Raw genomic sequence first — 71,195 nt, 5'->3', positions numbered from 1 at the left:
GAGCTCCAGGGGGAGCCATGCACTGGAGGGTAACAGCTTCTCCAGGGAGGTACATGGGGCGCCGAGAGCTCACAGACAGGGCCGGGGCTGCGGGATGGTCTGGAAAACACAGGGTTCAATGGGAAACATTGAAAGACAGAATCTCATACACATCCCCATGCCCTCTCCCCAAGCTCCGGAGAGCCCTCCCTGAGTCCCAGTCATGAGCTCCTAGGACAGGACGTTCTCCAGACTACGGGAGATCAGACTAGCCTGACCTTCTGGCCTGGAAATCGATGAGTCTGTGAATCACCCATCATAAGTTTCTGGACTCACCCTGCAAAAACACTCACATCTCTGGTTATGGTCCAGCCTGCCACCCCTGAAATGGGCTTCCCATGGAGCCAATCCCCGTACACCAGGGAGAAATGTTTCAGGGGGAGAGAGGGACCTGGGAGTACCAGAATAATAGACAGAGAGAGACTGCAATGGAACCGCACATGGCTGCAGTTGAATCTGTGTGTGTGGCTATGAGAGATACGGATGCTCAGGTAGCAGCAGCCACGGCATGTTTTAGGCATTTAGCATCATAGAAATGTCGGGCTGGAAGGGACCCAGGAGGGCATCTAGTCCAGCTCCCTGTGCTGAGACCGGGCCAAGTAAACCTAGACCATCCCTGACAGGGGTTTGTCCTGCCTGGTCTTAAAAACCGCCAATAATGGAGATTCCACATCCGCCCTTGGAAGCAATTCCAGAACTCAACTCCCCTTAGAGCTAGAAAGTTTGTCCTCATATCTAACCTCAGTCTCCCTTGCTGCAGGTGAAGCCCATCACTTCTTGTCCTGCCTTCAGTGCACATGGAGAACAATCGATCCCCGTCCTCCATAACAACCTCCCCATGTTTGAAGGTTGTTATCGGGTCTCCCCTCAGTAAAACATGCCCAGTTTTTTTCACCTTTCCTCACAGGTCAGGTTTGCTAAACCTTTGATTGTTTTTGTTGCTCTTCTCTGGACTGTCCCCATTTGTCCACATCTTTCCTAAAGTGCGGGGCCCAGATATGGACACAGTTCTCCAGCTGTGGCCTCACCAGTGCCGAGTAGAATGGGACAATGACCTCCCGTGTCTCACCCACAACACGCCTGTTCATACACTTCAAAATCATATTAGCTTTTTGTGTAGCTGCATCCCACTGATGACTCATATTCAATAGGTTATCCACTATCACCCCCTGATCCTTCTCAGCGGTGCTACCACCTAGCCAGTTATTCTCCAGTTTGTAGTTGTGCATTTGATATTTTCTTCCTAAGTGAAGTACTTTGCACTTGTCTTCATTGACTTTCATCTTGTTGAATTCAGACCAAGTCTCCAATTTGTCAAGGTCATTTTGAATTTTAAACCTGCCCTCCACAGTGCTTGCAACCCCTCTCAGCTTGGCGTCATCTACAAATTTTATAAGTGTACTGTCTACTCTGTTATTGAAGTCATTAATGAAAATATTGAATGGTACCGGACCCAGGACCCACCGTGTGGGACCCCACTAGATACGCCTGTGACAGGCTGGATCACAGAAATCCCCTTGGGTCTGCCAACTGATGTGCCAAGATTTCTTCTGCCCCTGCCTTCCCTGCCAACTTGGGACTCCAGAACCCTTCCTGGTTGTGGCAGACACGCTTGCCTGCCACAAACACAGACCCCGTCTGAACCACGTCCCACAAACTGCAAGCTTAACTGAAAGTAGCTTAAGAAGTGTTCCTGTCGCTAACGCTCAGACGCCCAGCTCCCAATGGGGTCCAACCCCAAATAAATCCGTTTTACTCTGTATAAAGCTTATACAGGGTAAATTCATAAATTGTTCACCTTCTATAACATTGACAGAGAGAGATGCACAGCTGTTTGCCCCCCAGGTACTAATACATACTCTGGGTTCATTAATAAGTAAAAAGTGATTTTATTAAATACAAAAAGTAGGCTCTAAGTGGTTCCAAGTAGTAACAGACAGAACAAAGTGAATTATCAAGCAAAATAAAATAAAACACGCAAGTCTAATACAGTAAGAAAACTGAATACAGATAAAACGTCACCCTGAGATGTTTCAACAAGCTTCTATGACAGACTGGACATCTTCCTAGTCTGGGCACAATCCTTTCCTCTGATACAGCCCTTGTACAGCCCCAGCTCAGGTGGTAGCTAGGGGATTTCTCATGATTGCAGCCCCCTTTGTTCTGTTCCACCTCCTTATATGGCTTTGGCAAAAGGCGGAAATCGTTTTATCTCTCTATGTCCCCAACCCCCTTATAAATGGAAAAGCACCAGATTTAAGATGCATTTCAGTACAAGGTGACATGGTCACATGTCCTGTGAGACCCCCAAGCCTTCATTCCTCCCAGCCTGACTCACAGGAAGGCCTGCAAACAAACAGAGCCATTCACAGTCAATTATCCTGGTTAATGGGAGCCATCAAGATTCCAAACCACCATTAATGGCCCACACTTTGCATAATTACAATAGGCCCTCAGAGTTATATTTCATATTTCTAGTTTCAGATACAAGAATGATACATTTATACAAATAGGATGACCACACTCAGTAGATTATAAGCTTTGTAATGATACCTTACAAGAGACCTTTTGCATGAAGCATATTCCAGTTACATTATATTCACACTCATTAGCATATTTTCCTAAAATCATATAGAGTGCAACGTCACAACGCCCTCCCAGTCTGACAGAAAACAATTGATAACCACTCTCTGAGTACGCTCTTTCAACCAGCTGTGCAACCACCTTATAGTAATTTCATCTAGACCACATTTCCCGAGTTAGCTTCTGAGAATGTCATGTGGCACTGTGTCAAAAGCCTGACTCAGATCAATGCTTATCACGTCTCCAGTTTCCCCTCTATGCCGTAGGTCACTAGCCCTATCAAAGGAGGAAATGAAGTTGGTTTGGCATGATTTGTTCTTGCTGGCTCTTTCTCATCACCCTATTATGCTCCAGTGCTGACATGAATAAATTGGAATATGACCAGGAGGCTGCTAGACAGCTCTCTAACACCACATTCTACAGGCCATTATCCTCTGATCCCACTGAGGATTACCTAAAGAAACTACACCATCTGCTAAAAAAACTCCCTGACAAAGCACAGGAACAAATCCGTACAGACACATGCCTAGAACCCCGACCAGGGGTATTCTATTTGCTACCCAAGATCCATAAACCTGGATATCCTGGACGCCCCATCATCTCAGGCATTGGCACCCTAACATCAGGCTTGTCTGGTTATGTAGACTCTGTCCTAAGACCCTACGCTACCAGCACTCCCAGCTATCTTCGAGACACCACTGACTTCCTGAGGAAACTACAATCCATCGGTGATCTTCCAGAAAACACCATCCTGGCCACTATGGACGTAGAAGCCCTCTACACCAATATTCCACACAAAGATGGACTACAAGCTATCAGGAACAGTATCCCTGATAATGTCACAGCTAACCTGGTGGCTGAACTTTGTGATTTTGTCCTCACCCACAACTATTTCACATTTGGGGACAATATATACCTTCAAGTCAGCGGCACTGCTATGGGTACCCGCATGGCCCCACAATATGCCAACATTTTTATGGCTGACTTAGAACAACGCTTCCTTAGCTCTCGTCCCCTAACGCCCCTACTCTACTTGCGCTACATTGATGACATCTTCATCATCTGGACCCATGGAAAAGAAGCCCTTGAGGAATTTCACCATGATTTTAATAATTTCCATCCCACCATCAACCTCAGCCTAGATCAATCCACACAAGCGGTCCATTTCCTGGACACTACTGTGCTAATAAGCGATGGTCACATCAATACCACCCTATACCGGAAACCTACTGACCGCTACACTTACCTACATGCCTCCAGCTTCCATCCAGGACACACCACACGATCCATTGTCTACAGCCAAGCTCTAAGATATAACCGCATTTGCTCCAATCCCTCGGATAGAGACAAGCACCTACAAGATCTCTATCAAGCATTCTTAAAACTACAATACCCACCTGCTGAAGTGAAAAAACAGATTGACAGAGCCAGGCGAGTACCCAGAAGTCACCTCCTACAAGACAGGCCCAACAAAGAAAATAACAGAACACCACTAGCTGTCACCTTCAGCCCCCAACTAAAACCTCTCCAGCGCATCATCAGAGATCTACAACCTATCCTGAAAGATGATCCTTTACTCTCACAGATCTTGGGAGACAGACCTGTCCTCGCTTACAGACAACCCCCCAACCTAAAGCAAATACTCACCAGCAACCACACATCACTGAACAAAACCACTAACCCAGGAACCTATCCTTGTAACAAACCCCGATGCCAACTCTGTCCACATATCTATTCAAGTGACATCATCATAGGACCTAATCACATCAGCCATACCATCAGGGGCTCGTTCACCTGCACATCTACCAATGTGATATATGCCATCATGTGCCAGCAATGCCCCTCTGCCATGTACATTGGCCAAACCGGACAGTCTCTACGCAAAAGAATTAATGGACACAAATCTGACATCAGGAATCAAAATACTCAAAAACCAGTGGGAGAACACTTTAACCTGTCTGGTCATTCAGTGACAGACCTGCGGGTGGCTATATTACAACAGAAAAACTTCAAAAACAGACTCCAAAGAGAGACTGCAGAGCTAGAATTGATATGCAAACTAGACACAATCAACTCCGGTTTGAATAAGGACTGGGAATGGCTGAGCCATTACAAACGTTGACTATCTCCCCTTGTAAGTACTCTCACACTTCTTATCACACTGTCTGTACTCGGCTAGCTTGATTATCACTTCAAAAGTTTTTTTTTTTTTTTCTCTTAATTAATTGGCCTCTCAGAGTTGGTAAGACAACTCCCACCTGTTTATGCTCTCTGTATGTGTGTATATATATCTCCTCATTATATGTTCCATTCTATATGCATCCGAAGAAGTGGGCTGTAGTCCACGAAAGCTTATGCTCTAATAAATTTGTTAGTCTCTAAGGTGCCACAAGTACTCCTGTTCTTCTTTTTGCGGATACAGACTAACACGGCTGTTACTCTGAAATCAGTGCTGACAAAGTGATTGTTTAATAATTTGCTCCAGTATCTGTCTAGGTATTGAAGCTGGGCCGGCTGGTCTATAATTCCCCGGATCTCCTTGTTCCCCCCTTTTATCAACAGGGACTATTGAGCTCTCTGCAATGCTGCAGATCTGCAGAACCGTGCGTGAACCAGCTCTGTTTGTGTGGCAGTGAAATGCGGGCGCTGAGGAAGGCGAAGAGCAGCGGATGCTGGGTTTGAGTCTCACCATCTTCCTCCGCTGGATGGAAAACCAACAGATTCCGATGCCATGTTTACCAAGGAATTGCCGCTGCATGGCCGGTGATCACGCAGTTGCCTAAAGCTTTGGCAGCCCAATGAAATCACCAATGATGGACACAGGAACTCCCCTGTCACTGACATCTGCACGGCGCTGTCTGGGCAGGACGTCTTGCCCAAGTTCCCTTAACCATTACCTGCAGCTGTACACCCTACCGGTCCCCATGTCCCCCACCAGTTCCAACCAGGCAGCCCTCATGCAGCATGGGGTCCCCTTCCCAGATCCGCTCCCTGCTTTGGGTGGGGAATCTGTCGGGAGCTGAACGGGTGAGGATGATGTGTAGACAGGGTAGGAGGATTCAGGGAGAGGTGGGGGGCTGGCAAGGTGGCTGGACAGTACTGGGTGTAGGAGATGGCTCTTCCTTGGGTGGGGGGTCTGGAATAGAGACAGGGGGTCAGTGCAGCAGAGGAGTCCCCCATGGAGTGGGGCAGCAGGGAATAGGTGGAAGCAAGACCCCAGCATAGGAACCTAGAGCAGACTCTCCTCCCATCTGCCGGCCCAGGACTGAGCTCCCCATCTATGAAATATCCTAAAGGAGAGACTGATGCTAGAACGGGACTTCTTGGGACACCCCAGCCCTTACCCATGCAATCCCAAGCCCTCTTTTGAATCCATCAGTGCAGGAAGATGTCAGCATCCCTGGTGAGCCCCTGTCTTGCTGGGAACTGAGACCCCACAAACTCATCTCACGAAACAGGCCTCAGGCAGGGATGCTCTCCAGTGCCCGTCCAACGGAGACTGGGTCCGAGCTGCCATCTGTGAGATTGCAGGGAAATGCAACAGGCCCACCTCTGTGTCACACTTCCAACCCCCAATGCATGATCAGAGGGGCAGCTCCCCCTACTCCGAGACCCTCCCCTCATCCTGGAGGTGGCATCTCAGGGTGGCAGGAGAGATGGTTACCTGCAGGTGAGACCAGCCGTGGGACAGTTGGGAGACAGGCTGTGCAGGAGAAGAGAACAGGTCAGAGCCCCCAGAGAGGGGACATGGGAATGGAAGAGATGGTTAACGGGGGGGATGTTACAGGGGTCTAGCGTGGGGGTGGGAAGAACTAAGGAGGCAGGGCCGGCTCCAGACACCAGCGAAAGAAGCAGGTGCTTGGGGCGGCCAATACAAAGGGTGGCACGTCCGGGTCTTTGGCGACTGCTGCCAAAGTGCCACCGAAGAGGAAGAGAGGGAGTGAAAGACCCGCCGAAGTGCCGCCGATCAGCTTTTTTCCCCCCCTGCTGCTTGGGGTGGCAGAAAACCTGGAGCCAGCCCTGTCTGGAGGTGGGGTACAGCTGATCTTGGGAGGAAGGAGAAATGACCCTCATGAGCCGGGGTAACCCTGGCCTGGAATCTCAAGTGATGCTGCTACTGGATTCCAGAGGAGACATCTCGCCTGTGGGGAGGGGAGAGGGCTAGAGGGAGGGATCCCCAATGATCCCCACCAACTGGCACTTTCAAACCTACAGTGGGACGAGAGGGGAGTGCGCCCCGCATCCAACACACCTCTCCGGCAAGGGCCTCTTAGCAAGGACAGTAGATCTCACTCCCGGCTGTTGACAGCTAGGGTTACAAGGCGTCCTGATGGGACCATTCCAATAGTAGGAGGCTTTGTCTTATGTACACAACTATACTGCACACCGTGGAAAAGTTCACAATTTTTCACACTCGCTAGCCGGTCACCCTATGGACACGGGCCGGGGGAGAAGCTGGAAAGGGTGTGTGTTATGGGGTGTACAGACCCCGTGCAGGGCAACAAGGGGTTAAGAGATTATTTTGGGCTCAGCCGTCCCCACTCCACACCTGCAGCAAATGCTCTATCTGCTGGAGGCATTAGAAGACAGGGAATTAGCTCATTTGGGGGGCAGAGCTGCAGGTGAGCAGACGTGCAGCCCCTGGCTCCAGTAGTGCAGAGAAGAGGGAAGCCTAAGTCTCTGACAGAGCTGCCCAAAGGGGCCCTCCCTGAGGGATGGGAGAACCCCCCCTCGCCACCCCAGAGACAACCAAAGAGGAAAATATCCCTGTCCCCCCTGCCTGTGAACCTTAGACATTGGTAAATCCCTCTTACCTATTTGATTTGGAATTCCCCAACGTGGGAAAGCCTTGGACTAAACTTACCCATTTGTGGATGAGAGGAATTGGTCCAGACAGACAACCTTAAATAGTCTTGTTTGCCAGACCACTGGTAGGCCAAAAGCCCCTGGGTTGGAGCCTGGTGGAGCGGGGGGTTCTCCCCTCCCTGCACCCCCTTTGGCAGTCAGCGGTTGTGGCCGTGACCAATAGGCCACACTCCCTAACCGAGTGAGGACCATTATGGGGGAGAGCTCCTGGGAGGGGATGGGGGTGTAGAGGAATGGAAGGATGGGGGTGGGGGGATCTCTGGATAGATAGACAGGGGGATGGTGGCCAAATGAGGCCACTTACCCAGTACTGGCAGAAGGCGAGTTAGCCGGTCGGTCTGGGGTGGGAGCTGGGTTCTTAGCTCAGCCAGTGGCCCCATGTCTGCTTCTCTCAGAGATGTGACAAACACAGGAAGTGCAGTTACAGTCCACAGGCATGCTCCCCCCCACAGGCAGACGGCCCCCTTTGCGGCTGTGCGTTCAGCAGCACCTCTGTCTTCACGGGAAATGAAGCGGCAAGGGGAGCAGGCTGCAGCTGGGCTGTGGGGGCTGCTCCCGGACATCCCTTGCAACTGGAACCCAAAGGGAGGGGGGATGGAAGGCCACAGGGCTTTTGTTTCAAAGTCCTGGAGCACAGCCATGTTGAACCCGGAGGAGAAGGCAGCTGGTGCCTAAGACAGGACCGATTCCAATCCTTTCCCATAGACCTGCCCTAAGGCTGGATCGGAGCCAGCGCCCCCTAGCGGGTGTGAAAGTAGAATGTATTATATTGTAAAAATAGAATGGATTAAAGAAATGCTGTATGTACCTTTAAGCAGAAATAAGGAATGTTGAAATACAGGTGTCAGGAAAAGAAACATTAAGGCATAAACAATGAGTCCACTTAAGCTAATGGTGGAACATTAACCAGAGATCTGTAAAAGTTAGTAAGAAAATTGAATATGTATGTCTAGCCTCAGGTAAACTTGTCAGTTCTGCTTTCTTTGTCCTCTTGTTAAGTTCATGCCCTTTTTATCTATGTAAATAAGGTAGTGTGGGTCTTGCATGGTGCTCACATTATCTGAGTGTATTAGCAGAGCACTGGGCTAATAAACAGAGTGGTCTAACAAATTGTGAGTCCTGAATCTAACTCTGACAATTTGGAGGTTACACCGAGATGGTAACTGTCTTCACTGGGGCCGTGCGGAATCTAACTTTGACATGGGAAAGGCCCCGTGTCCATTCCCCACCATCCTGAGCCAGCCAGTCCCTGCCCTGGGGCCAGTTGGGTTGCATATTCTGCTCCTGTCTCACCTGAACCAATTAGTCAGTGCCCCCGATATGGGCCCAGACTCAAATCTACCGCAGTGTTTGTTAAAAACAATGCAGACTCATTTATCCCCATTGATCTTTGCAATTTATGGGGCTAAATGCTAAAAACCTTTCTCAGGTCTGGAACACAACCATGGAATCCTGGTTGTGAGTCCCTCTCTGTTCTACCTCACTAGACACTACTTCCCTCCCAGAGCTAGGGATAGAACCCAGGAGTCCTGAGTCCCAGCCCCCTGCTCGCTAAGCACTGGACCCCACTCTCCTCTCAGAATCAGGGACAGAACCCAGGAGTCCTGACTCCCAGCCCCTCGACCCGAATTCCCCTCCTGCGCCTTGGAGAACCCCTGAGGAGCTGATGAGGCACCGATCCGACACGCACACACAGGCGCAGATCTCAGAAGCACTTCTGGCTCCTCATGTGTCTGTGCTGGAGAAGGCAGGTCGGAGCAGTGTGTCTTGCACTTGTGGTGGGGAGGTTCGGATGGCTCCTGGGGGAGGTCGACCCTCTCTGCTCTCTCACCTCAACCCAATCTGCATCTCTCTTCACCTTAGCCTCTCTTGGCAACACCATCCCTCTCACATCCCTAACCCTAATGCGCCTGGATACCTCCCCTTTAAGGGTGGCGTTTCTGACTGCCAGGCTTTTATTTGTGTAGCTGTGTCATGCTGCCCCCGGTGGCCAGCAGAGGAATTGCAGCCCTGGGGAAGGAGCCCTGGTAGCCCAGGCTAACTGAGAAGGAGACCAGGATAGGTGTCAGTGGGTCTGTTGGCAGAAGCCCTGCACCAGTTTAAGAGCGAACTAAGTCCCAAAGGGGCTGTGTGTTTTCCCTGCTATCTTGTCTCTGTTGGCAGGTTTTCTGGGCAGTTCAGAGGCTTGCACTTGGAACCAGACAATGTCCCTCAACGTGCGCCCAGTTCTGTGTTTACAAAGCACCCCCGTCTCCGGGCCATTCTGTGTTGTACTTCCTAAGACTGCAGGCTCTTTCTGGCTCCTCTTGTATATCTCATTCAATCAGTACCCGGCACCCACGTCTTCTGAGCCTGGCTTGCATAGTTCATGTCTCGAGCACTGGGTCTGATTTGGTTGAATTCTGGTGCGTGGGCTTGTTCCGGGGTGGCTGGGTGCTGCTTAGTGGCCCATGACGGACCCTTCGGGCCTTAAACCCTGTGTCTCTGTCTGTGCCCAACTGCAGCCCTAGCTGCCTACATTTGAGGTCTGTTCTACATGGCAGTGTTATGTTGGCGCAAGTCAGCTCATGTTGACCTAACCATGGAAGCGTCTGCACTGAAATTTCTCTTCCGCCGACATAACCGCCCTGCTACGCCACCGTAATGACTCCATCTCCCTGAGCGGTGTAGAGTCAAGGGCGATGTAGTTAGGTCAATGCAGTGTCAGTGTAGACACAGCATCGCTTATGTCTACTGTTGCTGGCTTTCAGGAGCTGTTCCGCCAATGCTCCGCACTGACAGAACAATCGGTGCAAGCTCTCCTGGGGAGGACATGCACTGCCGACACTGGGAGCAAAGCGTAGACACGCACCAATGCTGTAATTACTGCGGTGGCCGTATGGCGATGTAAAAGAGGCATTGTGTAGTGTAGATGTGGCCTGATTAAACCATACACTGATGGCTCCCTTATTTGTTACCCAATGTGTCACATACAGCCCGGGCCAAGCAGGCAGAGATCCCTCTCTCTTCATTGCACCACATGGAAATAATGTTAGTTCCACCCCACTTTGGTTCCAGGCTCGGTCGTTGCTTGGCTTCCTCCCCTCGCACTTCCTGGAGCGAAGCCACCTGGTCTGAGTAGGAAACATCCACTCTTTAAAATGAAACCAGCGGTATTGTCTTATGCAGAGCAATGGCCGTTAACTGAACAGAGAATGAAGGGAAGGCAGCTGAGAAAGGAGCTGAGGAGGGGAATAAAGCATTAAAAACAATGATTAATTAGCATGGGTGTGAGTGCTGTCCCCTGCTGGAGGAAAGTTGACCTAGTCTGTGGGTGTGTCCCTGCTGTCCCCGATGGAGGGGATGAGCCCTGTCGGGTTGGAGTGGGTGGTGGGGGTGAGCATCTGACTCCCTTCTCTGAAATTCCATGGGTCACCTTAGATGTGGGACAATGTGGTATTTCAGAGGGTCTCAAGCCCCAGCGCGGACAGGAATGAAGGGCCGGATGATCACATCGCTCTGTTGGCACCGAAGGCTCCAAACAGTGACAATTCCTGGGCAGCATAATCCACTCCACGGACATCTGCCCCTGCGCAGGGGCTGAGAGCTCTATTGTGGCTGCAAGGATCTTGGCAACGGGGTGGAAGGTTGACACAGAAGCAGATGGATGAGTTGGAGGGAGGGTATGAAGTGGGGTTCAGTGGAGGGGGAGGAGATTGGGGTGTAATGGGTGTTAGGATATAGATATTCAGGCCTGTCTGCAAAGGCCTATACTTTAAGAATGTAGGTGTATTCCTATCACTTAGCTAGTTATACGGGTACAAAACAAGAATCAAATCAATCTGCCTGTTTATAGGCCTTCTCTCACTAGGATAGTCTGAGGCCTTGTTCTTAGGCTAAGGCCTTTGGCTAAACAGCAGGGGCAGCCATAAGCCGGAAAGCGAACGGTCACGTCCTCACCAGTCTCACTGAAATAAGGCAGTTTTGGGCTGTTAAAAAGGTGATCCAACCTATCAGCTCCAGAGAAAGGGAAGAGCCTAGAAGATTGAAAGGAAACTTAGTTTGGTAGCATCCTGTCTGGCAAGAACTCACCTATCAATAGCTGGGATGTGAAATCCTCATTTCTTTGTTTTTCTATCACTGTAGTCTCCACTTCCCTATTGTTTGTCTGTATAATCTCTGTCTGGTTCTGTGATTGTTTCTGTCTGCTGTATAATTAACTTTGTTGGGTGTAAAACAATTAAGGTGATGGGATATAGTTGGTTAGATAATCACATTCAATATGTTAGGATCGGTTAGCTAAATTTTAGTAAAATGATTGGTTCAGGTATAGCTAAGCAGAACTCAAAGTTACTATATAGTCTGCAGTCAATCAGGAAGTAAAGAGGGGGAATTGGAATCATGTTTTGCTAAGGGGGGAATGGGAACAGGGCTACAGCCAAGGCTCTGTGGTGTCAGAGCTGGGAAGGGAGACATTGAGGAAGGAAATTGGAATAATTGCTCGCTGGAAGTTCACCCCAATAAACATCTAATTGTTTGCACCTTTGGACTTCGGGTATTGTTGCTCTCTGTTCATCTGAGAAGGACCAGGGAATGGGCGGGTGAAGGGATAAGCCCTCTAACAATGGGTGAGACATAGAATCGCTGTCGAGATGCTGGGTTAGGCGGAGGGAGTCCAAAGTCTGGTTACGAAGAGATGATCTGGGGGTGAAGAAAGTTTGTAAGGGTAGCTGAGGGATCTTGGGGGGAGTCCAGATGTTCAAGGGGCTGGGGGAGCAGCAGTGAAAGGGTTAATAATTTTGGATGGGTGAGGAGCTGGTTAGTAGAGCCGGCCGGGAATTTTTTGACACAAGCACATTTCCATGAGAAAGCGTCGATTTGACAAAATGTAAACGGGTTGTGGAAACTATCAGCTATGAGGCAAGTTTCACTGGGAGGGGACCTCAAGTCACAGAGACATTCAACATGAGGTTCAAGGACCTTGCTCCCAATCAGGCAGAACTGGGATTTGAACCTGCATCTCCCAGGCTCTCAGCCTCTCTTCCCGCAGCTCCCATTGGCTGGAAACAGTAAACCATGAACACTGAGAGCTGAGGAGCTCCATGCCTGCAGACGCTCCAAGTAAACAAAACGTCCGACCCGCCAGCGGCTTACCCTGACGGGCCAGGAGACAAAGTTTGCCTACCCCTGCTATATTTTAAAAGCTGGCATCACAAGAAACACTCAAAAGTTTTGCTAGAATTATTTTAATGTAATCTAACGAAAAACCTGTTATTGTTATAATAATAACTGAACAAATATGTATTCACCTTCAAAATTACAGTCAATATTTAAAGTCAGTAAATGGATATTTAAAACAAGTAATTTAGGACAATATAAGACTTTTAAAAGTCTTAAAATCCTTCGAAGTCGGAATCAGTCTCTGATTCACCAAACAGTTCATTAACCTTCAGTCACAGCAGCATCTGCATTGTCATCGCAGATGTCGGCAGTGTCGTCTTCAGAGTCAGATTCCTTTTCATCAGCAGCCTCTGTTGTGTCATCATAAAATATGGCATCATCTTCTGACCCGTCGCGTGATACAGCATTTCCTAAATGATTTTTCTACCATTTCCGAGGGAATAGACACCCATGCGTCCTTGATCCACTGGGCAACCAGACTGATTTTGGGCTTCATAAGAGTCCCGCCTTTTGTCAACTTTGCCATGCCTGAGCACATCCATTCAGACCACATTTTGCATAGCCTGTCTTTAAAGAGTTTGTTCAGGCAGACATCAAGCAGTTGTTAGAACTGAAGTTAAATCTCCAGGTATTACAGCCAAAGTAGTTTTCATATTTTTGGCCACATTTTTCACTTCATCCATCTTGTGTGCTCTGAACATGTCCCAAACGAGCATAGCAGGTTTCTTGTAAAGTGCTCCTGGTCTCTTATTCCACACTTTTTCCAGCCATTCAATAGTCCCACTTTCATCCATCCATTCCTTTTCATGTGCATGTACGATGACACCAGCAGGAAATTGCATGTTTTTAGGCAACGTTTTTCTTTTAAAAATAACAACAGGAGGGAGCTTTGATCCATTTGCCAAACATGATAAAACCACCGTAAAATGGGATTTGTTCATGGCCAGTGGTTTTAATTAAAACTGTTTTTTCACCAACACTGGTTACCGTTCCGTTGCTCGGGAGATCGAATGTCATTGGTGTTTCGTCCATATTTCCTATTTGTGACAGTTCAAATGCATATTCCTTTCGATGTTTTATAATAAACCTTTAGAAAGATTTAATTTTTTCTTCCAGAACTCTAGGCAGCTTTTGCACCATCTTTGTTCGCTGATGAAGACAGAGACCATGATGGTTCATGAAGCGAGTACACCAACCTGCTGATGCGACAAACATTGATGGCTTTACTGACTTGTATTTGTCATCTTTCAATATTTGCAGAGCACGCAGACAAATTCCAGTTCTAGTGACAATGTACCCATTTTGTCGACATTCAACAACCCAATTATTGAGATGTTTCTCTAGCTCGGGAAATGAAGTGCACCTCTTTGGACATTTTTTCTTGCTTCTTGGCATGTCTTTTAGTGTTGTTTTATTTTTTCACCATTCTCTGACTTGTTTCTCATTGATACAGAATTCATGAGCAGCGGCGCAATTATTGTTTGCTTCTGCATATTCAACAACTTTAAGTTTGAACGCTGCATGATAAGAATACCTTTTTCTTTTGATTTCACCGTTGTTCATTTTAAATACTAGTATGAAAATAGATTATTATTATAGTTATAGATTTTGTAGGACTTTATATAGCAGGGATCGGCAACATTTGGCACGCAGCTCTCCAGGGTAAGCACCCTGGCTGGCCAGGCCAGTTTGTTTACGGGCGGGTTTGGCCGATCAGGGCTCCCACTGTCTGCGGTTTGCTGCTCCAGGCCAATGGGGGCTGCTGGAAGCGGTGCAGACCGAGGGATGTGCTGGTCACCACTTCCCGCTGCCCCCATTGGCCTGGAGCGGCAAACCGCGGCCAGTGGGACCCGCTATTGGCCGAATCTGCAGACGCGGCAGGTAAACAAACCAGCCCGGCCCACCAGGGTGCTTACCCTGGAGAGCCGCGTGCCAAAGGTTGCCGATCCCTGTTATATAGGAATGTCACCTCCTTTATCAGTGTCAAATTATTATTGTTCTTTGTTTATTTCAAAGCAGCCCTGTAGATTGGCATGTCTGTAGGGATAACAGGCTATTTCAATTTTATTAGAGATTCCATTGATTCTGCACGTTATATTTTCATATTGGCTCGAGACTTATGAGGTCCATTTCAAGCCAATCTAGTCCACTAAACAAAGCCTTTGCAACTTTAAAAGGTTGCAGTATTGACATCAATAAATGGGTCGGCAAACTTTGGCTCCTGGCCTGTCAGGGTAAGCCGCTGGTGGGACGTTTTGTTTACCTGGAGCGTCTGCAGGCATGGAGCCCCTCAGCTCCCCGTAGCATGGTTCACTGTTCCCAGCCAATGGGAGCTGTGGGAAAGGGCTCCATGCCTGCAGATGCTCCAGGTAAACAAAATGACAATGTATTAGATATTCAATTCAATGATTCCACAGAGTTTAAAATCATCACATTTTGGTGTAGACCCATTTATAAGCTGCCCCCGCTCTTTGATGTGTCATTTTTTTACCAAAAATATTCGGCTTATGAACGAGTACATACGGTATCTTCTTTCCTCATTGATCCTTCTGGTCAGGTGACAACTAGGTTATTTGAACTGCTGAACCCTTTACAGGCAATCCAGTACAGTTGCCAAGGAGGGATTTTATGCGACTGCATACATAAAGATTGCTACCCTTTCCCCTGTACTCATGACACCATCGATGTCCCACCCTTGAGGATCTGGCATCCCATCAGTGGTACTCACCAGGCTCTGAGGCCGTGAATGATCCATCTTGGCTGTGGTGGGTGGGACCTTGTGGGTTCACAGCCCTCGATGGAGTGTGGGGGTGACATAGGTAACCACAGAGGCGGTGACTAGGGAGCAAAGAGGGGGTAGCAGAGATTAGACCTAGCAGGGTGTCCCCAGAGATCTGCAGATTGTCCATCCAAATCCCCAACCTGGGAAGGAGAGTCCTGGAGACATGATTCCCAGCAGACACCCTTCCGCTCTCAGCTTGGACGAGCAAACTCCAGCACCATCCCCCTCACCACCCTGTACTGTTGTCTCCTCGTGCCAACCTCCGGTCCCCGGATCACTTCCCGGAGACCTTCCATCCCTGCTGCTCTCCCCTTGTCTGGCAAGTGGGGCTCAGATTTCCAGGCCTGACTGGTCTGTTGTGGTCATCTCGGCTGACCTCCGAAGCCAGGGGGCGCAGAGCAAGGGAAGAGTGGCTGGATCAGGGATGCTGTGAAGGGCATAAGGCCAACCAGAATTCCCGCCACAGAGGAGAGAAGGAGGATGGGTCCAGGGGGCAGGCAGTGGTGGAAGTAGGGTGGTACAGTCCGGTACGCCATACCAGTAAGCTATTTATAGCCATGACAGCGTACCAGAAACTTTTAGAAAGACACAGGAGGAGCAGAATGTGGGGCCACCCGGTGCAGCTGTACCACCCCCAACCCTTTCATGCAGCTGTGTCAGCATCTCCTGTCTGGGGTCTGTAGGTAGCCCCACCGGGGGACCGTGCTGGGGGTGGGGCTGGGGGAGGTTCAGTCACACGGAAGGAGCTACTAGCGTGAGGTCACCTGACGTTCTGTTTCTTGTGCCACTGCGGTTCCCAGGAGAGCCTGGCAGTTCAGAAGTCTTCAGAGCAGCGGGAGGACAGAGACCCCCCAGGTAACGTGGGGTAGATCATGGGGAGGGGGAGAGTGTGGGGTCCTGGACTGGGGGTGGGGTGGAGTCGCATGAAGGGCAACGTGGGGAGGTCATGTGCCCCCCTCCCTTTAGCTGATGTAGCATACCAGTAAGAAATGAATTCTACTTGTACCACTAGGGACAGGGTCAGGTTCTCTTCCCCTCCCGACCCCTAATAGCGTTGCCAATTTTGGTTGGACGTATCCCTGGAAGTTTCATCACCTGACCATCTTTAATTAAAGATTATTTTTAATTCCTTGGAAGGTTGGTCTCCCTGCTCCACCCAGGCCTGGACAGTTGTCTTCTAGTCACGCACGAAACTTCAGCCTCCATTGAGCTTTCAGGGCTCAGTTTTTCTGCTGAGCCTGCCACCAACGGGGACACTTGGAGATGGTTCAAGACCTGACACCAGCTCCTTGCACTCGTAGGGAGGAGTGATTGGTGATGGTATTGGACTGGCGTTTGTTGGAGGGCTGCGATGGGCAGTGATATGCGTGTGTGAATTCATAGCTTCACCAATCTTCAGCCCACACAGGATCATCTCCCTGGCCTCCTGTATAACACAGGCTGTTTATTTCACCCAGTTCCCCCTGTATGGAGCAAATAACTTGTGTTAGATGAAGGCCTCTTCCGGAAAGCCGACTCTTCCTTCTTTCTCCCTCCCGACTCTTCCAAACCCAACAATGGGTGGAAATGGGGCAGCTCCACATTGTGAGGCAAAATTTCCAGAAATTTTGAAGGCCCGGAAAAATTGTGTTTTTTGGGGACACCCCCCACCAGAAATGTTGGGAAAACCTAAAATATCTACAGTCGTTACTTGCTTATTGAAACTGAATTTGTTTTACTCCTTTACGAATGGGACATGCATTATGCAGAGCAGTGGTTTTCAACCTGTGGTCTGCAGAGCCCTTGGGGTCCATAAACTGACATTTCCAAAGGGGTCCGCACCTCCATTTGAAATTCTTTGGGGGCCTGTGTTCATGTCACCCTCCCCATCAGTACCTGGGCTGGGGATCTAATGGTCCAACCAGCAGACCAAATTTGGTGATGAATCCTGGTCACCTACTACATGAGGCACGTTGTGCATATGCTAAGAATGGTCTGCAAATGGGGCGAGTGGGAAGGCTGAAAACCACTGCTGTAGAATTGAGTTAGCACCTTAAAAAGTGTGGTTTGGTATAGTTCTGAAATAAGTTTAAATTCTTTTAGTTTTGCTTCAAATAATGACAAATACACCTCGTCTTATGGATGGAGCAGCAGATTCACAGGAAGGTTCTGAGGAGTATTTTTATTTTTGCCCCTTGGCAAACAGGGGAAAAATATAAAATGTTGAGAATAGCGAACGTCAACAGTGTAAACAACACAGGTTCTAGCCTCTGGGCTGAAGTAGGATGTAAAGAGACCGGATCTGACGCTATCGTGCAGTTGCAGAAGAAATGAACGTTTCTAAAGGCAAAGCTCAGAAAAGGAAATGACCGTGCCTCTAACGTAGTTAATAGAACACAATATTAAGAGGGAAGCTACCCAGAGCTCTGTGCAGCTCAAAAGCTTGCCTCGTTCACCCACACAAGTTGGTCCAGTAAAAGATATCGCCTTGTCTGTCTCCTATCCTGTGCCCAGGGGCGGTGCAACTTATTAGGTGACCTAGGCGGTCGCCTAGAGCGCTACGATTTGGGGGGCGGTGACTGCGGCAGTATTTCAGCAGCGGGACCTTCCGCTGCCTCTGTGGGGGGGGGTGGTATTTCGGGGCGGGACCTTCCACCGCCTAGGGTGGCAGAAAAGCTGGCGGCGCTCCTGCCTGTGCCCCATGTGGATACGACATGATGGCAAACCACAGTGTTAAAGGCCAACAGTGCATTTGGGTATATAACTAGACTCTATAGTAACACCACCAGACTCTTTAATAGCACATTATCCTCATGCTCCTACCTGGGGCCTGGCTCTGTAGCTCAGGGGGTTAGCGCTGAGGTCATGGAATACAGGGGTGGCAAATTCAAAATTCTCTAGGGTCTGTGCTGTCCTAGGAACAGTCACTAGTATCTCCTTGGAAATGCTGTGGAACTCAATTTGTTTTCTTCTTCTCTCCTCTTCCACTGTTGGTTCTGAGAGAGGAAATATTCCATGTAATGGTTTCTTTTTAATTCAACCCCCTGGCCAAATTTCTAATTTCTCCACCCTGGGCTTTGGGGGAAATCTGGGGGGGGGGGGGGTTAGGTAGGGGGGTTCCCCACCACAAGTTTCTATTTCCCCCCCGACCCTCATAATCTCTAGCCCCACCTCCCAAATTGCACTGTCCCCACTTCCCTCAGATTAGCATCTCCGGAAGGTAGGGTGACCAGATATCCTGATATTATTGACACCATCCTGATGTTAGGGGTTTTCTTATGTAAGCAACTGTACCCTCCCAATCTCCAGTTTTTCACACTTTCCATCTGATCACCAGTGTGGCCTGCATGGGATCCCGGGTGGGGGAGAATCTGGAGTGGGTGGGATGGGGTTACGGGGGATGAATTGCTCAGGACAAGGGGAGTCACCTACCCAGCACCATGCTGAGCCGGTCCTGCTGGGGCGAGGAGCTGGATTCTTGGCTCAGCCCCTGGCCCCGTCCTCTGCCAATGCCACCGAAGAGACACAGGCAGGGAACAGCGGCCCAAGTCCATGACACCTCTCAGCCCCTCCAGTGTGGCAGGAAATGCTGCAGGGCACCAACCACATCTGAGTGGCTGTGCCATCCCCTGTGAGCCTCTGCGGGGCAGGGCCCCTTCTGCAAAGGCTTGTGGAAATAATCCCCAGTGGTGAGGCGGGGCTAGAATGCTTTCCCCCAGCACCATGGATCTGCTGGGCACCCTAGGCCAAGCTGAAAGGATGCCAAGGGGCTCCCTGGGCTTGTGCCACAGACCCCCAGGCTCAGGGCTACCCCCAGCTTCTCAACAGTCCTATGGATGAACCCCTTCATGTGCCAGACCCCTGAGGGGGCCCACACGTCCTTCAGGGTTGGCCACACAATGTCCCTGCCTCCTAGATTGAGCATCTGCTCCCCATCCCTCCCTCTTCACCCCCTGAGCTCTGCCCAGTGAGGGCAGATGAGAGAAACGCCTGTTAGAGGCTTGTCCACCCTTGGGGGATCAATGCACATGATTTGGGATTTCCAGGGACACTTGGCAGTCAACTGCCTTATAGCAGCATTCCCCCTCCTGCTGGGTAGCACTCTCAAGTAGAGAGGGAAAACTGAGGCAGATGCCAGCATCATGAAAATATTGTCAAAAATTCCCCCCTTTGTCACAGTTGGAGAGGGCTTAAATCCAGACAGAACAGGGGGCAGACCAAAAGGATGGAGACTGTTCAGCTTAGAAGAGAGATGATAAGGGGGGAGGGGATATGATTGAGGTCTATAAAGTCATGAAGGGTGTGGAGAAGGTGAATTGGGAAGGGTTGTTTACAAGGGCGAGGGGTTGCCCAATGAAATGAATAGGCAGGAGGTTTAAAACAAACAGAAGGAAATACTTCTTCACCCAACACATCGACAACCAGTGGAACTCACTGCTCGGGGATGCTGTGAAGGCCAGAAGTAAAACTGGGCTCAAGATGGTCCGGGACTCAACCCTGTGCTCTGGGTGTCCTAAACCTTTGGCTGCAGGAGCCGGGACTGGATGACAGGAGATGGATCACTGGATAAATTGCCCTGTTCTGTTCCTCCCTTCTGAAGAATCTGCAACTGTCAGAGACAGCATACCGGGTTAGATGGACCATTAGCCTGACCCTGTCTGGCCATCATTACGGTCTATCAGCTGCTCTGTCTAACAGGGTAGAGTGGCTGCAGGGGAAGCAGCCAATCAATGCCCAGGAGGGCTGTATAAAAAGGAGCTACAGAGCCAGAGACAGTGCAGTTCCTTGCTAGAGCTGGAGGAGCAGGGTTGATGTTTCTGGCTGAGGGAACTGCAGTACGACGGACAGCCTGGTGCTAGTAGGGACTGGAGGAGCAAGGAAGAGCTCCTGGCTGCTAATGGGCCTCAGCTTAGATGAGCCCTGAGCTAAGGGTAAAGCAGCGGTGAAGGCTGGGGCCTGGAGTAGTGGGTGTGCCCACCTGCCCCCATAGGTCACTGGGAAGGGCCTACAACCGGACATCAGTAAACCTGCAGAAGGGGACTGAACTGTCAGAAGGCCCAGCTGAGGACTGGGGCCAAAACAGAGTAAGATGGCAAAACCATTGCCTGGAGGGAGGAAGCTGTGGGGGTACGGCCCGAAGGCAGGGCTGGGACTGGTTTAAAGACCATGGACCCACCCAACCAGGGGGGATGCTCGCGAGAGGTGGGTGCCGACCCCATTACACTAACCCAGATGGAGGTTTCTTCAGTGACCTGACGAGTTCAGTGTGGCTTGAAAGCGTGTGTCTCACCAACAGAAGTTGGTCCAATAACCGATATCACCTGCCCCACTATACCTGTTTCAGCTGGGTCTAAGGACTGGCCATGGATTGAAATAGAGCAGGTGGCCACAGGGCGGGGGAAGGGGTAGGACACCCCGAGTGGAGAGATCAATGGGATGGCAGCTGACGACATGGCTGTTTTTGAGGGTGATGGTGGGTTTAGCAAGGAGGGGATCAGCTAAAGGGAGTGAGAGGGCTGGGGAGAAGGGGCAGGTGTGGAGCGGTGGGGAAGAGACGATAGGGAGATGTGGCTTGGAGCAAATGGCCCATCAGCCCATTTGAAATCTGCAGGAAGATCTCGGTATGTCCAGAGGACCCTGATTTGCCAGTTTTCGGCTCTGGCTGGCCTGGTCTCTTGGCTGGGGATGGTCAGCGTACAGCATCACACAGACCTGCCACTGTGCTGCAGCTGTGTGTGTGTGTGTGTGTGTGTGTGTGAGGGGGAATGGGACGCCAATGCAGTAGCCATTGCCATGTCTGTGTCTATGAGCAGGAAAGGGACCCAGCGTGGGGTGTGCGTCGACCCCTTAATCACACGGAGGGCAGGATGCACAGGCCCGGTGCATTGGGGCGGGTCCCAGTAGCAACCCAGCCACTGCCCTGGCCTAGGAAACCACAGGACGCAGCAGCCCAGGGGAGCCAACCGACACAGGAAGCCTCACAGCCGCAGAGAAACAGCTGGTGCCATTGCAGTCGCAGAGATGATTAATAGACCCACCCCCCCCGCACCCGCACTGCGCCATCACCGCCTTTGCAGCCCTGCCTCGAGGAGCTGAAGTGAAATACTGCCTCCACACTGTGAACTGGGCGATGGATGGGGAGATTTAATCCTTTGGTGCCCCCGCCACATCTTTGATCTGAGCATCTCACCGCAGTTTGCAGCTGTGACAATTCCCGTGCAACAGAAGCATGATCCCCAGTTTAGACATTGGGAAACTGAGGCACACGACTCAGTGGAGGGGGGAGGGAATCCAACCCAGGAGTTCCATGTCCCAGCTTCCTCCTCTTTTGGCCACTGGCTAAGCTGTCTCGAGGCAACACACTAGGCGAGATTCAGTCATAGAAAAGGGAATGAGTTCTCTGCTGTGAGCTATCAAGCAAACTCATGGAGAGCGTTCGAGCTGGCAATCTGGGGAATGCATCTGTGAGTCCAGACTCCCCTATTTCAGCCTATTTCAGACTATTCAGACTATTTCAGCCTGAAGACCCAATGCAGGCCAGGAGCAATGCAGACTGGCGTAGCCTCCCGTGCCGTGGTCCAATACCACCGTGTATGGGAGAGACACATGGGTGATGTCAGTGCTCAGAGGGGAGATCTCTAAAGTGCTGCCGGGAGCAGGGCAGGGGAGCCTGTAGGGGGCGCTGTCCCTTTGGCTTCGGTGCTGACCTCAATCCCTGAGTCTGGCTATAGGAGGCGCTGTGCTGCAGGGAGTAGGGCAGGGGCTCAGAAGGGGGTGTTCTCACCCTGCAGTCAATGGTGACCCCAATTCCCCAGCATGGCACTAGGGGGCGCTGTGCTGTCTGGTTTAAAATGAAATACTCCTTCATTCACCGCTCGTGGTCATCACAGACCCCTTGGCGTTTTCACCACTCGTTTTGTCTCCCTCAAATTGCAGCCTCAGTTGGACCCAGGTTTCTCCAAGCCCCCATCTCCCGAACAGCTCTGCCGGGAGCTCTTCAAGAGCTGCCACGTTCCACCCTAGAAGTGGCTGCATTTTGGTGCTGGGAGCAAGAACTCTTTTTGTAGCATTTGCCCTCACACTGATAAACTGCTGTCAAACCATCCCCTGGAAGTGGCTGTGTTTCAGCCCCGGGTGAAGATCCCTTTGGAGGATTAGCGCTAACTGTATTAAAGGATGGTCAGTCCTCACCCCAGAGCTGACTGCATTTCAGTGGTTTGATTAATGTATCCCAGTGTAACCCTTCTGCCCATCTGAGTTGGCAGCAACAAGGGCCGGGTTCTGTATCTATGGGTTCCATTTCAATAATGCAATGCAAAACTGGCTCGAGCCCCCACCCAGTGACCTGGGACAATTACATACCACCCCCTGGGCGCCTCTAAGAGGCAATACTTCCCCTCTCGCAAGCACGGAGTCTGAGTGTAGCAGAAAATGTTTAATAACATGAGGTAAACGACATCAGCATTAAATTGGAAAAAACACCACAAACAGGATTCATAACACAAACCATGAGCAAAAGAACCCACCCCAGCAAATTGGGCTGTGTCCTTTCCCTTGGGTTCTTGAAACCAGCAACCCAAGGTTCACCAAAGTCCCAAAAGTCCAACAACCCCCCAAAGTCTCTGTCCCTGGTCAGTGCAGCCCCAGAGTTTGGGGGGAGGCACGCAGGGTGTTAAGGGGCACCTTACGTGATCCGAGGCCGACGGGGTTCCGCCGCAGCCTTCACCACGAGCCGCTCCACTCCACCAGCTGTCCCGGGAGCTGCTCCCGCCGTCCCACGAACTGCTCTGGCAGCTGCTCCACTCTGCTCACCGACCTGTGAGCCGCTCAGCTCTGCTCTGCTCCACTTCAGCCGTCCCTTGGGCCGCTCCCACAAGGCTCCGCTCCGCTCACAAGGCTCCACTCTGCTCGCCACTCCACCAGCCGCTTAGCAATATAGCCTGAGGCTCCCCCACTAGCTAACACAGCCTCAGTGATCTCAGCTCTTAGCAATTTCAGCTCATAGTAGTAGGGAGCCCCCGTATGGCCCAAAGTGAATTCAGCTCAGCAGTCGGTAACCAGACTTCTAACAGAATCAAATTCAGCTCTGATATTCAACAGTGGAGAGAGGGGATAGTGCAATTGCTGTTTCAACCCCTCAGAGAGGCCCCATCCCATCAGGTACAAATGCCTGTCCCCATCCCCTCTCTAGTCACTGGGTTTTGTAACCCATGCCCCTTGTCAAGCAAGTGCTACTTAGGTAATGGTGAAGGACTCCCTCAGTCCTTCTGTCATACAACAGTTCCACTGGCCTTGATTCACAGAATCAGGGTAACAAAACTTTATTCTTCCTGCCCCAATAACAGAGAAACTGGGGATCCCACACCAGCCAAAGTAACCACTTTGAGTTGCTGTTGTTTCATGCCAGGCGGGTGGGTGTGCCTATGCAAACAAGATCAGCCCCTGGAGTTCTTTTCCACACTCGCCATAATTCACCACCAGATGTCAGGGCAGAGCTCATCCTGACTCTGCTTACACCAGTATGGGAAGCTCTTCTGATGCTGGGGATGTTGCATAGATCTCTTGCTCCCAGGCTGTCCTCCAGCCGTGTGTGTGTGTGTGTGTGTGTCCCTCCCTTCTGCCCCCTGCTGGAGGGAATGAGATCTGTGTGTGTGTGTTGAGGCCACTCCTCTATCTAACCCCTTAATGAAAACCAATTTGATTTCATTTTGTTTAAAGGATTTCTGAAAACACAGACCCAGAACTCCACGGCGAAGGAACAAGAGTAATAATATCCAGGGGGTCCCATTGTAAGAGAAGGTTTCCCACAACAAAAGGGCGCAATGTGCATTGGAACAGATGCAGGGGTAGGGGCCCCTCTGGACTATTTCACATAGTTCTGCAAACACTTGTCTTTGACAGATTAAAACCCAAACTCCCCCCTCTAACCCGTATGCTGAAAATAACCCAACTGCTCTCCCTGCTCTAACCTACTCCCTTCTCAGAGCCTGGCTCCCAGCCCCACCCCCTGCTCTAACCCACTAACCCCAATCCCCCCCCCAGGTGGCTCTGTGTTGCCCCAGCCCTGAACTCTCCTCCGCCCACACCCCCTGCTGCCCCAGCTCTGGCCCCCACCTGCACCCCCCAGCTGCCCCAGACCTGGGCTCTCCCCCACCCACATCCCCTGCCGCCCCAGCCCTGAGCTCTCCCACCCCCGGACCCTCTGCCGCCCCAGCTCTGGCCCCCACCTGCACCTCCTGCTGCCCCAGCCCTGGGCTTTCCCCCAAAGAAAGAATTGGGTGGACTAAATGGACAGTGCCCCTCTCTATCTGAAGCCTAGCAAGGGAGGTACGTGGATCCCACTAGAATTGAAAATGAAAAGTAAGGGAGGGGAGGCTCTGGACCTGGGCAGCTTTAGGTACAGTACCAGGCAGGTAGGAGGATTTCCACTTCTGAGCCATGGAAGCAGGAATTGACTTTTCTTTTCCAGATTTGAACACCCTCAAAATTCAGGAGCGCTCACACTCAATTTGGGCAGCTGTTACTTCATTTCTCCCAAATCAAATCTACTGATCCACTGTAACTTGCTGTAGAAAAAGTAGGATAAATTGAGCAAGAAATGCTCCCCAGTGGTTATTAGGACTGGAATTGCTATTTTCAACAGCCATTGCTTTTGTTTTTTTAGTTTTGTTTGTTTAAAAGGAAGACAGTGATATTGCATTGGCACATTCCCCATAGAAAGAAGGAATGGAACAAAAGAATAATAAAGGCACCTCAACTTTTCCTCATTTATAGAGGACAGTCTTATAATATGCATCCAGATATCCTCCAATCACACAAGCTGAAAATGGTTCCACTTCACTGCAGTTCTGTAACCATATGGGAACCAAACCTGTCTGTTCTGTGCACATCCAAAATTCCTGCTTGTGAAAGTTACTAGTGACCCCCCCTTAACAGAGCAGCCTTTATGTCAACCAGTGGCCATTAGGAGGAAGCAGACACTTCAAGTACACAGTAGCCTGAACTTTTCAACTGTCTTCCCTTCAAGGCCTTAAGGTAGTTGGAGCTGGTCCCAAGCTGTTTTTCACTGACCAGATAGCAAAAGCACGGGTCTGACAACCACCAATCAAGTGTTAACACTGCAAGGACCTTTGTCTGAATGTGTATAAAGAATCTGTAAAATGTGTGTAAGACAGAGTTTTTGTACTAAGGTGCAAAGCTCTCCTTTCTTCTGCAGAATAAAGCAACTCCTCCTTATCCCTGTCTGGCTGTTATTGGCTCTCAGCTAGGTGGACCCGATATTTCAGTAACAGTTTCTGGTGACTCCACCGGGACTCTCCTAGCTCGGACATTGGACTCCGGATGGCTGCGGCGAATTGGGAACGGCGCCAACGGGGTGTTTCGCCACTTTTCTCTGCTTCACCGCAGCCCCTGGGGTTCGTGTTCCGATAAGGTGAGTCCTAATAGGATAAGGAGACACTATCTGGTTCTGGTCTGGTTAACCGGTTAATGAATTTCTGTCTTATACATTTGGGGCGTTAGGTGTGTGGACGGAACTGAGCCTCTCATTCGTAATTCCTCAGAGTGGAAGCCATCGCGTGCAATGAAGCTCTGAGGTTGAATTGGGATCCTTCTGTCTCGTCCCCTGTAGCGGTCAGTATTAGTAGAAATTCCTGTAATAGGATCCTATTAGGCCATAATTCCCTCTGTTCTGTGTGTAATTCTCTGTTAGAGTGTCAGCAGGCAGATGGGTGGGTCTCTGGTAAAACCCTCTGAGGATAGCCCTTTAGATTATATGTTAAGTAAATGGTCTTTACCCGGTGTTCAAAAAGAAACAGTTACACCTTGTGTAGAAATTGATGTGGCTAGTGTTGTGGAAATTGAATTGTGGAGAGGATGTGCATTTTCCCCAGAACATGTGCCGTGTATATTGTAGCAGAGGTCAAAGAAATGCAAACCTACCAATATAGGTTGTGTTGTATCCTTCAGATCACTGGGTGTTTGAAAGCAGGAGTTAGAAGTAAAAGGCAATCAAAAGTCTGGGAAAGTTAATTGTGTCCTTTTTTTTAAGTAAGAATCTTTAAGCTGGGGATAGCTTTGGATCTGGAAGCAAGCCAGAAAGCATCTGTATTAATGCAATTTTCTAACTAATAAGGTAGAAGCCACTGAAACCTGGGCTGCCTATGAAATAAATACAAAAAATATGGAGTAATTCTGTTTTGTCTAAAATCAACAAGAGTATGTGTATATAAAGGAAATATTTTAAGCAATGACTGAGTGCCCAGAAGGGGTAGACCTCTGTTCTTTTGTCTTTCAGATCATCAGAGAAAACGGATGCCAGCTGAACAGCATTCAACGTACCGTGCATTTACTGGTACAATAGGAATTATTTTTGTGTTCTATGGCCAAAATTGTTGTTTAACTTTGAATACCAACAGTCTTTGGAAACAAGGACATGGAAGGTTAACCCACTCCCCATATTGCCCATGGGATCCTTCTGGCTACCTCAGATTTCTAGCCAGAGGGCTGGGGAGGGAGGAAAGCTATTGGACACCTGAGGTTGTACCGAGTGGACTCCTCAAAAGTGGGTGTGCTTGTCCTGGTTTGTTGCTCCAAAGCTCTGTAATAAAGTTCTTTTACTGGAAGGGTGCACATGGCATAGATTGAGTAATAAGACTAATGTACTGTATAATGGCAATGTGTATGTGTTCATTGTTAAAAGAAAGTGTATAAGTAAAAAGTAAAAGTTTCCTTTGTAAGTTAAAAAAAGCCAAAAAAAAAAAAGCCCCCCCCCCCCCCCCCAAAAAAAAAAAAAAAAACCAGAACAAGTTAACTAGAAAAAAAAATAGCTAGCAAGCTCAGTCCAAAGATAAGACGCTGGCACCATCCAAGGACATTGTTCACAGCTAAGACTTGGCCGACAGCCAAGAAAAGGGGGGTCTGAATGTGCCCAAGCAACTATGAGATCTGCAAAACACTGCCAGGCATTAATGAAATGTGTTAGGTTTCTTTTCTCACAGATAAAAGAAGTGCTACCCAAAGACCCTAGCAGCCCTGCCATTCATTGAAACAAGGAGACTGAGTCTATGTAAAGTCCATCAACAAAAGACTGCTTTGGCTCCACACTGGAAAGGCCCTTTCCAAGTCCTGTTAACCACCAACACCGCTGTGAAGTGCCAAGGACTACCTGCCTGGACCCATGCTTCTCACTGTAAAAAGACCCCTCCACCTCGGGAGGACTCTCCGACTGATAAGCCTATTTCTCCTTCTAGCTCTGCTGTGCCTTCTGGACAGCAGGAAAAAGGAAAAAAGACAAGGTGAAGTGCTAGTAACCTCTCCCTTGTCCACTGACAGACCTACTGTGCCTTTAGATTTTTCTAAAAAAAAGCAAAACCATTACAGGGTGATGTGCTAGTAACCTCTCCCCTGTATGATGCTAAACCACACTGTTTCAGGAAAAGAGAAGAAGGAACACTTGCTTCTTTGGAACCACCAAAGTCCAAGGATTCCTGACTACAAGAAACATTAAGAACTGACCCTAGTAAAGAAACAAAGAATTATACACTGGCAGAAAAAAACTTGTGGGACCCATGCTTGAAAATGTAGTATAGTATTACACCAAAAAGAAATGTATTAGGATATCAATAAACTGTGATTAACACTACACTAAAGACTGTTAAATTTTTATTACCCTTATTCAGTTTCCAGATCACCTCTACATACCCAAATTGCTCCCAGGGGGCTGCCATTAGATTAGCACAACAAAGGGCATGGGTTATTTCCTCTAGAAAGAAAAGTGACTTGACCGGATCCCTTTGGGATGGGGCCAATAGTGCAGCAGCAGTTTAAAATATTTTTAAAAACCAAAACATAATAAAAAATTAGAGCACAGCTAACCCAGGTACAGGCTAAAATTAGTAAGTTACATGTTATCTCCGCCCTTAGTTCTATGACCCAGAAGTTGCTGACAGAGATGGTATTGAATATCACTGAGGCTGGGAAGGCATTGCAGTGGGATCTAGCATGTTCAGAAATTCAGGATTTCCTGAATGACCAGCTAATGGCCATTCGGAATGATCTAGAGCATCAGGCTTGGCCCACTGCCCTTACAGACACATCAGGAGTACCATCTGATCTGTGGTCATGAAGACATACTTAAAAACTTTCTGGGTGGAAGTACAGACATTCTCAATGCTCCTTCCAAGCATATGAACCAATTAGAAAGAAACTTGTGCTTGCATCAAAAAAAAATGTTGTTTCTATGTTAATCATTCTGGCTTAACTGAGCAGAATTTACAAGCCATTAAGAATGCTGCTGTTGTTTTCCGTGCTGTATCTCTTGATCACACCTTTAGTTTTGAGGACCTCCTTCCAGACTTTGGGTCATAGTTTACGGGGCTCTTTCAAACAATTGTTAAATGGATTCTTTTCTTTCTATGTGTTATTTAAACAATAATACAATGTGCCAAATGCCTGTGTAATGCTATAATCAAAAGCTCTGCTGTCCATAAGAAAACCCAGTATCTGTCCCTCCAGCTTGATCGCAAATTGCATAACAGGCCTGACAATGTTTGAATTTGTCAGGCCTGAAGGGGGGACTGTGAAAGTTACTAGTGACCCCCCCTTAACAGAGCAGCCTTTATGTCAACCAGTGGCCATTAGGAGGAAGCAGACACTTCAAGTACACAGTAGCCTGAACTTTTCAACTGTCTTCCCTTCAAGGCCTTAAGGTAGTTGGAGCTGGTCCCAAGCTGTTTTTCACTGACCAGATAGCAAAAGCACGGGTCTGACAACCACCAATCAAGTGTTAACACTGCAAGGACCTTTGTCTGAATGTGTATAAAGAATCTGTAAAATGTGTGTAAGACAGAGTTTTTGTACTAAGGTGCAAAGCTCTCCTTTCTTCTGCAGAATAAAGCAACTCCTCCTTATCCCTGTCTGGCTGTTATTGGCTCTCAGCTAGGTAGACCCGATATTTCGGTAACATGCTGAATGACCTGCCCTGGGAGTTACCAGTGACCCAGGGCTGCGGCAGAAGGAGGGTGCAGTTGGGGGTGTGTGTGGGGGAGAGAGCCCAGGGCAGGGGTGGGGGGCAGCCAAAAATGTTTTTGCTTGGGGCAGCAAAAAACTTAGAGTCGGCCCTGCCCCTCCCATAGCTGGGATAGGACCCAGGAGTCCTGGCTGCCAGCCCCCCAACCCCTTACATTCAAAGTACAAGAGGAAGAAGTTTGTGGCCATTAGCGGGGTTTGCAGGGAAGGGAAGGTTGGGGGGATGGGGCATTGTGCGAGGTGTTCTCAGCGTGGGGTGTGATGGCGATGGGGCGGTGGCAGAGGATTTCGCTGTACACCACATCCTCCGAGATGACCTTTCCTCCTCTCTGCTGGGCCCTGGCGCTAAGGGGAATCAGCGTGGAATAGACGGTATTGCTCTCCTAGGACAGAAAAGACAGGGCCTCATGTCAGCTAGGTGGTGCTGTGCTGCAGGGAGCAGGGTGGGAGGCTCAGTGCAGGGCGCTCTCTGCTCAGTGCAGATCATAATCCCCCAGTGGGACACTAGGGGGTGCTCTGCTGCAGGCCATTGGATGGGAGATTGTAGTAGGGGATATCTCCCTCTGCTCCCCTGCTGTGGGGAGCAGGATGGGAGGCTCAGAAGCGGGGGGGGGCTCTCCCCTTGGCGTCTCTGCTGACCCCTATACAGTGACAGGGGAGCTGTGTTGCAAGGAGCAGGGTGAAGGTGCAATAGGGGGTGATCTCCCCATGCAGTCATTGCTGACCCCAATGCCCCAGGATGGCACTGGGGGTCGCTGTACTGCAGGGAACAGGATGTGGGGCTGAGGGGGGGGTGCGCTCTCCGGATCTTACCGAGGAGTTGCACCCTACCCTGGCATCTGCATCCTCTTCTCTCTTGCCCCTTTCCTGGGGATTTCGACCCACTACAGGCTTCCCTCCAGGTTTGTTCGGCCACGCCGGCTGGTTGTGGGTCACTGGCTGGACCTGCCCATCACGGCTCCGTTGCTGCAGAGCTAATCACACAACAGATCATCCCCCTGCCCTGCGGCCTGGTCTCCCAGAGGAGCCCAGAGGGCGAATATCTCCTCTGTGCTGTGGTTCCCATCGTTAACTGCTAGGTGGCAACCTCAGATTAGAGTTACCCACAAGGAAGGCAGAGTGTGGCTGTCAGAAATTCCCCTCTTAAAGGGTAAGTGCCCCAGAGACCCCGCCATAGGCGCAACTTTCCCCGGCGCCAGTGTTTGTTCATGCCCCCCCCATCCCCACCCCTACCCCGCCTCCATTCCAACCCCTTCTGCAAAGTACCCGCCTCAACTCAACCCCTTCCCTGCCCCTATTGGACACCTTCCCCAAATCCCCGCCCTGGTTTTGCCTCTTCCCCAAGCGCGCCACATTCCCCCTCCTCCCAACCGCGTGAAACAGCTGTTTCGTGGCACAAGCGCTGGCAGCTAGGGGGAAAAAAACGGGACGTGGCCGACTCAGGGGACGAGGTGGAGGCAGAGTGAAGGTGGAGGTGAGCTGAGGCAGGGGGCTGCCGGTGGGTGCTAAGCATGCATAAATTTTTCCCCTGTGGGTGCTCCAGCCCCGGAGCCCCCACAGAGTTGGCACCTATGGACCCTGCCCCAGGGTTCCAGACCCCATGTCTCCAACCAGCGGGGTATGTGTCTCTGTCAACTGTGGGGGCACCTTGGAGTGTTACTCACCTGTGCCAGCCCTGAAGGGTATGTTGACATACACGGGTCTGAAAGAGAGAGAACCAAACATCAGTGGTGGAGCAGGGGCTGCTGAGCAGGGCTGGGTTCTGATCCCAGGGCAGGAAGATGTAGGGTCACTGGGGGAATGGAACTGGGGATAGAGTAGGTGGGTGCGGTGGTTGGTTCAAGGTTACTATAGATTTTGTTTTTTTGCCGTCATTCATTCCCATTCATTCATAAATCTTATTTTCTTATTCACCTCTTTGCAAACTGGGTCATTTTCTCCTTCCTTCCTTCCTTTATTCAGTCTCTCTCTCTCTCTCTTTCTCAGTCATCTCCTCTTATTTTCTTTCATTCATTCTTTCTCATAATCACTTTTCTGTTCTCTTTGGTTCCCTCTTTCACACACCCCTTCCTTCTCTGTCTCCCAATCATCTCTTCTACTTCCTTCCTTCATTGATTCATGTGCTCCTTTAGTCTCATTCTTTCCTTCTGTCTCATTCATCCTCTCTCTCATTCATCTCCTCTCAAACTCATTCATTCCATGTTCTCTCTTTCATTTGTAGGCTGCATTGTAGGAGCATTAGATTTTCCTTGGTCAACATCGGCAAAGATCAACTTTGCCGTACACACACAAACGGATTTAAAAAATATTTCCATTGATGATGATCAAAATTTACAAATAGGCAAAGTAAGAAAAATGCTTCCTGAGAATTGATTAGTTTGCTTTAAGGATATCGACTTTGCCTTTTTTAACATGGGACATTGGCAATTTATTTTAGTGGTTAGCGAGCTCTGATCTTTTTGAATCTCAATAGGAGTACTTGTGGCACCTTAGAGACTAACAAATTTGTTAGTCTCTAAGGTGCCACAAGTACTCCTGTTCTTCTTTTTGCGGATACAGACTAACACGTCTGCTACTCTGAAACTTGAATCTCAATGTCTCCTGTCCTTAAACAATTAGAGTCTAAGCCCTGCTCAGAATTTCCTAGAACTGTGACAATTTGAAGAGGAAAAATTGGGGCGGGGGGAACACTTAAAAATAACCATTGATATTATCCATTTAAATTACAGAAAAATGAAAACTGAATTCTGCCAAGCCTACTTGTTTTCAATGCAGTTCCTACCAGTTTGGCCTAGGGGAGAAGATGCCCCATCCCATTAGGAGGCAGTGTTGCATCACAGATTACGTGACCATAGATTAGAAGTTGGAGACCTAGAAAATTTACCTGGATCAGATGCCGGGCTGGGATGGCTGTTCCCCTTGCCCCTCGCAAACAATGAGGTTCTTATGGAATGGGCCAGTCTGTCGGGGTGGGCGGGCATGGACAGCCCCGCCAGGGACAGACAGAGCCAGTCCCTGAGGGGTGGGGGTGTATCGGCCTCTGGAATTGGGGCAACTTACTGTGTCTCTGCCGCGACACCACCTGTGAAGAGAAGGGGAAACAGCCATTAAACAGGAGCCTGCAGGGTGCAGTGGACCTTGGGGCCTCGGCCGAAAGCGAAGGTCTCAGGATTGCTGTGCTCAGTGTGAGGAGTTTGAATGGGGAGCCATTTTAGAGCGATGTATGATATTGTCACTGAGCCTGTGGGGGAGAAACCCACCACTTGAAATGCAACATCGTATCCCACTGAAACCAAGGGGCGGCAGTCAGAAATTCCCCTAGTGCCCAGAGGTGCTGGGACTGGCACCCGAGTCCCTCGAGGAGGAGGGGGGGGGGGGCTGCTCCCAGTGGGGGCGGGGCAGTCATTACTTACCTATATTTACCCCGGAGATCTCGGCTGACCTGCGAAGGCAGAAGCGGAGGTTCAGTGGTGGGGCAGGAGGCTGTTGGGGGCCTCTGTACTCTATGGGGGTGGGGACAGCTCAGCCCATATGACCCCCAATTCCCCACACTGCTGCAAAGGATTCTGAGTTGTCACTTTCTCTTCTCTCCTCCTTTCCTAGCCGATAATCCTCTTTGTCCTCCTTCATTCTCCCTCCTTCCTCCTTCCCCCTTTTTCTCCTCTCTTCCTTTTTCTCTCTGTTTATTCCCTCTCCTCCATCGATTTCTCCTGTCTTTGCCTTTTTCCCTTTGCTCGTTCCCTTTGGTCACACTCCAGTTCCCTCCTTCATTCTCTTTTCCTTTCCCTCCCCCCTCATTCCCCCAACCTCCCTCATGTCCTGTGCACTATTTCACCCTTCTTCTTTCTCACCCTGGTCTCTCTGCCCCCCATCTTCCCCTGAGATCCACCCCGGTCTCCCCCACCCTCCAAATGACCCCTGCTCCCTCTGGTGTTCCCCACTGAGATGAGCCCCTGGGTGCATGTAGCCATCCAATGCCCCACATGAGACCCAGCCCCCCCATATCATTCATGGCATCACAACTGCAGAAATCCCCCCTTTATTTTCTATGGGCCACGTACCCCCCCATAGATTGACCCCTCCGGCCACCTGGATCCATGGACCGGAGCCCCTATCACTTGAGCTCAATGCCCAGCCCCCATCCAGGCTGTGTGACCCGCTATGTGCTGGTGTCATCCCTAGAGGGTTGGAGCGAGCCAGGCTGGGGGGGTGACCCTAGAGCCAGTCCCCTGGGGGGGTGGGGCCAGGGAGACCAGACCTCGCCCCCTTACATACCGTCTTGCTATCCGCAACCGGCGCAGCTCCTGGCTCTTCCAGTAGGGCCTGGAAGGGAATTGGGGGTGGGGTCAATATGGGGCTCGGCCTGGCGGGGGGTGGCACTGCTGGGATTAGCTGGGCCGAGGGTGGTGGCTGCAATTCTCAATGTGACCAGTGGGGGGGCTGTGAGGCAGGAGGAGAGAATTTGGTGGGAATTGGATAATTTTGCCCTACTGGTGTGGGGGCGGGGGGCAGGTTGGGAGCCAGGACTCCTGGGTTCTAGTCCCAGGGAATCGAGGGACCTGTTGGAACAGATTTGCCCTCCCATAGACAAACAGCTCCCGGCCTCACGGAGGGGCCTGGGGACCGGAGGAACTTACGTGGAGAGCCGGCGGGTAGCTGGGGAAGGAAGGGAAAGAGACTGAATTAAAGCGAGATTCCATGAAGTTTCTCGTCCCCGTCTCTCCCCAGCTGCAGTGCCCCCTAAGGGGGAGCACCCTGCCATCCCGGACGCCTGGGTCCCATCCCCCCTCTCAGTTTCTCTGTTCCTGGGTCTGGGAGCTGAACGGCTCCCCCAGGGGTGAGGTCACTGTGCTGCTTCTTGGATGCCTGGGTCCCATCCCCCGTCCTTCCCCCAATCCGAAGTTGGCTGGGTCTCAACCCCATATTTGTATTCCCTTCCCCCCCACAGCCAAATCACTCACAATCCTTTGTATCTGGAAACTGCTGTGCCAAGTTACCCACAGTCCTTTGCACCAGAGTCCTGTGGTACCCAACTACCCATGATCCCTTGCATGGCGGTCCTGCTCTAGCCAGTTACCCACAGTCCTTTGCAACTGGCTCTTGCTATCCCATGTCACTCCTTGTGGGGGCTGAGAGCGCTGAAGGTGACCCCTAGGTGTGAACACTCCTGTCCCTGATGCCTGGGTCCCATCCCCCACAGGCACTGAGAGCTGCGGTGCCCCCTAGGGGTGAATGCCCTGTGCTGCCATCCCGGACGCCTGGGTCCCATTCCCCATCCTACGCCTCACGCACCTGCCGTCTTCTTCCTGCAGAGGGGGATGAGCAGCAGCAGCAGCGCCAGAGCCGTGGCAGCCCCACCGCACCCAGCCACCAGGGGGACGGGCAGAGACCAGGCTGGTAAAAGGAGGGGATGAGTTAACAGCCGGGAACAAGGGAGGGGCAGCATCTGGGGACCCTCTAACTGCTCCAGACCCCATCCAGGGCAGGGCACAATCTGGGCCCTCCCCTTTAAGGAGGGATTTTTTGCCTGCCAGATGCTCTTGGTACCGCCCATGGTGAAATGCTGCCACCTGCTGTCAGGCTCAGGTACTGCACCCTTGGGGCCATGTGTTGTTCTCGCCCCCCCAACATGTGCTGTGTCTTGGCTCCAGCATCTCCCCCAGGGGTAGCAGGTGTTGGGGTGCTGGGGTTATTGCGGGATGCGATTACAGGCCTCACCTGTCACAGTGATGTTCACAGCCTGGCTCCTGGGGGATGGGATCCACCTGCCGCTCATGTTCACCTCGTATCCACAGCTGAATTCCCCGGTGTTTTTGGGACCGGCCCATGGGACACTGAGCACAGAGAAGTTCGTGGAGCCGGTGCTGGGCTCTGTGGTGCTGATCTGAGGCCCTGTGTCCCCAGAGGGGATCTCAACTCCGTCCTTGTAAAAGTGAAACCTCCTCTCACTGGTGTCCCCGGGGGCCATGCAGGTGATGCGCAGGGGGAGCCCTTCGCTCACCACTCCAGACGGGGGATCCACACTCAGTACTGGCTGTGAAAGGGGATCTGAGGGGAGCAGGACAGGGGAGCGGTCAACAGAGAAACCACAGTGCTGAGTGTGGGAAGTGGCAGCTATACTGTATAATGGGCACTAGGGGCAGCAGAGGGTGGGGGTGGGGAAGGGGCGGCTGTACTGTATAACGAGCAGTAAGGCAGCAGGGGGTGGGAGAGGGCTGTCTATAATGTAGAACGGGGGCTGTGGGTGTCCGTTCCAGTCACACTCAGTGGCACCGGCTCGCTGGAGCCTGAGCGGAGGTGGCGCCCATGGAGCTCTGTGCTGTACCCACACTGGTAGGTCCCACTGTCGCTGGGGGTGACGTTCAGGGGGAGCTGGGGCCCTGGTGGCTCTGGAAGCAGCTCCCCATCTCTCAGCACCCAGTGGTGCTCATCCCCTTTGTTCTCTTGCCTCCTTTGGCTGCCATCGCTCGGTCCCTCCCCGACCACTGTGGTTATGGCACCATCAGACTCCATTCGGCTGGCAATTGGGGTGAACCAGCCCAGCTCCCCCAGTCCCCTCTGGCGGGACCGGCCCTTCAGTGTCCCTGCTCCAGCCGGGATCCGGCATCTCCCAACATGGGTGCCCAGAACCGGAGTCAGGCTTCCAGCTAATCTTGGCCAGTGCCTGGGAGCCCAATGGGTTCACCTTCCCCCTCAAACCTGGCTCTCTGGGGTTCAGTGTGTAGGGGCACAGGGGGATGGGGTGCAGGGGAGCCAGGGACGGGGTGCAGGGTCACAGGGGGCACAGGGCAACAGGTGCAGGGATGCAGGGGGATGGGGTGCAGGGGTGACTGGAGTTGAGGTGTAGGGGCACAGGGAGGTTGGGGTGCAGGAGTGATGGTGTGCAAGGGGGACGAGGTGCAGGGGAGTCAGGGTACAGGGTGCAAGGATGTACTGGATGCAGGGTGACAGGGTCCAAGAGTCATGGGGTGTAGGGGGAACAGGTCTTGGGGTGCTGGGGTAAAGGGGGATGGAGTGCAGGGGAGACAGGAGTTGGAGTGTTGGGGGAAAAAGGGATGGGGTACAAAGGCAATGGGAGTTGGGGTGTAAGGGCGATGGCCGTTGGGGTATGGGAGATGGGGAACAGGGCACAGGGGCACAGGGGGACGTGGTGCAGAGGGACAGGGTGATGGGGCACAGGGGGACAGGGTGCGGAGGTGCAGGGGTGACTGGATTTGGGGTGTGAGAGCCAGGAGGATGGGGTTCAGGGGTGGTGGGAGATGGAGTGATGGAGTGCAGCGGGATGGGGATGGGGTGCAGGGGTGACAGGGGACAGGGTGCAGGGGTGCAGGCGTATGGGGTATGGGTCAGAAGGGGTGCAGGGGCGGCAGGAGTTGGGATGCTTGGGAAGGGGGATGGGGTGCAGGGGCAACAGGAGTTGGAGTGCGGTGGATGAGGGGACATGGTGCAGGGGCGCAGAGATATGGGGTGCAGGGGCACAGGGGGATGGGGTGCCAGAGACCAGACCGAGCTCACCTGTCACGGACACAGCGACGGGCCGGCTCTCACCGGATGGCACCTCTCGCCCGGCGCACAGTGTCCAATACACACAGACGTACAACCCGGCCGTCCCCGTCTCAGCCCTTAGCTTCAGCCGGGCGCCCCCAGTCGGCTCAGGGACCCTGTCAGTGGTCAACCCCCCTCGCTGCCTGTAGAATCTGTACCTGGCCACCCCGTCGCCCTGGGGAGCCGAGCACCTGAGGGTCACCCGCTCCCCTGGGATGTACATGGGGTGCCGGGGAGCCAGAGCGAGCCGGGGGGCAGGGGGCGGCTCTGGAGTAGACAGAGAGAATGGGGAGGGGGAAAGGGAAAGAGACAGCTTGGATGAGACCCCCCAGCTCATAACCAGTGAGCCCAGAGACGGGGCCTGCCCCCCAGTGAGTCTGTCCCCCCAACCTCCCCTCATTCGCCCCTTGCAGCCCAGATCCCTGGGGAGGGCCAGCGCCAGAACTAGTGTGACACGGCTGCACCCTGTTAGATCGCTGGTGAGAGCCCCTCCCCACCCACAGGGCAGCCCTCATCCCCCCAGCCATGCCAGGCCACACGCAGAGCTGGGTGTGCCCCTATGATCCGCACCACCTGCCATGGGTCAGGCTGTGGGAGCCGGTGGATTCAGACCCCAGGGTCGAGCCCCACTGCCCGGCCCCCACCCGTGGGTACCATGTTGCACCAGTGCCTCCTGCTGTCTGGCTCCGGGTCCATCACAGAGCAGCTGCGGGAGGCTGGGGAGTGCTGGGGTCAGAGGGGGAGGTGTGGAGGTCTCATGGCGCTCTGGGGGGGCTGCGATGTCACGGTCAGGGTGGTCTGAGGGGTGGGAGGGGGAGACTGCAGCTGGCCTGGGGATCGGGGCTATGGCAGCAGGGCCAGGCCTGCATTGAGACTGGACCAGGATCCCTTGTTGGGACAAGATCCCCTTCCCCCGGGCGTCCCATCGGTCCTGCTGCAGCCGGGGTTCCTCCTCCGGGGACGGGGCTGCCCAGGATCACGCCCGGCTTCCAGCTGAGCTCTGCCCAGCGCCTTCTCCACGGGCATTAAACCCGCCCTCTCCACAGGAGACCTGCGCCAGCCCAGGGTGACGTCGGCCTTTCTCCTGGCCGCGGCACCGCTTCCTCCTGCATTGACCAACACCCCCAGGTCTCTCTCCTCCTCCCTCATTCCCAGCACATGGGCCCCGGCTCAGAGCAGCAATTCTCGGGGTTAGTCCCCACGGGCAGGACCTGGGGTTTGGGGGTGAAATTTCCCCTGTTTCTGCGTCCAGAGATTTGTTCCCGCGCAGGAGGAGGAGGGGAGGGGGGTGGATTAAGCCCATAGGTCCCCTGCTGAGGTCTCAGGGCTCCGCCACACTCATCCCGGGAAAGGAGCAGTGGAGAGGTCCTCCAAGGGGCCTAGAGTGGTTGTGAGGAAGGAACTAATCAGAGGGGCTCCAGGGATGGCCAAGCAGGGCCAGGGGGGGCCGTATAAAAGGAGCGGCAGGGCAGAGCAGCAGGTAGTTGCTGCTGGGAGCGGCAGAAGAGAGGGCTGCTGCCTGGGTGGAAGAGCAGCAGGGCCAAGGAGTTTGCTGGCAGGGACCGGGGGAGCAATGAAGGAGCCAGGGTTGCCGGGTGTCTGGTTTTTGGCCGGAAAGCCTGGTTGAAAAGGGACCCCGGCACTGCCGACCGGGCCGTTAAAAGTCCGGTCGGTGGCGCAGTGGAGGCCCGGGGCTAAGGCAGGCTCCCTACCTGCCCTGGTTCTGAGCGGCTCCTGGAAGCGGCTGCCAGGTCCTTGTGGCCCCAGGCGCATGGGCAGCCAGGGAGGCTCCACACGCTGCCACTGTCCCAAATGCTGGCTCTGCAGCTCCCATTGGCCAGGAACCACGACCAATGGGAGCTGTGGGGGTGGTGCCTGTGGGTGTGCGGCAGCGCGTGGAGCCTCCCTGGCCGCCCATATGCCTAGGGGCTGCAGGGACCTGGTGGCCTCTAACTGGGAGCCGCGATAACTGTCACCAGGACCCCAAACCCTGTACCTCAGCCCAAACCCCAGCCCTGATCCTCCTCCTGCACCCCAAACCCCTCATCCCTGGCCCCACCCCAGAGCCCACACCCCCAGCTGCAGTCTTCACCCCGCCCCGGACCCCAACCCCCACCCCAGCCTGGTGAAAGTGAGTGAGGGTGGGGGAGAGCAAGTGACAGAGGGAGGGAGGGAAAGGAGCTCCTGGCTGCCTGCGGACTGAGTGGGGAATGAGCCGGGAAGGGCTGCAGGAAGACAGTGTCTCCAGGGAGGAAGCCCTGGGGATACAGCCCCATAGCAGGGCTGGGTCTACTTAAAGACTGAGCCCAGGGAGGGCTAGAGAGACACCACCAGAGGGGTCCTGAGACAGGCCCTGGTGGACTGTGTACCCCGGCAGGGATCTGTTCTGGTGCAGACCGTGTGCGTGACTCGGCCAGAGAGCTGAGTCACTGAAAAAACCTCCTGAGAACCACCGACCGGGGTTACCAGAACTGAAAGGGCCCAAACACCCAACCACAGCGGGGGCTCGCGAGAGATGGGTGCCCACCCTTTTACAGCGGGGTAGAAGGAGAAGAAAGGGCTGTGGCTCGGCGGGGGGTGTCTCTGGTGCTACAGCCCCACCACTGAATTCTGGGGATGAGCCACAGCCTGCTGGAAGGGCGGATGGAGAGCTCACGAGGGGGAACCCATGCAGCTCCTGGGTACCACCCGCTCTCCCCGACAGCACCCAGCGGGAGAGCCTCACCCGTCACACGTATGGCGATGGGCTGGCTGAGCCCCGAGGGGAGCTCTCGTCCGGACCCCCTGCTCCAGTACTGGCAGGTGTACGGTCCTTCGTCCCCCACCGCAGCCAGGATCTCCAGCCGGGGTTCCCCCCGGGGCGACGGCAGCTCCTCAGAGCTCTGCTCCGGCCGTCGCTTGTAGAATCTGTAGCTTGTCACTTCCTGGGCCCCGGGAGCCGAGCAGCTGAGGTTGAGCCGTTCCCCTGGGAGATACACGGCGTACGGGGGGTCCAGCGAGAGCCTGGGGGTCTGCGGGGGGGCTGGAAGAGAGGTCGAAGGGGGAGGAGTTCAGGGTGGAACCAAGGTGCAGGGTTTTAGGGGCGGGGATTGACCGAGGGGCATGGGGGCTTCTCCATCCCTGGCCATGTTTCAATCCAGCCAGGTGGGTTTCTGAGGGGATCTGCTCTAGTCCCCTAGGGACTAGTTTGGGGAGCTCCCTGTGTAGATGGGGGGGCCCTTCTGGCTTTCAAACTGTGACTCCCAGCCCAGAGCTCCCACCCCAGCCTGTGAAACTCCCCACAGGGCGGCAGAGGCCCCAGAGACCACAATGGGGACAACATCCCCCAAGCCAGCTCAGTTTCGGATCACTGGGGCTCCCCAGGGGGCTGTATGGAGGTCAATATCCCCCCAGGAGCTGTAGGAACTGGCATCCTGCTGGAGAGGGGTTCTTCCCATAACACATGTCCCAGGAGTCGGAGGGGGCACACGGAGCTCACCTGTGACCTTGATGGAGACGGGGCGGCTCTCCGGGGACTGGATCTTTCGCCCAGATGGGCGTATCCAGTATGCACAGGTGTACGACCCGGAGTCCTCTGGCCCCGTGATGTTCAGGGCATGGGCATTGCTGCTCTCGGATGTGATTCCCCGTCCCGTATCCCTGGAGAACTGGAATCCAGTAGCCACTGGTGCCCCCGATGGAGGGGAGCACGTGAGCGTGACAGACTCCCCGGGGAGGTACACGGGGCGTGGGGGGCTCAGGGAGAGGGATGGAGCTTCCGGGGGGGCTGAAAGAGAGAGGAACAATCCCTCAGCGTCCAGCCACAGAGCTCTCAGCGCTGTACCCGGGAGATCGGGGCATTGTCCTGATTCCATGGGGGGATGTGATGTAGCCGAGTGCGGAGCAGATCCCAGGTGTGCCAAGCCCCAGCCTGGGGCTCTAACCACTAGGCAGCACTCCCGCCAGGACGGGGAGCACAAAGAGGGTCCAGCAGAGAAAGTGGCTCCTGCTGGGGGGGGGGTTGTTCAGCACTGCAGGGGGCCGGACCGCCTGCTGGCCTGGGGCAAGGGGGATGACTTTCCATGCATATGGGGGAGCAGAGGGAGCCAGGCGGATGGGTGGGGTTGGGGGTGAGTTTGCAGGAAATGGGGGGATCCAGGGCTAGGGAGGTGGGGAGAGACCCAGGGGAGAGGATACCCCCCATATCCCATTGCATCCCCCCAGGGAAAGAGGCGTCACCTTGCACTGATAGGGACACTGGCCGGCTTCTCTCTGACAGGATATCTTGCCCGGATCGCGGGATCCAGTATGCACAGGTATACACCCCGGCTTTCCCCATCTCGGCCACGATCTCCAGCCCAGCGCCCCCAGCCGGGGCAGGGACCTCGTCATGGATCAGCCTCTCCTGTTCCCCGTAGAATCTGTATCCCTGCAGCCTGTCGCTCCCTGGAGCCGAGCACCTGAGGGTCACACGCTCCCCTGGGAGATAGAGCGGGTGTGGGGGGTGCAGGGAGAGTGTAGGAGCTGCCGGGGAGGCTGGGATTGGGAGAGAGGAGATCACAGGGGGAGGGGAAATGAGGGAGTTCAGAATGAGAATTACCTGGCTGAAGAGCCAATGCCCCCCCCCACTGGGGGAGCTGCCCTCTCCCCCTGTGTCTCCAAGCAACCGTCCTGTAAACCCCTTCACACCCGGCCCCCGCATGCGCCCCCGATACTAGCACTCAATCACTGCACTTGGGGGGCAGCATCCCACTGGGCTCTGAGCACCAGCCATGCTGGGGGGCAGGAGGATGCAGTGCTGGGGGGCTGGTGGAGAGCAGTAGCTGGTGGGAGCTGAATGTTGCTCAGAAGTGAATTGTGGGGGAGACCTTGGAACCTGGGCATCATTGGGGCAGGCTGTGGGGCCCAGACTGTGGGGCCAAGGTTCTGGTTCCCAAGTCCAAGAGATGGCGTGAGGCATCTGCTGGAATAATCATTGGGCCCCACCATGATCCAGATCAGCCTCGCTGAGCCGGTCTGGCCTCTTCCTTCCCCTTGGATTCTCCCCACCAGCCCTATCTCCCAGGGGGAGGGGGGGTAACAAACAGCCCTTTTTATACCCGGCCAGAGGGCACTCACCCTGCACGGTTATATAGACCTTGTTACTCTCCGTGGATGGGATCTCCTGCCCAGACTCCTTTCTCCAGTACTGGCAGGTGTAGGGCCCGTGATTCCCCATCTCGGCCCTGAGCTCCAGCCGGGCTGCCCCGCTGGGAGATGGGAGCTCCTCCGGGGTCTGGCCGCCTCTTCTCCTGTAGAATCTGTATCCCGTCACTGCCTCGCCCCTGGGGGCTGAGCAGCTGAGGTTAACACGCTCCCCCTGGTAATACACAGGGTCCTGGGAGCCCAGAGAGAGTGTGGGGGGCGGCAGGGGGCCTGGAACAGAGGCAGAGGGGGAGACAGCTGCGGGAGGGAAAAAGGGGCTGGTGAGATCCTAAAAACAGTGACAAAAACCAGCCACATTTCCCTGCCCGCTGCTCTCCCCCAGCCTGAGAAACAGCACATGGCAGGTAACCCACAGAACAGATCATCCCTCACCACCCCGACATATCCCGCTACATCTGGGGGATGCAGTACCTCCTACTGCCACTGGGGAGACCCTGGTGGGGCCGGGGGCTGGAGAGCTGCCTGCTGTCAGTGGGGCCTGGAGCGTAAGGGAGGTTATCGGTGGGTTTTTGGGGTCTCTGTCATCTGCAGCCCCCCCATTTATCTAGGGCACCAGGTGGTGCTTGTGGGCTTGAGAGACCCCAGGAGAGACCTCCCAGCGCCCTTGCCCCACATGCCAGGAGAATGGGGCATCACCGGTCACTATCATGGACAGAGGGTGGCTCTCAGGGGATGGGCTCTCCTGACCGTCCTGCTCTACCCAGTATAGGCAGGTGTAGGTGCTGGCGTGTGCCAGGTGGAGCCGGGGAATCTGGTAGCTGTGGGAGGCCTGGGGGGTGGCCCCTAGAGCGTGCACGGCCGTTATACCGTGGAAAAACCAGAATCCAGCCGCTCGGCCTGCAGGGCGGCCGAGCACATCAGGGTGAAGGAGGATCCAGCCAGGTCCCGGAGACCCAGCGGGTGCAGCTGCAGAGTTGCCGTAAGGTTTCCTCAGGCACAGAGGAGTCTGGACAGTGTGTGTGTGTGGGGGGGCAGAATGTGGGGTTAGATCTATGGGCACAGAGGGGATGTGGGCGGAGCTTAGATCCAAGGCAGACACCCCAAGCCGAGCTGGCAGGGTCAACCCAGATCTCCACCTAGTGTCCGAGCTCTCCACCCCGGCCCCCGACCCTGCTCCCAGGGGCCCCTTCCTCCTGAATGGGGTTTGAACTCATGGCCTGCGGGTGGTGCCACGTCCAATGGTGACAGCCTGGCACCCAGTTAGTGCCTCAGCCCACAGTCTGCAGTCCTGGCACGGCTCTCCAGGACGAGGGTCCCAGCTGTTTGCTGGCTGGGGGATGGAGAAATCTCCAGGGTCTGTCTGTGCCCAGCATCCTCAGGAGAAAGTCTGCTCATCCCTGGCCTCTGTCACAACCCAGTGGCCCCCTCCCTCCGGGGGTCCCCTGGGGAGGCAGATCAGCATTGTGTGCTGCTAACGCTGTTACAAGCATTGCAAGGCATTTTGGGAAGGGTTAAAGGGTTAAAGGTATGAATGCGGAACGAAGGCTGGAGGGGGAGGAAAGGAGAAAGGAAGGGGTTAACTTGATGTTCCAGCTACACCCGAAGATAAGGAGCTGACTCCAGCCCAAGGCCATTGCACACACTCTGCTACCTGCCAAGAAAGAATTGGGGAGTCCAAATCCCCCCTCCCCCCCAACCAGCCGTGAGAAAGGAGAGTGGCTGAACAAATTGCAGGGGCCGCGAAAAGGAGTGAGACAACAAGGTCAATGAGGGAAAAATAACCGTCTCACAGCCGCCGGTGTGTTTTGGGGAAAGTTGAGAAGGCCACAGAAAGCCAGTTTGGACTGGTACAAAGAGCACCAGGAACAGAGGGCCCTGAACGAAAACACCCCCAAAAGAACCCAGGACTTAAAAACCCTCCCGAGAACCAAAGCAATTCGGAGATCACAGCAGACCCTGGACGACCTGGGCCCAGGCCAAAACTCACATCTACCCCTCCCCCTCTTCTTTTTACATCACACCCAGGCTTGGCCAGCCTCAGGTCATGCGTGTGTGAGTATGAAAGTGGGTTAGGGCTTGGGGCACTAACGCTTTCTTCTTTCCTCTGAGTGATGTGGGAAACACCCTGCACTCTCTGCTGTTATTTTATTATTTTATTAATAAAGCTTTAAAACTTAGACCCTTGGTGTGTTTCATCATCTCCTCCCCAATGATCCTGTGGCCTCAGCCTGATCACCTGACGCGTCAGGCAGATTGGTATCGAAATCTGTCACACCTGCTCTGCTGGGAGGCCCCCAGCCCCCTTCCCCACTTTCCACCCCCACCCCACCCCACGACCTGGGAGTCCCGGAGAAGAAGCCGACACAGGGGCTGTGGTCAGAACAGACAGCTGGAGACAGACACGACAAATGTGGGGAGGGGACAAGAGATGGCACCCCCCAGCCAGCCAGTTCCCCCCATGGGGTCATATTGAACATGCCCCGTTTCCACCCCCCCCACCCGAGTCAGCCAGTCTCCTGTTCCAACAACGACACCCACAGACCCCTGTGCACAGACCAGGAGATGAATCGGGTCCCTCGGTCCCCTCGGACGACACCAGCTCGGGGATGATCTGCAGCCAGGCTGTAAGAGAAGAGACAAGAGGGGTGAGAGCTCTGGGGTGGGACGGATTATAGGGGCAGGAGCGAGGGGTGTGAGGCATAGGACTCTGGATACTGGATTTATAGTCCAGTCCCCTATGTTATTGGGAGGAAGGGGAAAGAAAGAAAGAAAGAAAGAAAGATTATTGATTCAGTGAATGGGCCCAGGGCTGGACATGGAGGAGGGTCAGCGCATGGAGCCGGGGCTGGCTGTCAGGACACCTGGGCTCTGGTCCCATTAGAGCTGGGCCTGGGAACGTCTCAGGTTCGACAGCCTGTCAGTGGGTCGCAGGCCGGGCTCCTGGCAGGCTGCAGGGGATCCCGGGCTCCTAGGCCAGGCCTTCCCGCTGCCTGCCGGGGAACCAGCTGGGCAGGACCTGGAGCCCGGGAGCTCTGGGGGAAGAGCCTGGCCCATGGCAGGGCCCCCAGACCTGCTGGGTGAAACTGACACGATTCTTGTCAGTTTCACTGTGTGTATTCACAAGAGGAGCCCTGATCTGTGTCTGTGCAGACCTCGGCACAATGGGGGGTGGGGTGAGGGGTGGGCTGATTGTGGCAGGGATCTGCACAGCGCCTGGCCTAACAGGGACTGTTGCTCTAGGAAAGTTCCTATCAAAGAACATGCTTAAGCTCCGTGCTGCAGCTCCCAGCACAGCAGCTCTCACAGTGCTGCAGGGCAATGGGGAAACTGAGGCAGGGCCTCACCCAGTGGAGAATAACCAAGAGCAGAGCTAGAGCCTGAAGGGGGCGCCAGCCCCCACGAGCTCGAGGAAGGTGCCACTGCCTTTGGGGAGCAGGGAAAAGCCTTGGGAAGGGGAACCCAGGTGGGTGTGACAGTCTGCCTGTGTGGAACTGAACATGCTGAAAACAGTTAATCTCAGAGGAACCCAGGCGTCTGAGGTGCGGAGAACTGATGGAGGGAGAGAGAGAATGAGAGAGGGACCGAAGAAGGAGGGCAGAGGGGAAGGGGGGGAGTGAGGCAGGGAGCTGAAGAAGAGGGGAAGGGGACGGGAAGGAGGCAGGGAGCTGCAAGAGGGGGACAGAGGGTGACTCAGAGGGAAAAAACAGACACAGAGGGAATCAGACAGGGGCTGAAGGAGGGAAGCAGAGGGTGTTACCTAGTAGGTCTGTGCTCTGGGGGAACCAGGGTGCAGTACCCAGCCTGTCTGACTCATGAAAGACCCCACCCCCCGCCTCTGCTTGAACCAAATGTGCATCAGAAGAAAGACTGACAACAAGCAATGGAAAGGCCGTGGGAGACACCCCTAAACCGTTGGATAAGGGTGACAGGATTAAGGAAACTCCCCTGACCTTATTTGCATTGAAGATGGGACAAGGAGGCATCTCCATTAGCTACAGAATGGAGACCAGAGATTCCAAGGCAAGAACCGCATGGAACTCTGGGACCAGCAAAGTAGGGAAACAAAGCATAATGGGGGATCTCTGCTTCAGATGTTAATGGACTCACGCCTCCACACACCAGGTCAGTAGTTATCAGACAAAATAGTGAAGCTCCCTAATTGCATTGTGAGCTTCCCCCAAGGAACACCCCCATAGCCAAGAATGATCAGCTCCCACGTCTAGTCTGAACAAAACTACTTTGGTATCTCCCTTGTTTACACATAAACAAATCTAGTGTCTCCCTTGAACCATTGTTCTTTCCCTACAAAACCCCGTTCCCATGCTCAAGTAAGTGCTCTGATGCCTGGATCCAAAACCTGCATCAGTTCCATTGGGACTTCATCTTCTCCTGACTGATCGTGCTGGGGGCTCTGCCTGTCTCCAGCACTCTGGACCCCCAGCTATCACCATCACCTGGGATCCCCAATTGATTCAAGCTTCATGGAGTGGTGAGAACCCAACTGTCTCTCTCTCTGTTTAGCCTTCTGACCCTCACTCTCTGACCAGTTATCGTTTTCTAAACCTGACTTTTATAATCAAATATAAGTTCGATTTAATATTATAACTGTTTTGTTTGTCTGGCTCCCCTATGGTTATTACCTGGCAATAAACAATTCTCATGATTAAGCTGGTGGCTTCTCTCTCCTTCTGTCTCTCCCTCCCCCTCGTGGGTGGGTTTTTTTGGTTTCCTCATTCGCTCTGCAGCAACGCTCCTCGTACCTACGCTAAAGATCGTGGCAGCGCCCAAAACTCCTGTGGGGTTTGCTCACCGAGTGGGTTACTGCCAGAACAACTGTAATGTGAGTGCGGATAGGGACGTGCTGAACCTGGGACGTATGAGGGTGGCTGCTTGGAAGTGCTGCTCGACCCAGTCTGCTGAGTCCAGGGGGATATGAGGGGTCAGCTTGGGAGTGCTGATTAACCTGGTCCTCTCAGACGCTCTGTTAATGTGTGTGTGTGTGTGTGTGTGAGTGTGTGTTCGTCTGATTCTGGGGCTGGAAGACCCCAGCCCTGGGGAACCTGGGTCCTGCAGGATCACTCCATTGGGAGGGGATTTGTAGCAGAGAGAAGTAGAGCTCTGTATGAGAACACGTGACACAAGCAGCATATTAATAGAAGTACAGACCCCCCCAGAAGAGTAACCCTAATAAATGAGCATACCCCAAAGTAACGGGCAAAGCTGGTAACAAAGGGGACTAGGAGAGAAAGAACAGACACAGAGGGGATAAGCCAGGGACCAAAGGAGGGGTGCAGAAGGTGATGAGCTGAGAAAGAACAGACACAGAGGGGATGAGACAGGAAAGAGGAGGCGTGCGGAGGTCACGTGAGATTTATTTATTGTTTCACAGACACAGTCCGGTCCAGCCAAGCCACAGCATCTTATCAGCCACGCTCAAGGCGCTAAGACCTGCAGGAAACTGAGTCATTTTACAGCCCTCACCGACCTGTGGGCTGGTTTGGGGGACAGAAACAGAGCGGAAGGAAGAGGGAGACAAGAGTGAATGGGCCGGGTCAGAGCCGTAACTAGCTATTTTTGTGCCCGAAGCAAGAATCTAAAATTGTGCCCTCCCCCCTCCATATAATTACATAGTAGTTACTTTGTAAAAAAAAGAAAAATACGTAAATAACAAGAATAATAATGATAATAGAAGATTTATTTATTTTAATCATAAGATCCGCATACAAAATCAACTAATATATATAAGGTGTGCATCTTAGTGCATCATGAACTGTGGGGGTCGGGGCTTAGAGCCGCACACTGGGGTCGGGGTCGGGGGCTCGCAGCCGCGTGCAGGGGTCGGGGTCGGGGCTCACAGCCTGGCGCAGGGTTCAGGGTCAGGGCTCACAGCCCAGTACAGGGGTCGGGGCTCGCAGCCGCGCACTAGGGTCGGGGTCAGGGCTCACAGCCCGGTGCAGGGGTCGGGGCTCGCAGCCGCACACTAGGGTCGGGGTCAGGGCTCACAGCCACGCACTAGGGTCAGGGACGGGGCTCACAGTCTGTCGCAGGGGTCGGGGTCAGGGCTTGCAGCTCACAGCCGTGTGCCTGGGTTGGGGCTCGTAGCCCTGCAGCTCCACACAGGGCTCGGGGCTCGCACTGATGTGTCGCGGTCGTGGCTCTCAGCCCGGCGCAGGGGTCGGGGCTCGCAACTTGCAGCCGCTTGCCGGGGTCGGGGCTTGCGACCCCCCACATAACCAGGTCGCAACCCCCCTGAGGGGTCGCGACCCCCAGCTTGAGAACCAATGCTTTATAATTACTGTAGGGTGCATTCTATTTATTTTCCACTTCCATTGTACATTTATCATGACGCAATGTGCATATTATGTGATTATAGTTTTTCATAAAATAATAAGAATTCAAAAACTTAATTTGTCTTTTTCTGCGCCCCTCAGCATTGCGCGCCCGAGGCAAGTGCCTCACTCACCTGGCCCTTGTTACAGCACAGGGCTGGGTTGGGGGGCGGGGCAGAGGGGAAGGGGGACCAAGGCAGGGGGCGGAAGGAGGGAATGAGGCAGGGGCTGAAGGAGGGGGACAGAGGGGAAGAGAGGACCAAGGCAGGAGCTGAAGCAAGGTTGCGGGGGGTCACTCACCCAGTACAAGGAGAAGGTCAGTTAGCTCCATACTGGGTTGAACTGGACGAGGCTGGGAGCTGCATCCCCCACGCCCGGCTCAGCCTCTCTGCTGACAGCAGCCAGGGCCCCAGGGCCCCCCTAGTGCAGCAAGAGGAAGTGCTGTCCAAGGGACACAGCCACCGCCCCGCCCCAGCACCGAGGCGTCAAGCGCTGCAGGCTCAGAGCCAGGCCGACCACGGCCCAGCCTCGGGGCTCCCAGCATGCCTTGCAGCTACCAGATGCTGTGCACCACCTGGGCTGACAGTTCCAGCCACACATAACGCTGTACAGGACGTCCCGCCTTGGGCTGAGATGCAGCCAGCTCTGGGGTGGAGTGGCTGGGGAACAGGCGCAGAGTGACCCAGCTTAGGGCCCCCTCATTCCAGTGTAACAGACAGTTCCCCCTGCTGAGCCCCCTGCCCCACTCCCCGCAGCACAGCGCCCCCTGCTGAGCCCCCCCAGTCCCTCTCCTGAAGCGCCGGGCAGGGTCTCAGTCCAGCCCCGCTCCCCACTTCCTGCAGCGTTTCCAGGAGCTGCTATGTGGAGCCGAGGGGCTGGGCCGTGGCTGGTGAAGTCCCCGTCCTGGGCACACACTGAGGCTGGGCCAAGGGGACGTGGCTGTTACTGGAGCAGAGACCCGGCCGCGGCCGAGCTGAGACCTGACCTCAAGCCGCAGAGTTCAACTGATCCGGCTGCAGACTCTGAGCACCTGTTGCTGGGGAGACCTGCTGCTAGTCACCCCTGTAGTGTTCACCGGGGCCCCAAATAGCTTTCCCCTTGGAGTCAGTGCTGCCCTCTGTGCCCCAGTGTCATGGACTCACAGATCGTGCCCACTCTTCGCCCCGTATGGTCCCTGGGGGGTGCCCCTTTCAGTGCGACAGCCCTTCTCGGGGGTCCACTCTCTCTCGGGGTCAGGCCCCTCCACCTCCTGGAGCTGCACCTCTCTGAGCCTTAGCACGTCTGTCTCCGCCATGGGCCCCCTCAGGGAGTCCCCTCGCTCTGGAACCCCGGGGCCAGCCCCCAAAGGGAATAATGTCACCCTGTTCTCTAAACTGGAGCGACTCTCAGCAGCGTAACAGAGGTAACGGGGGGTATTGAGCATTGAACACAGCACAGGAAACTCTCAGGGCCTCAGGCCTGGCCTCCCTCAGCACAGCGCATCCCAGTCTCCCTGCATCCAGGTGGGCTCTGCCTGCTCCCCCTCTCCAGCCCAGAGCCCCCTGCTTCCCTGCTGGGCATCTGAGATCCCCGGCCCCAGGCCCCGCCTCTGTCCATTGTCTTCTCTCCAGGTAAACAGAGTCATCTGGGTCTCTTCTCCCCTCTTCTGTCCTCTGGCCCCTCTGGCTGGAACCGGCTGGTCAGGTCACTGGGGTCCTCTCTTCGCAGCCCTTTGTCCTCCCACTGGCCAGAACCGGCTGCGACTCCAGAGTTGGGTCTCCGGGTCGTCAGGTCACCAGTCGCTGGGGTGTCCATCCCCCAGGCTGTCAGCTGGGGTCCCAAGTTCCCTCTCTGGTCCTCTGTAATCACAAACTCCCTCTCCCCTCACCTCGTTAAACCAGTAACACCCAGGGAAACTGAGTCCCACCCCCTCTGCATGCAAACCATTGGAAAAACAAGGAAAAAACAAGAAAATCCCCCACTTCATCACTATGTCACACCCAGCATGGCACTAGGGGGTGCCGCCTGCTGCCCTGGAATGAGGGGGCCCTAGGCAGTGTTGCTCTGCAGCTGTTCCCCAGCCGCCCCACCCCAAAGCTGGATGCATTTCCGGGATACAGAATGTAACAGGATCTGACCCCCCGCAAACCCCTCGCTGCTCACACTGGAGCTGTCAGTTTGGGCAGTGCAGAGCGTCTGGTAGCTGCAAGGCATGCTGGGAACCCCAATTCCCAGCCGCGGTCGGCCTGGCTCTGAGCCTGCAGCTCTTGATGCCTCAGTGCTGGGGCAGGGCGGTGGCTGTGTCCCTCGGACAGCACTTCCTCTCACTGCACTAGGGGTCCCTGGGGCCCCAGCTGCTGTCAGCAGAGAGGCAGGGCCAGGCGTGGGGGATGCAACTCCCAGCTTCGTCCAGTTCAACCCAGCATGCAGCTAACTGACCTTCTCCTTGTACTGGGGGAGTGACCCCCTCCAACCTGGCTTCAGCTCCTGCCTCGGTTCCCCCCTTCCCCTCTGCCTCCTCCTTGGCCCCTGCCTCGGTCCCCCCTTCCTCTCTGCCCTCCTGCTTCAGCCCCACCTCCTTCCCCCTTCTCATCTGCCCTTCTCCTTCTGCCCCTGCCTCATTCATTCCCTGCTCTTTGTCTCTCTCTACAATTTGTTTCTGTCTTTTTCCTCTGTCGCCCACTTTCATTCTCTCTCCATCTCTTGCTCCCAGTCACACTCCTCCCCCCTCCCCCCAGCCTGTTCACTCCTGTCTCCTTCTGTAGATAAATTTCTGATAATTTTCATATAACGTTACATTGTGCCTCTTTATATAACCTTGTGGTGGGTCTACCCACGTGTGACCTCTGTTTTCATGGAACTTTGTATTAAAGCCTCATTTAGAAACTTTGCATTGCCCTTGGTATAATATTATAGCCCCTAAGGATAGAATAAGATAGAAAAAAAATTCTTTTTGCTAGCAGTAAAACAAGAGCTCTCCCCCTCACTCTTAATCAATTGCCCTGTTAAATAAATGAGGTGTGGATGAGCAAGGCATAAAAGGCAGCACCTCCAGACATCCTCAACTGTTGGAGAGGGGCTGGGAGCCAGACCCAAGGACAATAAAATGTGTCAAGTGGGCTCATTAAAGACAAGCAGACATACCGACGGCCTCGGGGGTTAGAAGCAAGCACGTTCTTTTGGAAACACCCTCTTTGCAGCATTGGGACAACACTCAAAAGAAAGCAGCACAAAGAACCAATGGACACAGACACAGAGTTTGAATCTGGTCTAGATTTGCATAAGAGGAAAGCTGCTATAAAAGTGAGGTGTCTTGCAGAGGACCCCGGGTCTCGTCTTGTCAACATGGGAGCATCGATCCGGATCGGCAGAAGCCCGGCTCCACCCCCTCCCCCATCTAACTCACCTGGCCAGTAAAGTTAAGGGGAGCAACTAATTGGTAACAACAAGACGGAGTGTGTTTGTGTGTGTGTGTGAATGTAAGTGTAATATATTATATGCATATAATACAGTGTTAATGAATACATGTATTACTAATAAATGTGGTGTTCTGTCTTATTCCCCCTAAAAAGATCCTGTGCAGTACTTTAAGTACAACACCTCTTCCTTCCGCTCTGTTTCCGTCCCCCAAACCAGCACATAGTCGGTGAGGGCTGTAAAACGACTCCGTTTCCTGCATGTCTTCATGCCTTGAGTGTGGCTGATAAGATGCTGTGGTTTGGCTTCACCGGACTGTGTCCGCGAAATAATAACTAAATCCCACACGACCTCTGCACGCCTCCTCTTTCCGGTCTCATCCCCTCAGTGTCTGTTCTTTCTCTCCTCGTCACCCTCTGCCCCCCTCCTTTGGCCCCTCTCGTTCCCTGTCTCCCTCCATCAGCTCTCCGTACCTCAGACGCCTGGGTTCCTCAGAGATTAACAGGACCGGAGTCTATCTGCACCAGGTTCAGTTCCACACAGGCAGACTCCCGATGTCACCCCTCACACCTGTCCAGCCCCGGCCCCATCCCCTGACCCTCCTCCATGTCCAGTCCCGTCTCAAGACACTGAATGAATCTTTCTTTCTTTCTTTCTTTCTTTCTTTCCAATCCTCCCCATAACATACCATGATGGACTGTAAATCCAGTATTCTGAGTCCTTTGCCCCACACCCCTTGATCCTGCCCCGCATCACCTGTTCCACCCCAGAGCTCTCACCCCCCTCTTGTTTCCTCTCTTACAGCCTGGCTGCAGATCCTCCCCCGGCTGGTGTGGTTGGATTAGATTGACCAGATAGCAAGTGTGAAAAATCAGGACAGGGGGTGGGGGGTAATAGGTCCCTATGTAAGAAAAAGCTCCCAAAATTGGGAATGTCCCTATAAAATGGGGACATCTGGTCACCCTAGGTTGGATTCATCCCCTGGTCTGTGAATGGGGGTCTGTGCATGTTGTTGTTGGAAAGGGGGGGCCCTGGCTGGCTCAGGGGGTGGGAAATGGGCATGGGTCCTTCCCCTCTGGGGACGCTGGCTCCCATAGGGCCCCTGGGTGTGGGGGACTGGCTGGCTGGGGGGGGGGGTGGGCTGTTGCTGCCTCTTGTCCCCTCCCCCACTTACTGTCTCTCACTGGCGCTGTCTGTTCTCCCCACAGACCTTGCGGGGGCTGCTCCCAGCCTGGGGCAGGGGCCTGGGTCCCTCCCTGCAGAGCCAGGCCCCGGTGGAGCAGACTCTGTCCTGGGACTGTTGGGCACTAGACCCCGTGGGTCTCTCCATCTCCCGGCTTGCGCTTCCCAGCCTCAACATATGGGGCCCCCTTGAGTCCACCCCTCTGCAGCCAGGGACAGGCCAGGGGGAGCTCAGTGTGGGGTGGGGGGGCATTTGGGGCCCTGGGTCTCCAGAGGTGCCAGTTGTCCCTGGAAACCTGTGGAGACGGGGAGATGGAGATACCGCCGCTTGTCTGGGGGTCATGAAACCACCTGGGGTGATGGAGAGGGAGGGTGGGTGAGCGTCCAGGGGGGTTAGGAGCTGGGGGGAGGAGGGGCCGTGTAACAGGTGTTGAGAATCCCCTGAGAGCCACCCCGTCTCCATCGCAAGGACCGGTGAGGCCCCGTTCTCACGTCTGTGGACGAGGGGGCCGGGATGTGTGTTGTCTGTGCTCGGGTCTCTTGTGCCCACAAGCACCAGCTGGTGCCTTATGTAAATTTTGTGTGTGTGTGTGTGTGTGGGAGGGCTGCAGATGACAGAAACGCCCCAAAATCCAACCATCCCCTCGCTTCCTCTCCAGCTCCAAGTGACAGCAGGAGGCACTGCAGCCCCCAGCCCCACCATGATGACCACAGTGACCGCAGATGGTACTGCAGCCCCATCCCCATCAAGATCCCCCGAGTGGCAGCAGGTGGTATTCGGTCCCCAGCCCCACCAGGATCCCCCCAGTGGCAGCAGGTGGTACTGCAGCCTCCAGCCCCACCAGGATCCCTCCAGTGGCAGCAGGTGGTATTCGGTCCCCAGCCCCACCAGGATACCTGAGGCCTGCCCCTTCTGCGGCGTGAGGGAGAACCTGGCGCACGCCTATCTCGAATGCGCCAGGTTGCAGCCCCTATTCCGGCTCCTCGAGAACCTCTTGTTGAGGTTCTGGCTGCAATTTTCCCCGCACCTGTTCCTTTTCACACACCCTAACCATGGCCCCACAAAGTCAGGAGACCTCTTCGTCAACCTCCTCCTGGCCCTGGCCAAGCTCTCCAACTATACTACCAGGAGGAGGATGCTGGACGAGGGGGTGCTTTGCGACTGTGGGGTCTATTTCCGTTCCTCCCTAGTTTCATGTATCCAGGCAGAGTTTCACTGGGCAGTGTCCGTTAGCTCCCTGGACACCTTTGAGGAGCAGTGGGCGCTGTCCGGGGTTCTCTGCTCAGTGTCCCCATCCAGTACCCTTGTTTTAAACCTATGACCTTCACCTCACTCCCTGGTTTTCTCGCTTGTTGTCCCCTGCGTTCATTTGGTCCCTGGGTCCAGTGGTCCCTCCCGCTAGGCTGGGGGAGAGGCCTTTAGAAATGGTTTCAAATACGACCAGGATCCCTCTAGTGGCAGCAAGTGGTACTGCAGCCCCCAGCCCCACCACAATTCCCCCAGTGGCAGCAAGCGGTACTGCAGCCTCCAGCTGCAGCGAGATGTCGGGGTGAGGGATGATCCGTTCTGTGGGTTACCTGTCATGTGCTGTTTCGCAGGCTGGGGGAGTGCACCAGGCAGGGAAAAGTGGCTAGTTTTTTTATCACTGTTTTCAGGGTGTCACCAGCCCCTTTCCCCTCTCTCTCCCCTTGAGGGGGCCACTTGGGAATCTGGGGCAAAATCAATACTTGGTCCTGCTAGTGAAGGCAGGGGGCTGGACTCGATGACCTTTCAAGGTCCCTTCCAGTTCTAGGAGATGGGATATCTCCATTCCCCCCAGGATCTCCCCTTTGGCTCTTTGCATTTTGGATCTGTCTCTCCACAGGGGTTGTCCCTGCTACAGACCCCACAGCAGCTGCCTGGCCTGGTTGAACCTTCCATTCAGTCTCCCCTTGGTGTGATCACCACTCGCTCTTGGGCAGCTCCCTCCAACTCCCCTAGGTGGGAAGGATGTCCTTCTCCTCCCAGCAAGAGAACTGTGCAGTTTGCGACAGAAACACTCATGCCTTTCTAATTACAATAGAGTTTATTCTCTATCCTTGGAGAATGAATTTTAATGGAACAGCAAATGCAGTGAAAGGAAGAGACAGTGAGAAAGCTTAAGAATAGTAGGAAGTGTGTGTGGTGTGTCCCTGCTGCCCCCTGATGGAGGGGACAGGACCTGCTCTGCGTGTGTGTGTGTGTGTGTGTGTGTCCCTGCTGCCCCCTGATGGAGGGGACAGGACCTGCTCTGCGTGTGTGTGTGTGTGTGTGTGTGTGTGTCCCTGCTGCCCCCTGATGGAGGGGACAGGACCTGCTCTGCGTGTGTGTGTGTGTGTTTCCCTGCTGACTCCTGCTGGCGGGGTTGGGCCCTGCTCCGTGTGTATATGAGGGCAGTTGGATGATCGGCCCCAGGTGGAGACGCCCAGGCTGGGGTGTCTGAGCCCTGATTGTTAAAGGGCCCCTGATCTGGATTTGTTTCTCTCCATGCTCCTCACCAAGTTGCTCCCAATACGTGCCGGGGAAGCCCCTCACGGCACAGCACCTCTTCCGTTCCCAAGGCTCCATTCTGCTTCCCCGGTGCTCAGGGTGTCGCAGAGGAGGGGACGGTCAGGAGTGTGTACACATCGGAGCCCTGGGGAGGAAGAGACAGAGTGAATGGGGCAGTAAGGGAGCCATGGAGGGGAGAGGCCAATTCACAGTTCCCCTCAAAGGGACGCTAATGAGATATCAAACCAGCCCCTCAACCTGAACACAATCATTAACCATCCCCTGATACTTTCACCCCTCAAGTCACGTTGTGAACCCGGGTGTCCCGCCCTCACCCCTTCTCTTATCCCATTCTGCCCTGTTCTGTTGTGTACGGGACGCTGTATGTCACCCCCTGCTTTGTGGCTGTTCCACAGCTGCTGTCAGTTTCTAACACCCCCTTCGATCCCAATCTCTGCAGAAAGGGGAGTTAATGAGACACAGAATTACCTCCCTCATTCATTGATGTTCCCTCAGAACTTCCCCCACACACAACTGCGGCGTGAACCCAGGTGTCCTAAGCACATCCCCAAATCAGCTGATCCATCCTGCCTCTCTGAACCCCACCTGCGGTGTCTATTGGATGTCTACAGGGTTCTCCTTCACTTCCTGTCCCAAAGTGCTGCTCAGTGTGACTATGGTGAGGGTCGAACAGAAGGGAACTGATGGTGCTGTGGAATTTTTCACATTTTAGCCCCCATGGTTACAGCCCCAGCAGGAATGGCAGGTTGATGGAGCTAATCTGCGTTTCAGTTTCTCTCATTCTCCCCCAGCCTAGTTTATTTTCTCTGCAAGGAATTTTCAGGCTAAAGGAGGCTCTGGATTGTGGAGGAGTTTGAAACTCTGTTGTTAAGAGATCCCTGTTACCTCTCCCGGTAGGTCCACTCTGACACTGCTGGGTTTCAATTCCTCACGGCACCTCCTGGAGTCCAGTTCCCCATCGCCTTCCCCGGGCTCAGATCCCCTCAGGGTACATCTACACTACAGGGGGGAGTCGATTTAAGATACGCAAATTCAGCTACGTGAATAGCGTAGCTGAATTCGACGTATTGCAGCCGACTTACCCCGTTGTGAGGACGGCGGCAAAATCGACTTCTGCCGCTTTTTGTCAGCGGCGCTTACTACCACCTCCGCTGGTGGAGTTAGAGCGCCGATTTGGGGATCGATTGTCGCGTCCCAACGGGACGCGATAAATCGATCCCCGAGAGGTCGATTTCTACCCGCCGATTCAGGCGGGTAGTATAGACCAGACCTTAGATATTGCGAAGGCTCCGGAACTAAACCGCAGATAGACAGAGCGTGGTGAGAGAACTGCCTGACCGGGGGCCTGGGGTTCAGATTTCATTGGTTCACTTTAGTTGAACAGACTAAACATAGACCCCCGAAGTTAGGAGACTCTTGAGGTTTTTGAAATCTTTTCCCTCATTCCCTAAACTTAACCCGAACCCAGGATCTTCATATTAACTCTAGTACTGAAATTTAGTCCCGTCAGCTTTTCTTAACATTCATTTTAGCAGTTGGCTCTAATTTCTAGCCTTTTTCTTAGCACTAAATGTAACAGCTGCTCCTTTCCATAGGGAATTTTATCATAACACTTACATTTCAAATTAACCTTAACCCTTTGATCAAACATTAACCTTTATCATAATCCTAAAAGCTAACATTAACCATATGCTGCCATCTACATGTAGCCCTAAGTTTAGCACTAACCCCTAACCTTTACCCTAACCATAACCTTATCCTCTAACCTCAAAGTTATCTATAAATATCTACTGGGGAACAAATATTTAATAGTTGTCTCTTCAGTCTAGCAGAGAAAGGGCTAACCTGAGACAGGGGCTGGAAGTTGAAGCTAGACACATTCAGACTGGAAATAAGGCGTACATTTGTCATGGTGAGAGGAACTAACCACTGGAATAATTTGCCAAGGGGCATGGTGGATTCTCCATCACTGACAATTTTTAAAACAAGATGGGATGTTTTCCTAAAAGCTCTGCTCTAGGAATTATTTGGGGGAAGTTTTCTGGCCTGTGTTATGCAGGGGGTCAGATTAGAATATCAATGTCTCTTCCAGTCTTGGAATCAATGAATCTATGAACCTAAACTTAAGATCTAAATCTATTTGTAACCCTAAAATCCAATATTAACCTTTATACTAATCATAAAACTTAATCTTAACCCTAACATCTAACCCTAGTCTTAATTCCTGATTTTAATCCTAACCCCTAGCCTTTATTATATCCATAGTCTTTATCCTGTCCATAACCTTTATCCCAACCCTAACCCCTACCCCTAACAAGCCTAATACCTAGTCTTACCCTTAAAGCTGAACACTTGATCTGAACCCAGACCATATCCCCTAGCCCTGTAAATCATTCAAAACTATTTTTAGTCATAACAAGTTGCGAGAGACGTTCTTTAGAAAGAAAGCATACTCCAGGGCTTGGGGAATTGTCCTTTAACTTGGGAGACAAAGGTTCAATTCCTGACTCAACGACGGACTTCCTGTGGGACCTTGGGTGAGTCATGTCCTTGCTCTGTGCCTCAGTTTCCCAACTATAAAATGGAGGATAAAAGGGCCTATTTTTGATTGCATAAAATGTTGCAGAACACTCCTAAGAGACCCCCACTTCCACCTGAATGTGCAGGTTACAACCCATTGACTGGCAATGTATATTCATTGTTATTTACACTGAGGGAATACACGCTCGGTAGGGTGTACAGGTTTTCATTGACCTGCCCCTCAAGTGGTTCTCCTTTCGAGGTACAGAACATCATTTGAAGTCAGTGTTTACATTGGTTCCCCACAGACTCACTACTGAATCTTGGGTGCTGCTCATGGCATTACAATATTATGGTGAACAAGAGAAGGGTCCTTTTATTTTAGCAGGACTATGGGCATTTCTTATTACAGGTGCTTTGCCATTTCCACCACGTGTTCACCCGCTGATGAGCCACCAGTCTTGTGCTGGAGGGAACCCTAGACATTTCAGCAGGTGCTTGCCCGCTCCTGTGAACTGGGAATATTACAGGGGCTTGGGTAGAGTCTTCTGCTCCCATACCGATCCCATTCCCTATCCCAGTCTCTCCTTCGCTGGAGCCGGTGAGGGGTCTGGGAGCCCCACAGGGGCAGCTAACTCAGCTCTGATAATGTCACTCAACACCACCCATGTGGTGTTCAGGAACAACTCACCAGGGTGCAGAGAAGGAGACTCATGTGGGCTTGACTTAGATTGGGTGTTCAAGGGGAAGTCAAATAACTAGAGCTCTGGGAGTGTCCGGTGGCTATAATTCCCTGATGTACCTCTCTTGTTCCTCCTGCAGTAGCAGATGAGGGCAGCCAGAGCCATGCCTGGAACCACGAGAATCCCACATGCCGGCAGCATGTTCCTAGGTAGGGCCCAGGCTGCTTGTGAGAGAAGAGAAAATGTGACAAGGGACTGGTCAAAAACCAAGAGTGATGTTCTATCTATCAGAGCTGGGCAGACACTCTCTGGATAGGGAAAATCACCTGTCGCTGTGATGTTCATGGTGACGTTCATGGCCGAGCTCCTGGGGGATGGGACCGGCCTCTCGCTCACGTTCTCCTCGTACTTCTCTCGAGTTCAGAATGGGGAAGGAACCTTGACAGGCATGTGTTGGTAGCTGATCGTTCCAGTCAGGCTGCCTATGGAGGACATATGGGGCAGACGTGTTGTAGGCACTTGGGCACTCATACTGGCTTCATCAGGCAGAAATGCTGCTTGAAGTTAGGCTGCCATGTTGTTGGCAGTTGGGCAGCCATCTTGGACTGCCATATTGATGGCAGATAGGCAGCCACGTTGCTCCCAATCCGACTGGATGAGAGACTTCAGGGAAGATAAGTTAAGAAAAAACTCACAGAATAGGAGAGAAATGCTGCCAGTTTTGATTAGGAAAACTGAGCGACTAGGTCAGAAAGTGAATCAAACTCAAACACAGCAGCAGAAGGAGAACAAGACCAAAAGAAAATCTGCATCCATGACTGCAAGACGGTCGAATAAAATATCCCTACACCCAAGATAGAAACATGTAAGAGTCAGCACAGAGCTCACCTGTTACCTTGATGGAGATGGGGCAACTCTCCCAGGACTGGTTACACCATCTGGATGGGCATATCCAGTACAGGCAGGTGAAGGACCCAGCATCACCCAGCCCCGTGATGGTCAGGGTGTGGGTGTCACTGCTTCCAGATGGGAGGTTCCTTCCACCAACCCTGGAGAACTGGAATCGTTTAGCTGGGTGAGCTCCAGGGGGAGCCATGCACTGGAGGGTAACAGCTTCTCCAGGGAGGTACACGGGCGCTGAGGGCTCACGGACAGGGCCGGGGCTGTGGGATGGTCTTAAACACAGAGTTCAATGGGAAACATTGAAAGACAGAATCTCCTACTCATCCCCATGCCCTCTCCCCAAGCTCCAGAGAGCCCTCCCTGAGTCCCAGTCATGAGCTCCTAGGACAGGACGTTCTCCAGACTATGGGAGATCAGACTAGCCTGACCTTCTGGCCTGGAAATCGATGAGTCTGTGAATCACCCATTGTAAGTTTCCGGACTCACCCTGCAAAAACCCTGACATCTCCGGTTATGGTCCAGCCAACCACCCCTGAAATGGGCTTCCCATGGAGCCAATCCCCGTACACCAGGGAGAAATGTTTCAGGGGGAGAGAGGGACCTGGGAGCACCAGAAAAATAGACAGGGAGAGACTGCAATGGAACCGCACATGGCTGCAGTTGAATCTGTGTGTGTGGCTGTGGGAGATACGGACGCTCAGGTAGCAGCAGCCATGGAATGTTTTAGGTATTTAGCATCATAGAAATGTCGGGCTGGAATGACCCAGGAGGGCACCTAGTCCAGCTCCCTGTGCTGAGGCCGGGCCAAGTAAACCTAGACCAGCCCTGACAGGGTGTGACAGGGTGGTAGCTCACCCCTGTGGCGCCTCCTCCTGGTCGTCTCAGGGAATTAGTTCGAACCAGTAGAGCGCCCCCTTCGGATGGCATCCCGCCTGTCGTCTCGCCTCTGTTAGGTGGGCGGACTTGCGTTGCTCCCAACGTATGGCGTCCTCTTCTGGAACACTGTCCTGTGACAGTGTCCCTTTGTCCATTCACACCCCCTTCCGGGGGGGGGGGGGGTCGTTAATCAACAGCCCCACACCTTCAAGCCCGATCCTTACAGTCCCGTATCTGGCGTGGTTCCGACCAGCCGCTCCCTGCGGCCTATGGCTGTGTGTATGGCACCACAGAACACAAAAGGGGAAAAGGGCGGGGGGACTCAGGCCCGCCCACTACTCTGAGTCCCGGTCCAGAGGTCCTCTGGTGACAGTCTCGCTGTCCTCCTTCTCCTTCCTCCTCTGACTACTCCTCTGGACCGCTTCCCCAATGTCCCTTCTCGGTGCTAGGCCTCCTCCTTCCAGACCTGCTGCCTGGCAGGCTATGGAGAAGGGCCTTCTCCCACTCTCTAAAGCTGGCCTGCACTGCACTGTCCGTGGTGCTGGCCTCCCAGCTCTGGAGACAGACCTTCTCCTCTGAAGGCCTGGGACAGACTGACTGATCTCACTCTGAGCGGCCTTTTAGATGGCTAAGCCGGGCCCTGATTGGCTGGTCCCAATCTGCCCTCTGATTGGCTCCCAGTAAGCCCTTCTCTGATTGGTTGCGCGTCTACGCAGGTGCCTAGGCCTGCCGCAGCCCACTCTCTCTGGGCGTGGGGCAGCCGCCCCACCACATACCCTCCCCCTTAAGAACCCTCCCGAGGGGGTATCCTAACCGGCCTAATGGCCTAGAGCTCGGAAATTAGCCTTCGTCCCACAGTGGCTCGGCTTACCGGCTCAAAGTCTAGGAACTTAGGCCTTGTCACCGGGCACTATGGCCTACTGGCCGAAAGTCCCGGAAATTAGTCCTTGTCACCGGGCAACCCGGCCTATTCACCGTCTCAGCGGGGGGGTCCCACTGAAACACACTGAGGCTTACCGGGTCCGACGTACCAGTCCGTCAATTCCCTTAGACTGCTTCCTATCCGCTCAGCTGCTGGAGTGTCCCACGGGTCTCCTGATTCTCCATGGGTCTTGTGGTCCACCGCCTTTGTTGGTCCCTCCCACAGTGAGGCTCCCTCTCCACCTGGAGAAGTCGCAGTCCTCGGCGGCTCCAGGAGTGCGGGCTGGTCCTCCACCGGGGCTTCCCGCATGGGTTCTTCTCCCACGGCCGCCTGCCTAGGCAGGGGTATGCTTCCTCCTCTCGCACTCTCTGTGCATTTGGGACATACCCTGAATGAGCGTGACGAATCCTCTGCCGTCAGGGCTAACTGTCTAGGGCCTCGGCAGTTAGATTGGGGCTTGACTGCCCCCTCACAAACCTCCCCCTGCACTAAGGATCCCCCATCTTGGTCCGTTCCTTTGCCCTCCTCCCCTAGCCTGGAGAAGAAATCGGCGTTAGTATGGGCCTTACCCGGGCGGTGGAACACCTGGAAGTCGTAAGGCTGGAGGGCGAGGTACCACCGCATAATTCTAGCATTCGTGTCCTTCATGCTGTGGATCCATCGCAAAGGGGTGTGGTCTGTGATCAATTTAAAACTATTCCCCAGCAGGTAGTAACGTAGGGCATCGACAGCCCACTGTACCGCCAGGGCCTCTTTCTCTATCATTGAAAAATACCTTTCCCAAGGGGAACAGCTTACGACTTAGATACAGTACTGGATGTTCCTCCCCATCTACTTCTTGGGAGAGCACTGCGCCCAAGCCGCCCTCAGAAGCGTCTGTTTGAAGTATGAACTCCTTCGTGAAGTCGGGGTGTTGTAGGACCGGTTCTTGAGTGAGCCGTTCCTTGAGTGTGTTAAAGGCTCGCTCACATTGTTCCGACCACTGTACCTGTCGAGGTTGGGAGTTCTTTGTCAGGTCTGACAAGGGGGCAGCTATAGATGCAAAATCCGGCACAAAACGGCGATAGTACCCAGCTAATCCTAAAAACTGACTTTTTCGTCGTGGGGACAGGTACGTCTTTGAGGACTTGTACCTTGCTAATCAGGGGCGTTAGTTTCCCCCCTCCTACCGTGTATCCCAGATAGGTCACTTCTTCTTGGCCCAAGTGGCACTTCGCCGGGTTAACCGTTAAGCCGGCCGCTCTGAGGGCCTGTAACACCTCTGCCAGGTGGTGTAGATGGCTCTCCCAGTCGAGGCTGTAGACCACAATATCGTCTATATACACTGCCGCGTATTGGTCGTAGGGTTGGAGGACCTTGTTCATCAAGCGCTGGAACGTGGCCGCTGCTCCATGTAACCCAAACGGCATGGTTATGAACTGGAAGAGGCCGAAAGGCATGGGGAAGGCCGTTTTCGCACGGGAGTTTGGCGTAAGTGGGATTTGCCAATATCCTTTAGTTAGGTCTATGGTTGACAGATACCTGGCTCCCCCGAGGCATACCAACAGTTCGTCCACTCTCGGCATTGGATATGCATCGAAACGGGAGATAGCGTTGACCTTTCTGAAGTCGATGCAAAACCGGGTCGTCCCATCCGGTTTTGGGACTAGGACGATAGGGCTTCGCCACTCGCCCGTTGATTCCTCTACCACGCCCATCTCCAACATCGTCTCCACCTCCCGTCGCACTGTATCCCACGTTTTCTTGGGTAATGGTCGGTGGTTGTCTGTCACCCTCTTCCCGGGGTCGGTGGCGATATGATGCTCATTAGAGTCGTCCGACCCGGGTGGGCCAATAAAACATCTGGAAACTCCTCCACCATCTGTTGTAGTTGCCCCCTCTGTCTGGGGTTGAGGTCTGACCCCAACGTGGCCGGTCCGGGGTCGGGAAGGTCCCCTGCTAGGGGTCCAAGTTCCGAATCTGGGATGAATGGGCCAATGAACAGGGCTTCCCGGGTTTTCCAGGCCTTTAGAAGATTAATATGATAAATACGAGTCTCTTTGCGTCGTCCAGGTACTCTGACCTCATAATCGACCGGCCCCACTCGTCGGATTACTTCACAGGGACCCTGCCATTTGGCTAGGAGTTTCGACTCCGCAGAGGACAGTAAGAGCAGCACCCGATCACCTGGGCTGAATTTCCTCCCTCTAGTCCCGCGATTATAGAGGTGCTCCTGGCATGCCTGGGCCCTTTCCAGGTTTTCCCGGGTGAAGGCCCCTAATGTTTGGAGTCGCTCCCGGAGGTGTAGCACATATTGTGTGGTTCCAAGGACCCGCGTTTCCTGAGTTTCCCATTCCTCCTTCAGGAGGTCCAGTATTCCCCTGGGCTGTCTGCCGTATAAGAGCTCGAAAGGTGAGAACCGCGTCAAGGCCTGTGGTACCTCTCTTATCGCGAATAACAGGGCCGGCAACAGGGCGTCCCAATGCGAGGGGTCCTCCTCTACAAACTTCCATAGCATGGCCTTTAGCGTACCATTGAAACGTTCTACCAGGCCATCGGTCTGCGGATGGTACACCGATGTCAGAAGGGTCTGTATATGGAGGAGGCGACATAGTTCGGCTATTAATTTGGAGGACACGTTGGTGCCTTGATCCGTCAATATTTCCCCGGGTATCCCAACCCGGGCGAAAATCTTTACTAATTCGTTCGCGATGGTCGGTGCCATTGCTGTCTTTAGGGGAACGGCTTCGGGATAGCGCGTTGCATAATCCACGACTACTAGTATAAAGCGGTTCCCTGTCTTACTTCGATCAAGGGGGCTGACGAGGTCCATTCCGATCCACTCAAAGGGTACCCCCACGATCGGCATGGGTACCAGGGGTACACGGGCTACCCCTTTCGGTCCAGCTTGCTGGCATTCCGGGCACGAGGCACAAAAGTCTGCCACTTCTCGGTGGATGCCTGGCCAGAAGAACCGGCGAGCCACCCTCTGTAGGGTCTTCTCGCGCCCCAGGTGTCCTGCCCAAGGGTTCGCGTGGGCTAAGTGGAGGAGGCCGGGCCGGAGTCTCCGGGGGACCAACAGCTGGCGGAATGTCTCCTGGGTCTGGGGTTCCTGCGCTATGCAGTACAGGCGGTCTTGCCATACTTCAAAGCTGGGGCCCTGCGGAGTCCGCAGCGTCATGTCCCCCTCAGTAGCAGGGCTGGTGGCTTGCTCCCAGGCTCTGCTTAGGGTTGGGTCTTCCTGTTGCTCCTGTAAGAAGTCCCCATCATGCTCTAATTCTGCTTGGGCGTCCTCCACCGAACGGGGTCTACCTCCAAGATGATTCACGGGGGTCTCCGCAGTCGAGGAGGTCCCCTCACTGGGGTCACCCCTTGGCCTGCGCCCGAGCAGCCCTGTTCTAGGTACTATAGTCCTGTCTGGTCGGGGCTTGGGCGGCTGATATCTCAGGAGGACCTCTCCGAAGCCGGGCCAATCCTGTCCCAACACCATCGGGTAGGCCAGCCTGGGGGCCACTCCTACCCGGAGACCCTCCTCTCGGCAGCTGTGACGTTATTGACATAAACTGGGACCGTATAGATCATTGTTGCAACCAAGGTCCTGTAGTGGCACCCAAATCTGGTATATAGGGGGTCAAATGGGGTGTCAAGATCAAGGTTATGGTTTACTGGTTATGATTATGCTGTCTATATGTGTGTATCAGTTTTGTAGTTGAAGTTATGAATATTGGCTCTATACTGTCTGTATGGCAAACTTATGCTATGCTTCTGGGTGACATCCCAGACAGGCTGAGATTAGCTTTGCCTAGCCTGCTTGATGGCCCATTAAGGACCATCAGCTATACAATGGACCCATTGAGAGAAGGCAGATACGCCTTGTAACTCAGCAAAGTATGCAGGGACTGGCCCATGTGACTCCAGACTCCATTTTGCTGTAATTTTCCACAGTAAGAACAAAGAGGTGTTCTTACACCTGGAAAAGACTATATAAGGCTGATGCCTCATCTCCATCTGGTCTTCAATCCTGCTTCATACCTCTGGAGGAACTTTGCTACAAACTGAAGCTTTGAACAAAGGACTGAATGACCCATCCCAGCGGGGGATGTATTCCAGAGACCTGATTTGAACCTGCAGTTTATTCCATCGCCGCTGCAAGCCTGAACCAAGAACTTGGCCATTACTGTATGTAATTGATTCCATTTAACCAATTCTAACTCTCATCTCTATCTTTTTCCTTTTATGAATAAACCTTTAGATTTTAGATTCTAAAGGATTGGCAACAGCGTGATTTGTGGGTAAGATCTGACTTGTATATTGACCTGGGTCTGGGGCTTGGTCCTTTGGGATCAGGAGAATCTTTTTCTTTTACTGGGGTATTGGTTTTCATAACCATTTGTCCCCATAACGTGTGGCACTGGTGGTAATACTGGGAAACTGGAGTGTCTAAGGAGATTGCTTGTGAGACTTGCGGTTAGCCAGTGGGATGAGACCGAAGTCCTCCTAGTCTGGCTGGTTTGGTTTGCCCTAGAGGTGGAAAAACCCCAGCCTTGGGCTGTAACTGCCCTGTTTTAGCAATTTGTCCTGAGTTGGCACTCGCGGTTGGGTTCCGCCAGAACCGCATTGTCACAGCAGCTTACTCCCATCTTAACCCAGGCTGTGGGATACTGGCGGCCGTCCCCATGCACACACTGTAGGTAGATCGGGGCCCCCGAAAGATTAAGATTCGGTACCAGCCCCTCTCGTATGAGGGTCTGACTACACCCCGAGCCTACGAGGGCGTCTCTGGGGTTCCCTTCGACCCAGACAGGGACTATCAACTTTCCTACCCCTCCCTTCCGAGCCCTTCGTCCGGCCACCCAGGCTTGCCCGTAGCTGCAGTCCATAAAAGGACACTCTCGCCGAAAATGTCCTTCTTGACCACAACCCCAGCACCTCTCTCGGGCCTGGGCCGGGCCTGGGCCTCTTCCGAGGGGGCCTGCCCGCTCCGGGGGCTGTTGCTCCCTCCGAGTCGTCATCTGTGGTAACTTGTGTCGGGGCTCGGGGTTGGGGGGCCTCGGATACCCATGGCTGTTGCCTGCCAGTGGCTCGGAGTGTCCCGCCCCACAAAAGTTCCCCTTCTCCACCCTGCCCTTGCGACCAAGGTTCCCGGCCACTCGGGGTGGCGCCTCCGCCCCCTCGGCCGATAAGTAGTCCTCCATTAAGGCCACCGCTGTGGATAGGGTGGCCGGTCGATGCCGTCGCACCCAGGCCCTCCCTCCCGGGGGTAGGATCTGGGTGAACTGTTCTAAGGCTACCATCTCCGCCACCTGGGGTCCCATCAGGCCTTCCGGGTTCAACCACTTCCAGCAGTGGTCCCGGATGTGTTGGGCCATGGCATGGGGTCGGGCCCCCGGAGGGTATTGTTCCTTGTGGAGGTGTTGTCGGTAAGTCTCCGGACTAATGCTGGTATGGTCCAGGATGGCCGCCTTCACTCGGGCGTACTCGAGTGCTTCCCGGGGGTCGAGGCTACGATATGCGGCCTGAGCCTGCCCTGTCAAATAAGGGGCTAGTAACGTGGCCCAATGTTCTGAGGGCCACCGGGCAGCAGTCGCCACCTGTTCAAACGTCACCAGAAATGCCTCTGGGTGGTCCTCAGGCCCCATCTTGGTGAGGCATACCGGTAGTGCCCCCGGGGTATCCCCCAGTCCGGTCCCCATGGGGGCGGCAGGGGTGCCTCCAGCTGGGTGTAATAGCGCGGCCATCTGTTGCACCAAATGTTCCTGCTGCATCCGCTGCTGGGTGGCCTACTCCTGAGGAGCTGCTGCTGATTCTCTTGGTGCTGGGTCATCAGCAGCTGCTGTTGGGTAGTCATTTGCTGAAGCATTTGCACCTGCTGCTGGTGCTGCTGGGCCGACTGCTCCTGTTGCTTTTCCAGCATCCATTTTAACAGCTTCTCGGCCTCCATGCTGGGGTTCAGCGGGGTACTCCCGATTCAACCCCCACACTCTGGACCCCTTTGGCAGGTCCGGGTCTACACCCGCAATCTGGGTCGACCGTCAGTCTGAACAAGTCTCTGCTCTGGGTAATAGTCCACAGTCTTGGCGCTGGCCCCTCGTGTCAGGGGCGGACCGTTATGCCCGCATTCTCCACCACATGTGACAGGGTGGTAGCTCACCCCTGCGGTGCCTCCTCCTGGTCGTCTCGGGGAATTAGTTCAAACCAGTAGAGCGCCCCCTTCAGGTGGCGTCCCGCCTGTCATCTCGCCTCTGTTAGGTGCGCGGACTTGCGTTGCTCCCAACGTACGGCGTCCTCTTCTGGAACACTGTCCTCCGACAGTGTCCCTTTGTCCATTCACACCCCCTTCCGGGGGGCGGGGGCTGGTTAATCATCAGCCCCACACCTTCAAGCCCGATCCTTACAGTCCCGGATCTGGCGTGGTTCCGACCGGCCGCTCCCTGCGGCCTATGGCTGTGTGTATGGCACCACAGAACACAAATTGGAAAAGGGGGGGGGACTCAGGCCCGCCCACTACTCTGAGTCCCGGTCCAGAGGCCCTCTGGCAACAGTCTCGCTGTCCTCCTTCTCCTTCCTCCTCTGACTACTCCTCTGGACCACTTCCCCAACGGCCCTTCTCGGTGCTAGGCTTCCTCCTTCCAGACTTGCCGCCTGACAGGCTATGGAGAAGGGCCTTCTCCCACTCTCTAAAGCTGGCCTGCACTGCACTGTCCGTGGTGCTGGCCCTCCCAGCTCTGGAGACAGACCTTCTCCTCTGAAGGCCTGGGACAGACTGACTGCTCTCACTCTGAGCGGCCTTTTATATGGCTAAGCCAGGCCCTGATTGGCTGGTCCCAATCTGCCCTCTGATTGGCTCCCAGTAAGCCCTTCTCTGATTGGCTGCGCGTCTACGCCTGCCGCAGCCCACTCTCTCCGGGCATGGGGCAGCTGCCCCACTACACAGGGGTTTGTCCAGCCTGGTCTTAAAAACCTCCAATAATGGAGATTCCACATCTGCACTTGGAAGCGATTCCAGAGCTCAACTCCCCTTAGAGCTACCAAGTTTGTCCTCATATCTAACCTCAGTCTCCCTTGCTGCAGGTGAAGCCCATCACTTCTTGTCCTGCCTTCAGTGCACATGGAGAACAATCGATCCCCGTCCTCCATAACAACCTCCCCATGTTTGAAGGCTGTTATCAGGTCTCCACGCAGTAAAACATGCCCAGTTTTTTCACCTTTCTTCACAGGTCAGGTTTGCTAAACCTTTGATTGTTTTTGTTGCTCTTCTCTGGACTGTCCCCATTTGTCCACATCTTTCCTAAAGTGTGGGGCCCAGATGTGGACACAGTTCTCCAGCTGGGGCCTCACCAGTGCCGGATAGAATGGGACAATGACCTCCTGTGTCTCAAACACAACACAGCTGTTCATACACTTCAAAATCAAATTAGCTTTTTGTGCAGCTGCATCACATTGATGACTCATATTCAATAGTTTATCCACTATCACCCCCTGATCCTTCTCACCAGTGCTACCACCTAGCCAGTCATTCTCCAGTTTGTATTTGCGCATTTGATTTTTCCTTCCTCAGTGAAGTACTTTGCACTTGTCTTCATTGACTTTCATCTTGTTGAATTCAGACCAAGTCTCCAATTTGTCAAGGTCATTTTGAATTTTAAACCTGCCCTCCACAGTGCTTGCAACCCCTCTCAGCTCGGCGTCATCTACAAATTTTATAAGTGTACTGTCTACTCTGTTATTGAAGTCATTAATGAAAATATTGAATGGTACCGGACCCAGGACCCACCCTGTGGGACCCCCCACTAGATACGCCTGTGACAGGCTGGATCACAGAAACCCCCTTGGGTCTGCCAACTGATGTGCCAAGATTTCTTCTGCCCCTGCCTTCCCTGCCAACTTGGGACTCCAGAACCCTTCCTGGTTGTGGCAGACACGCTTGCCTGCCACAAACACAGACCCCGGTCTGAACCACGTCCCACAAACTGCAGGCTTAACTGAAAGCAGCTTAAGAAGTGTTCCTGTCGCTAACGCTCAGACGCCCAGCTCCCAATGGGGTCCAACCCCAAATAAATCCGTTTTACTCTGTATAAAGCTTATACAGGGTAAATTCATAAATTGTTCACCTTCTATAACATTGACAGAGAGAGATGCACAGCTGTTTGCCCCCCAGGTACTAATACATACTCTGGGTTCATTAATAAGTAAAAAGTGATTTTATTAAATACAAAAAGTAGGCTCTAAGTGGTTCCAAGTAGTAACAGACAGAACAAAGTGAATTATCAAGCAAAATAAAATAAAACACGCAAATCTAATACAGTAAGAAAACTGAATACAGATAAAACCTCACCCTGAGATGTTTCAACAAGCTTCTATGACAGACTGGACATCTTCCTAGTCTGGGCACAATCCTTTCCTCTGATACAGCCCTTGTACAGCCCCAGCTCAGGTGGTAGCTAGGGGATTTCTCATGATTGCAGCCCCCTTTGTTCTGTTCCACCTCCTTATATGGCTTTGGCAAAAGGCGGAAATTGTTTTATCTCTCTATGTCCCCAACCCCCTTATAAATGGAAAAGCACCAGATTTAAGATGCATTTCAGTACAAGGTGACATGGTCACATGTCCTGTGAGACCCCCAAGCCTTCATTCCTCCCAGCCTGACTCACAGGAAGGCCTTCAAACAAACAGAGCCATTCACAGTCAATTATCCTGGTTAATGGGAGCCATCAAGATTCCAAACCACCATTAATGGCCCACACTTTGCATAATTACAATAGGCCCTCAGAGTTATATTTCATATTTCTAGTCCCAGATACAAGAATGATACAGTTATACAAATAGGATGACCACACTCAGTAGATTATAAGCTTTGTAATGATACCTTACAAGACACCTTTTGCATGAAGCATATTCCAGTTACATTATATTCACACTCATTAGCATATTTTCCTAAAATCATATAGAGTGCAACGTCACAACGCCCTCCCAGTCTGACAGAAAACAATTGATAACCACTCTCTGAGTACGCTCTTTCAACCAGCTGTGCAACCACCTTATAGTAATTTCATCTAGACCACATTTCCCCGCTTTGCTTCTGAGAATGCCATGTGGCACTGTGTCAAAAGCCTGACTCAGATCAAGGTCTATCACTTCTAGTGTTTCTCCTCTGTGCCCTAGGTCAATAGGCCTATGAAAGGAGGAAATGAAGTTCGTTCGGCATGATTTGTTCTTGCTGGTTCTTTCTCATCACCCTATTATCCTCCAGGTGCTCACAAACTGATTGTTTAATAATTTGCTCCAGTATCTGTCTAGGTATTGAAGCTGGGCCGGCTGGTCTATAATTCCCCGGATCTCCTTGTTCCCCCTTTTATCAACAGGGACTATTGAGCTCTCTGCAATGCTGCAGATCTGCAGAACCGTGCGTGAACCAGCTCTGTTTGTGTGGCAGTGAAACGCGGGCACCGAGGAAGGCGAAGAGCAGCGGATGCTGCATTTGAGTCTCACCATCTTCCTCCGCTGGATGGAAAACCAACAGATTCCGATGCCATGTTTACCAAGGAATTACTGCTGCATGGCCGGTGATCACGCAGTTGCCAAAAGCTTTGGCAGCTCAATGAAATCACCAGTGATGGACACAGGAACTCCCCTGTCACTGACATCTGCACGGCGCTGTCTGTCTGGGCAGGACGTCTCGCCCAAGTTCCCTTCACCAGTACCTGCAGCTGTACACCCTAATGGTCCCCATGTCCCCCACCAGTTCCAACCAGGCAGCCCCCATGCAGCA

The 71,195-nt window shown here is 53.4% G+C and overlaps 1 protein-coding gene across 1 annotated transcript; it reads right to left on the bottom strand.

Moving 5' to 3' along the window:
- Positions 1–34,721: 34,721 nt before the first annotated feature.
- On the bottom strand, positions 34,722–48,766 carry LOC128847138 (basement membrane-specific heparan sulfate proteoglycan core protein-like). The gene is given in 12 exon segments (XM_054046491.1): positions 34,722–34,831; positions 35,156–35,488; positions 35,695–35,878; positions 36,026–36,044; positions 36,647–36,708; positions 36,711–37,249; positions 39,708–40,004; positions 40,461–40,748; positions 41,201–41,497; positions 42,080–42,376; positions 44,663–44,728; positions 48,736–48,766. Coding segments are annotated over 12 exon segments (2,523 nt in total).
- Between the last annotated feature and the right edge of the window lie 22,429 nt (positions 48,767–71,195).

The sequence above is a fragment of the Malaclemys terrapin genome, chromosome 12 (genome assembly GCF_027887155.1).
Source record: "Malaclemys terrapin pileata isolate rMalTer1 chromosome 12, rMalTer1.hap1, whole genome shotgun sequence".
Taxonomy (NCBI): Eukaryota; Metazoa; Chordata; order Testudines; family Emydidae; genus Malaclemys; species Malaclemys terrapin.
The sequence above is the reverse complement of the archived record's forward strand: the minus strand, read 5'-3'. Positions and strand labels throughout refer to the sequence as shown.